This window comes from Sipha flava, unplaced genomic scaffold (genome assembly GCF_003268045.1).
Source record: "Sipha flava isolate LNK unplaced genomic scaffold, YSA_version1 72_pilon_pilon, whole genome shotgun sequence".
Classification (NCBI taxonomy): domain Eukaryota; kingdom Metazoa; phylum Arthropoda; class Insecta; order Hemiptera; family Aphididae; genus Sipha; species Sipha flava.
The window spans coordinates 1,463,299-1,535,387 of NW_020273612.1; the positions used below are offsets into that span (position 1 = coordinate 1,463,299).

General features: G+C 32.8%; 1 protein-coding gene across 1 annotated transcript; it reads left to right on the forward strand.

The window, feature by feature from the left end:
• Window positions 1-18,806: 18,806 nt before the first annotated feature.
• On the forward strand, window positions 18,807-20,276 carry LOC112692306. Its single transcript, XM_025566933.1, has 4 exons — window positions 18,807-19,178; window positions 19,380-19,541; window positions 19,601-19,851; window positions 19,931-20,276. Exons 1-4 carry the CDS (start codon window positions 18,807-18,809, stop codon window positions 20,217-20,219), a joined length of 1,074 nt encoding a protein of 357 aa, XP_025422718.1. The 3' UTR covers window positions 20,220-20,276.
• Window positions 20,277-72,089: the final 51,813 nt, after the last annotated feature.

A 72,089-nucleotide genomic window follows, 5' to 3' on the forward strand; every position in this document is an offset into this window, starting at 1 on the left:
GGTTTATGTTTTTTTTATTATTTGTGTTCTGTTTATTTCTTGATATCAATTGAAATGTACTGTTTGTCTAGTTCTACAGCAATAATAAAGTATATTTTACTTAGAACTATAGTTATTAGTAAAAGCTATTATTTTTTTCTTCAAAGTACTTAACTGGCCTTTAAAACCTTTCATATTTTTAATAATAGTTTTACAAACTATTACTACTAATTATTAATGTGAAACGAGAACAAACAAAAGCTTAGAATTAGAAAAGAATAAAAAAAAAAAGTTACAAAATAGCAATGAGACTTCCAAAGACATTTTTATTAGGCTTAATTCCGAAAACGAATACTTACATTAGTACATAAGTATTTTTATCATAAAAGTATTCCTCATAACGTTACGAAAAAGTAATAATATCTACTAAACGATCTCGGATATTATTTCATAACATGTTTAAGACTGAGACTATGTACGCACAATGTGTACGTATGCATAATAATAATAATGATAATAATATACTAAATAATCATTGGAGTCAGTATTTGGAAAATTACTTTTGTAACGGTTATGCTTTGTTGCCGAATGACCTTGACTTTTTTTAAACCTTATCAAGTAGTAATTTTCTAATCAACGTTGAACCTTACGAAACACACGTTCAAATTAAGTGACAGGACCATGGTTTCCACCGCGGGCACCAGGAAAAAAAGTGACGAAATAAAATAAAATCCGCCTTTACACGGTCGTCGTTTTTTTGTTTTGTTTTATATTTAAAATTTTTTTTCGGGTGTACGTTCCCTATTTACAACATCCGCTGCCGTGTAAAACACAACAATGTATTTATATGTACGCTACATAAATTGTCCGTTTTCCCATGGTTAATTATTTTAAAAAAAACAACGAAAGACGTACGCTCGCACGTACGCGCTCGAGCGCGGATCGTCAATGTACACATCTTCTTCTACGAACTGTAGAAGAATATTACAATTATTTGGTGTATTATTTTTTCTCTCCGTGACGCGTCAACCTCTCCGTTGGCGTAGGAGGTCGTTACGTTATCCACCGCTTCTAAGTAATATTATCAGGTACTCGACCGGTGTATAACGCCAAAAAGTACTGAAATATGCGTCATTTTATGACCTGGAAAATCTTAAAAGTAACTCTACAGTATGCCATAAAAGATGAAAAATAGCAACGAAAAAAAAACAAAAATCATTTTTTTCTTTTTTTTATAAATATTTTAAATCGTTTACTCCCTTAAGCAAAAACATTTTCAAACAATTTTTTTATAAATTAATAAAAGTGCGAAACGTGAAATGGAAATATAAGGATGGTTCGATTCCAGTCACAAAACTTGTGATTGATTTTATTGAATTTCTAGAGTGATCATATTTAACGTGTGTAAGCAAAAAAATTCCAAAACTGAGGAAATCCCACTATAAGACTAGAATTTCTAGAAATGTGCATAAACATATAGAAATACGATTTTATGTTTGAAAACCTTGCCGGCATAAAACGAAACACTGCGACTTAATCTGCCCCGTGTGCGTATCATTGTTCCATTATAATTAGCGAGTGCTATGGAATCCGAGCTCTGATCATCATGCATGGTTAAGTATTGGACGAGTGCGCGTGCGGAGGGATTTCGAAACCCGCGCACTTACAAATGCGATCGGACAAAAGGGAATAGTTAAAACGAGATGAAGCTCGACTGTGCGCGGGACCAAAAGTTCCGGGCAATACATTTTTTACGAGAACACATCATATTATTCTCTCTCGGCACCCCATATTCGCAAACAACTTTCCTCTCTGCGCGACCGGCAGCGACGATATTTATTATTCACGAGAACGACGCACGGTTCACGTCCGTGGTCTCTACAGAGTTGATGCTACGAAATCCGAAAATTCTTTATGAAAATAATCGATACCATGCATACGCTTTCAAACGTCAACCGAATTTCGGATGAATCGTACGAGAGGAATCCGTAAGTCCTGATGTCGGAGATTTGGTAAAATTTTAATTCGCAATCGGATAAGAAAAATTTGGGTGCGTAAAAATATCCGTGTTATCATTGTTCTGTCGTGACATTGATATGATACAACGCATGTTCACGCGAACACCACGCGGCTTAATAATAATTACAAAATTACCCTCGGCCGTATCTGCGGTGCATTTGAGCATAACGTCGAGGGTTGCAAAAACAACCAAAGGTAGCGCACCCCTAACGTTGTAAGAACAATTATTTCGACCAATTCGTACCATTCTGTTCTATCGACATAAGATGCGTAAACACTAATAACCACGTAACTATTATTACGCATTCGAAACTATGGATTTTAAGTTATCATCACCCAAACGGTTTCAACCTTCACATTTAATGAACACAGAGTTTTTGAGCCGTAACAGTTACGTCGCGTCAGCGGAAAACCAGAAAATACATGCCAAATTTCAGGATTAATGCTTTTGCGACCGTACCCGGGATTCCATTAGGTATCGCAAATGGCCGACCCCTTCCGACTTTCTTTCTACTAGGGTTGATACACACTGCGTACGTAGGTGCACCAAATCGTTTTCCACGGACTACACGGAGGGTAAAACGCATTCGTGTACCACTTCCGTTCGCGCCCTATACTAAAAAACTTACTATCCGAATCCGAAAACACACACGTATAGCATTGTATTTTATTTTAATTTTTTGTTTTCAACGTTGTCGTCGTCATCGTCGTCGTCGGCCCCGGTCGATTGAACGCGCGCGCGCATAACAGTATAGAATATGATCTCGGCTCGTTCAGACGCGTTGAACTGCAATTGCGGCGACCGGTCGAATCTCGTTTTAATCAACGCAATGTTATATACGTACACATGCGTTAACGAGCTGTATAACGAGCCCTTCACTCACGAGCCGAGCTAATGAACCGTTTTTGGTGTTTTTACACTCCTTTTATTTTTGGTAGTCTCCGGTAACCGGCTCGTTATATTATCGACCGGTATCACGGATCGACGGTTATTACCGCTGAGCACCACCCATTGCACAGCACGTCTAATGATCTTCTTCGCACATTTACACAAGACCATTGCACACGCGCACGTATAACCTATATCTGTGTGTGTGTGTGTGTGTGTGTGTGTGTGTGTGTGTGTAAGAGAGTGCTTCCACGGTATAAAACGGGTAATCATTATAATGTTAGGGTTGACTCCACGAGCCATTCAACAAGTTCGAAGTGAACACTAATCGTCTACGGATTTGTTGGAAATCATTTCTTTTTCACATTACGTTGCTTACACAGTTACGTAGGTTATATACTATATAACGTGTTGAATATATCTATACGAGTATTATACACGGCTGTACAGCGTGCTGTAAAAATGTTTCATTGAAAACGATCGGTCGAAAGCGTTTCACCGAGTAAATGAAATCCATCTGTTCGGTACACAAGCTTCATCAATATTTCGACCACAAACTTCTGATGAACACATGGCGATAACATTGCCACACATCATAACAGACCAACGCACGAGTTATGGAAATTAATATTATGATTAGCTTATTTTACTTATTTTACTTATCGACTGTTTTTAATAACGCGTGTATACATATATATATATACCTATAGGCAGGGGTGTTCCCTTACATTTTTCTGAGAGTATACTATGCTATTATGTACCAAAACACGGACTTTTAATACAATACAAATAATTATCTTTTGGTCTATTAAGGACGTGCACAAATAAAAATAAATAAATTGAAATCAAATTGTTTTAAATATTTTCTTATTTTTTATATTATAAGTTATAAGTTACATATGTATAAAAGTGATCATTTAAATATACCATTAGTATGCAAATAATAGGTCGGTATTTAGATGTGGCTACTGTAGTTCTCTAGTTTTAAATCCCAGTGAAATGTTTAGTTCCAGTCTACCCCTGATTACTGTAGCCAAATAGCGTACAATATTTCGGCCATCGATATTGTAAATAATTATTGATTTAACTTATTGCGGGAAAAATGTGATTTCAAAAATAAACTACATTTACTTTCGAGGCATTATCTAAGTAACCAAAGTTTTATCCTTTGTTGTGGTTTGAGAATACCCGTAATTTTGTAATAATTTCTTGAGAGTATACGGCGTATATTTAGTATATCCTATGGGAACACTCCTGCCTATAGGTTCAAGGGAAATTTTCCATAATCAATAGCTTTGATTTAGCTTTAAATTCAATTATCTACAATTTACATTGTATATCGCCAATAATAAATTGATCGAAGAAAAAATGTTCTGAGTCGTTATCGAATTCTGGGTAGACAAAAATGAATGGTAGCATCACTGCATAATATAATATAAACATACACGTGAGGCTGTGGTGTTTCCGAAGCGCGTGTACGTCAAAAAGGCTTCTCAACATTGATATGTAGAATATGTAAAATAAAATAAATTATTAACTTTTATGTTTCCTTAGAAAAAACCGTATTATCATTTGAATCTTGTATCTTTAAGCAAAAAAAAAAAAAAAAAAATGAAAAGATACAAGATACACGTCCACAAAAAGTATCTGAATACAAGATATAAGATACAACTTATAAATCTTAAAAGATACAAGATACGAATGCATCTAAGATACTGCCCAGCCCTGCGTATATATGTGTTACAGTTAAAATATTGAGAATTCCGTTATTTTGTGAAACAGCAAGGTAGTTTTTGAATTACTTACAAATGTTAGTTAAAATATGAACTCTACATGAAAATCATACTTTTACTAATTATTTCATAGAATATCTAATTGTTCTGTACAATTTTAGTTTGATTTATGTTGAAGTATGAAATGCGTTATAACATTTTGTTTATTTTAAATGTAATTAATTATTTATTTGTACACGCGAACTATTGTAGAGACAGACGAATCAACACTGAACGTCTGAGACTTAAGTTAAAACCTTACCAATTTAATTGGCAATCTTAATAACAATACACGTACAACGATCATTTTATCTAATAAAACGTACATGAATACTGGAATTACCGACAACAAGAACGTCAGTTTTATCTAATTTATTGCTACGATGGATAGTAAAATAAGGATATTGTACATGTATGAATGTATCAATTTGACACATTAACGAAGTGATACCAGGGTATGTATAAAATAACTATTTAAAGTATAAATTATATACATTACCTACAGGTTTTAGTTATTTTATAAATTATCTTGTTATTTCAAAACTAATTCTATATAAGCCGGATAATTCAGTTTGTATAAATATATATAAGACGTGTGAGTATGTAATAATTCGTAAAATAATGTTTTCTTTTATTTAATTTTTACATGTAACGATTGTCCAATTTCAAATACAGTACTAGTCAATATTGATTCCAAGTGATGATTAATAAGTAACATCAACAATTTTGTACAATCGGTTTCAAGTAATGCTTGAGAACGGTTTTATGTAAAAAGATAGACAATGACTATTGAAAATCATTGTACGATAATATTATTAACACTGAAATTTAAAATATTATTATTGTAATAATTTTTTTGTTATTTGAAAACAATTATCGATTCAATAGTTTAGCTATGAACCACTCTACGTGCGTTGACTCATTGTACAATAGTCCTCTTTCGCCCGTCATTAGTAATTTTCGCTACGTCACGATCGATGGACAATTCGAGTACACCACCACTTTCTATCCGATAGAATCAAGACAATATGTTAAAAATAACGCGTGAAGCACTCTCGGGGAATGATTAGGAAACGCACGCGGACTACATAACAGCGAAAATCAACACTGGTTCGAACGGTTTGAAATAGCAACGTGTGTTTACTACTAGGATATTGTCGACGGCGAGTCTTTAAAATTCAATCGGGGTAGTGAGTGGAGGGGGCGGAAGTTTTGCAACGAACAGGTTGCGCATATACGCGTATCCAGAACGGGGTTGGATAAGGCACGCAAACTGTAACGGTTTACTATCGTTTCGGAGCGATGATACGTAACTGTTCGGTTACACGTTACCGTGGTACAATATTAACGATTCAATTGTTTGGATATTAGAACCGTTGAAAGTGAAAATCGCGCGGTACAACTGCGGAAAACGGTACGCTGTGCAACAGGTATTGCTCATCTACGCGACAAGAGCTCGTGCACTTCCGTCGGCGTTTAAAATAAAAAAAAATTTAAAAAAAAAAAACCGCGGGAACAATGGCCTCTTAAAAGCGGCTGCTACTAGTACGGTGACGCGGACGACGTTGCGGCCCGTCGATTGTTTACGCTAACGTCCGTGATACGGTGCGCGCATACGAATACCGATTCGAAAACAAACAACCGTTCTAGGGGCGTTCATCGCACGTCCCGTGACTTGTGCCCACGCGCGATCGTCTCCGTTGAAAACAAGTACCACTGTTGACTGTTTATTCGGAAAGCAGTGCGCGCGCGAAGTCGAACGGAGACTTCATCCGAGAGGAGTGCCCGTGCAGCGGTAACCCTTCGCCGTCGCGTCACGTCGGCGTTGATTGAAAACCGTCGCGGCTCCTCCCCCCACGCACTCCGGTCGACGTCAAGTACATCTCTTGGCCGGCGTAGGTGGAATAATGACGATATCAACTTTGACGTGCAAGTGGGCCACGTGCGCCCTGTTGTACCGCGTGTGTCGCCGGCAACAATAACGATGGTGATGATGATGATAATAATAATAATAATACGAGCGTGCCGGGAGTGAAAAAGCAGGGCAAGGAGAGCGTGGAAAATAAATCGTCATCGTACGTCGACCGACGTTGAAGTGTGAAAGGGTCATCAGCGAGAGCGGCCAAAGGGTCGTTGCACTCCCCCTGTCCCTATCGCGGCCGGTGGGACTAATGACGCCGAAAACAAGGATTCTGACCGATATCATTATTGCTGTTACCTAAAAACCATCGCGATGACCGCACGCCAAACCAATGTGTACGTGGGTTTTTTAACGGTCGAACTGTAGGAACATATCAAAACGAACACCGACAACAACAACAACAACAATAATAATAACGATAGTTCACGCGCGTGAGTGTTTTTTATTTCGACGGTATAAATCCACGATTTCCGTCGTGGAAAAATAAATCGTTTCGATCGCTACGGCACAGCAGTACGACGATGTATTGTGATATTTGATCGGATTGTTTTCTCTGAGGGGTGAGGGATTGGAGATCGAGACGAGTGAAAAAGTCGACTGTTCGAGATCCGCCGTGACAGCGCTGGAACGGTTTCGCGATCACCTCGTCGGCTGTTACGAGCACGACGGCGGAACGTATTGCACGTGTATTGACACAAAAACGTGTCCACAATCTTGTTCGAAAGAGCTCAGCCGTGTCAGCCCAGCTACCCCAGACACGGTATACAGTAGTGTTCAATACGACTTGTTGAGAAAAAACAAATGAATCCTTGAAACGAAATCTAATGCAATTGGAAATGCGAAAACCGTCCGTTCGTGTGCCTACGTGGTTTTCCGTGTTCTGAACACTAATAGAGAAAAAAAAAAAGAACAAACCAGCTCAGCAAAAATAACAGTGACAACGGCCGTGTTTGATCAACACGAACTTTTAGATGATAGGCGATGTTTACAAACCATACAATAATAATCCGTCCACACCTGTCCGGGCGTTACGACTGTGATCCGTGTACGCACGCGAACGACGAGAAAACACGGTGATGATGATGATGATGATGATAATCATGTGCGAGGTTCGCGCACCGCTACTGGTATACGTTACCCCGCGCGTTTTGTGAACGTCAAAACAGTGATTAACGTTTTGAACACGGCGTGCACGTTACGGCCGTGTAAAACGTTTGCGGTCGACTTGACCGTACGCGCACGCGAGTCGCTGACCCCGGGAAGACAAATGGTCCACCCGAATCCGAGGCAATAATCCCGCACGCTTTTGACGTCCACGGGTCGCATCGATTATCATCGTTTCGGTTTAATGTTTGCCGAGCCGCAACAGGACTTCTGCGACATTAACGCGCCGTGACGGGTCTCGTAAGAATAATGTGTACGACCGGACACCGCGCAGCGGTAAAACACAACGAGGCCACTAAATCCATCTCGTTCGCCTGTAAACCGTCGAACGGGACTGGGCGTAAATATCGGTAAAATGTTTTGAAGACCGTCCAATTGGGTCGCACTATTGGCAGTGCCGCAGCAAAGTGAACTGTGCTTACGCCGGCGGCGCAAAATATTCGTAATTTTATTTTTTTACCTTCAAACGCACGTTTTCCATTTTACTTCTTGAAATCTATAGATTTCGTCTAATCGCACATTTAATGATTGGGTTATGAAAACCCTACGAGGGAATAAATAAAAGAAATTTCATATGAACATTTTTTTGGAGTGATTCGCCAGCTTTAGAGCGAGAATAACAAATTTTCAAAGTTTAAAATTATAATATAAAACTATGATAATAACTTATACACTTCAAAAAGAAAAAAAAAATTTCAAGTTCAAATTTAACAGGTGAATAAAAACATCGTTAAATCGAATTTTTAATTGGTTAAAAGGCGTTTTATTCTAAAATTTCCTGGGGCGCTAGCGAGTCTTCGTAAAGTGTCCAATCCGTGCGATCCGATGGCTTTGCACACGGTACCACCTAAGAGTCCATACGTAAATGTACATGCATGCGCGCGTCCGGTGCAAGATGTGCAACCCCAGCGAGTTTAATCGCTGTGAACAAGCTTGTCCTACAACAACGTGTTTGGAACGCTATCGAACTGCACCGTTAGGCAATATCGGCAATATTAAATTTGGGTCGCGAAACGTGCAACACCCGTCGAGACATGTCTACGTACCGATTTCGTAATAGAAAACTGTTAGCGTATTATGAGCGTTGTAGAATACGAGAAAACAATCGATTCGGAAAAATAGCGCGCGAGCAATAATTATGTTCGATCAAGTCGACAAAATGTATGAAAGGGAGAGGATCGGAAAATAAACGGTCTTCCGTGATGGTCGAGTGCTTCTCCTCTACTACGGAAAACGTATGCGTTATTTTTGTGTCGGCATTTTCAACGGAGTTGTGCGGGACACATCTGATTGATTAATTATTCTTATTCAGCTTTTAAATATATGGTTTGTTTGTGAAACCATACACCCTTTTAACTTTTATTTGTTGAGAAGAGTAATCCTTAACACTGGAGATTGTTTGACGGTCGGAGAATCAGTCTACCGACGAAATATCCGTTTTACACGTGTACGACTGATAAAGTAAAAACAGCTTAGACCATGTGCTACACATACATGTATATCGCGTTATAACTACACGAAAACGTGATAAACTGTAAATAATGTGAACGCGATACAAGCGGTACGAAATAATTTTAAATATTGAAACCCTACACAAGAAGGCTTATGTTTTCTTTTTCGTTCCAGTTGCTAATTAGGAAGTACCCTCTCGCCCCCGATAAAAATGTTCTGCGCAAGCATCCACGGCACTTCCATTGTTCCTTATTCGAACACACCGGGTGACAAAAGCGTCAAAGTCAGGCTCAGGCCCGCTGTGACATACGATTAGGTCCGCAGCTGTCCGACTGCCGCTTTCCATTCTTACGCGTCAACGCTCAACGAGTCTTGTCGTCATGCCAAACTCCAATGGCTTTGTGGATCTTTTGTCTTTCATTATCTTGAGATTTTGTTTCATAACCGTACGCGTGTAACAATAGTTGTGGTAGTTCAAATGTATAGATGCGAGAGGGTGCAAACAGTAACGAACCAAGAGTGGTGTTCGGGGATGCTGAGCTCCCAAACCCCTCCAGTTAATTTCTTCAGAAATATATATGAACTAATCAATAGATATATTTTATAAAAAAAAAAAATATATTTATATATAGAAAAATCAATTCGTAAAATAAAAAAACGCATTATGAATATAATTAAGAAAATGGTAAATAACAAAAACTCACAAGATAATTCATATTTTAAGAAAATACTGTCTAATATTTATTTATTTACTTTGGTAATAGGAGCGAAGCACCCCCTAATTTTTTTTTATCTGGATTCACCACTGGGTGGAAATACGATTGTATCGTTGGAGGGTGATCATCATCGATTAATGGATATTTTTAAGAATGTGCGGCGTGCGTTTATCCGCGATAAAAAAATAAAAATAAATTAATATAATACCTCGACGAGTGTCGAGACCTTGATCGGCAAGTACCTTACTGGGTAATATTATATATATTAGTATAGTACTGCGTAAAATAAATTACTTAGAGAAGGTACTTTAAAGAATAGATTAATATACATTAAATCAAACTTTAGTAGCCTTTCAGTTGCAATAACTAAGCTAGAAACATCAGGATTAGCATTAACAAAGTCTATAAAAGTTGTAGCTACGATTAAAAATATTATAAAAAAATAACCAAGTCAAATTGGAAAGAAATGTAAATTTAAAATTTAACAACGTTTTCAATAAAAATAAAGGCTTTAATCAAATAAAAATAATATGTCAAATATTAGAAGGAGAAGGAGATATTAATCCAGAAGATATTATTCCAGAAGACTTAACACTTAACGATATGACATTTTCAAGTATGCTTCTATCACTTCAGTAGATGTTTAGAGGCCGGTTTCAGAATATAAAAACTTATTGGCAGACAACCGTCGATCATTTAAATTCCAAAACTTAAAAGAGATACTAATGTGCAATTCAAATATACAATTTAATTTTTAATTAATTTTTTGATTTAAATTTTTTTTTTTGTAGTGCAATGTAAATAAAATTTAATTTTTTACTAAATTTTTAATAATAATTTGAATTTATTTAATAAATAATGCATTTTTCGAAAGGGCATTTTTTTTTTTTTTTTTTTTTGGTATTTTTAGGGCATTTAAATCCGATCCCAAATAACGTTACGGAGTCGAGATTTATCGACACTGCAGCAGCCCCGCGGCATCCGGGCGGTCGACCAAAGCATATTTAACATACAAAGTACGTGGCTCTAGTGCACCCCAGCGGCAATTGAACGCTACCCAGTGACGGTGGACACATTCTCATAACGACCGCAGAACGACAGGAGTTGATTTTCCCCGTACGTTTCTCTGGTAGACAATTTTACATTGAAGCGCCACCCGGTGAAAATTACATAAAATACGTTTCGGGTCGAACGCAATGCGAATTGTAACGCAACACGAGCGTAAAACATGACACCGTACGCGTTCGCATTTGATGTCACGCGTTCTGCCGCGCGGCGCGCAAACGATCACGCGTCGAGTGAGTAACGGACGACCACACAAAAAGGGCGTGTATCGTTTTGTAAACGCGACGCGGCCGATCGAGTGTCGGCTGTCGACGACTTTCTCGAATCGTTCGATTTTTTTTTTTTTTGCCTTTCGTCCCCGACCGACGTGAAGTGTTCGCGTACGACTTCATTGACCGGATGACGTTCGGATGCGACGACAAAAAAAAATTACGGATGAAAACGATCCGTAATCCTTAGCCGCGTTCGCGCGTCGCGTTTTAGACGGCGGTTTTTCGAGAGCGTTTCCGTGCACACAAGAACTATGTTGCGTGCACCTGCAACGACGTCATTTCGGTCACAATACAGGATCTTAGACAACGCATTGCATCCGACCGAACGTCGATTTACCAAGCCGGACGGAAAAATTAAAATATAATCGATCCGAATGCACTTTGTCCGCTCCGACAGGAAATCACGAGCAAGACTCGTATGCGTTTAACTTGACTACACGTACGTCTATAATATACATTAAACATACAGTATTGTCGTATACGTAATGTAAGTGTGTGTGTGTGTGTGTGTGTATGTGTATACAGCACAACAAGGAGAATCACAAAGGCCGGTCGTTTATAAACATTTTTTGACAAACTCAAACAATACCTAATACAAATAGTAATTTATTACGATCATTTCCTCACTTTGTAAGATAAAAACCGTATACAATGACGTATAATGTGTTAGCATTCAACATTGAAATAAAGTACTAAAATTAATAAAATAAAAATACTGCGCCGGTGAACTGTAGACAATGAGCATAGAATTCAGTATTTATGTGTACTGCATCTAAGTATCCTAAGGTATAGAGTAGCTAATATGATTTTATTTATTTCTATACATTTCTTATTCTTCTTTTTTTCAACAACAACCCATAAATAACTAAATTATAACTAAATTCATTCCGTAAACTAGTGACACAATCATAATTTTTGATTCTACGAACAGATTGTTTTCGAAAACAATAACGACTAGATCATTTTAAATAATGAAGTTTTCATATCATTTTCAACACAATATAGTAAACATTTATCGCACACCAAGTATATATATCCAACGGGTATATATGTACATTTCAGGAATTGTAACAAAAATATCTCACTGTCGTTTTACATTTAAAAGACGCTAAGTGAATAAATTCCAAACATCTGAAGTTTTGCATCTTTTTAAATAACTTAATTTTTTACTATAAATATAAATTGAAAAATCATACTCAGAAGTATGAAAAATCATTATTTTTTTTTTGTTCTCATGCACATGAATAGCATTAATTTCTACGTATTTCAATATAATAATATTTAAAAAGCTTTATATAAAAATAATAAAACGTGCATCCATATAAATACAACTGCATTCAAACAAGAAAAATTTAATAATATATTTAATTTGATTAAAAATGAATTAAAAGAGAACTTGTTTTATAAAATAATATAAATAATATAAAAAAGAAATTGATCAACAATTTCGAATGGTAATTAAAAGATAACTTATAAAGTACGTAATATTAACAGCAGTCGATTGCGTTTATTATTAAGATAACTATTATCTTTAATTGAATTACAAATGTTTAATTTTCAGTAATTAATTATTTATTCAAAGACCACATTACTTTCATCTTCGCTTTAGGCGATCAATGCTCAACCGCGTTGTAATGCTAAATCGGACCGCTAACATTCGTTATTTATTTTCGATGCATAATGTAAAAATAAATTTTTGCAAGTGTATTATATACACTAATAGGAAATAATTTCCATCTTAAAACTCTTACTATGCAATTATTAAAAAAATATTATAAAAAAAAAAGTACATACTTCAGAGAATATTCATACAATACTATATTTTCTAGAATACCCTGTAGCATTTTATCTGTGCACTCATGATTAAAGTAGTTACATCTCATTCGATGAAGAAGTTACCATATAATTTATCCGTAGTGACGCGTTAAAAATATTCTAGCATATTATTTAGTACACCGGAAGAAAGTTCTATATTTTAATTTCCTAAAAATTAACGAATGCAGTGTGTACATCGAGTATGTTGTAGGTCTATAATCACTTTCTAATAACCGATGTGACAGGTCCGGGCGAACTTGTTTTTGCCGTCTTCCACTGCACTTACACACGTATTACAGGGCAAAAATTATAAGCATTGGTGCGCTGTTCACTCAGAAACCAACTCTTCCAATGCTTACACTATATTGTAAATTAATTTTTACATCCGGATAAAAAATTCCCATGCTCTCGGTACTTGCTACGAGTTATACTTTTCGATATGAACCTAGTTAACAAAATATGTAGAATATACTTTCTATAATAATGTAGAGCTAACGCAAATTAAAGAAATAATTAACGCGCACGTTTAATCGGAATGGAAAACCCGATATCCTATTTAAGCGACTGAGATTCGCGATGTTTAGATGACATAGATTTTCGGTGTAGTCATTTAATGTTTGATAAGTTGCATAGTGCAGTTATACACACACATTTGTCAATAATAACGCTCGAAACAATATTTATGTACGACTGAAATTTAAATGTTTTAAATAAAATCTTTATACAGCATTGAATATATATTTGATTTTTTGTGTTGAACCTGAGACATGCTAAAAGGATATATTAATATCCGAAAACAAGTAGGTATTTAAAAGCAAGGTAATGAAAATACTTAATCCAATGTTCAAAAACTTATAACCAATGGATATTGAACATTTATCAAATATTTTAATTTATTTTTAAATACTTATTAAACATTGAATAAGTATATCTATGTTTCGTGGATAATACATTGAGTTAATTGAGAGATGTTGTTTAAAAACAAATGATTTATTATCTTCCGTCCGGTACAAGTTATAATGCATAATATTATATTCGTTCCATTAAAATAATTGGTGAATACCAAAGACTAATAGTTACCTACTGGGAAACGTTAAACGAGACGCGTCTTTGAAATAGCTGTTCTTTATGTTTCAATTAGTGGAACAAAATTGTTGTTTTCAAAATAATCATGAAATATGAATATTCCTATGCCTTTTATTTAAATAGTACTTGAATATAACAATATTTATATGTATTTATTTAGCATTTATCTACTGCTTGTATATAAATAAATGTGTCATATATTACTAACCTATATTATTTTGTTTGACCTCGATGTCTCATGAAAAACACAGAATTAGTAAATGATTGGATGGTATCAGCGCTATTTCCTTAAAATAAAATTATTCTTTCATTCGGGTTGTCAACACAACGGAAATATATTTAAATAAAATACCGTTTTATTTATAATTTTTTTTTTTACGTAACCCATCGAACCAACTGCTTATTCATTCAGATATTTCTAAAGTCTCTCTTCTTAACTTTGCGATGTTGTTAAAATTGATAAACCATAAAACGATAAATCGTGTGGTCATACTATATCGTTGTTAGTGTATTATCTATCTAAATCATGTGAAATTTGCAGATGTAAACCTCTTCAATGGTTATCGTTTTACAAAATACCATTGTAAATCGCAAACATATCTTGTGTTTACTCAACACCGATAACCGTACAGCCATTTTCGAGTGAAATCTTGGTTTAAAATCTTACCACAGAAAAATGTCAATTTAAAAGTCACATTTAAAGAAATAAACGAATTTATTGTTCTTTTCAGTTTATACTTATATAAGTATATATTATTTCTAATTTCTGCCTTAAATATTTTTGAACTATCTTGACATTTCTGCTTCCGTATTATATGAACTTTTATAAATGTCGGAAAAAAGCAATATGTCTACATCCGTATCAGATCTCTAGTCTTTAGTTTCTATAACTTAATAGATCTCTAAATTAATTAGGTATAAATATTTTATGAAATTATCTACACTTTAATAGAGTTTATCATGAATAAATAAAGTCACAACTATTAATATAGAGATAAAACAAAACCACTATATAAACAAATATAAATATTTGTATACGAAAAATTAACTTAAAGCTAACAAATTAACACTATGTAAGCTTACTAAGTTCTCGGTTTCTAAACATACTTATTTTAAACAATAAACTATAATTACACATATAATTAAAAAATTTGTTAGTATTTTTTTATGCTTATGTGGTTTATTGTACAACCAAAAAAAAAGAACTACTTGATCACATTTTTAAACTGACTACAATATATATTAAATACTAATATTTTGCTACTTTTTTAAACTGATTATAGTTTTTTATATATTTTTAAACTGGTCGAATTATAAATATTTTTAATAAGACCATAATACATTTAATTTTTTATACATCCCCCCGTTATATCAATAATAATAACTATGTTCATGAATTTAATGGATGGGCAAATGGAGACTTGAGGAATCCTAGACATAAGTTTAGAAACATATATGTATGAGTTGATTGTTTGTCTAAACGTGTGATAATTAGTCACACAACAGGTATGAGAATAATATCCTGTACTATAACAAGGAAAGAACTACTTTGATTTAGATAAACTGATCAAAGTCGCTGAGAAACCAACTAGCTCTATTTATTGAACTATTATAGGGTTATGACGTTTTAAAACGTATTGATATCTGTGTACGGAACGTTCAATGTAGAAATATATTGGGGTTAGCATCATCAATTTCCATCGACAATATCGTATACTAACAACGTATGTACGGTCTTAGTATTAAAAAAATGATATTAAAGACAAATATTAATACATCGTTAATACATGATGAAAAATTAAGCAATATTAACGTATATAATATGAATTAATTTCGCAAAGCATCAGCCATCGTTGTTGTTGATCAAGGAGCATATAACCAAGCCGCGAATAATTAATTGACGATCAACGTGCACTTTGATGAAATGCTTTTGAGAAGACCTATTGAACACATCCGTCTTTGGAAATAGTTAATAAACTGTATGACGAATCTAAGAAGTTTATACATTTTTCAAATGGTTCTAGCTTATTTACAATGAAACGTTGAGAAGGTTGACACAGACAGGTTGACGGTTAAATAAGCAATCTATCTTTTATTGATCTTTCAAACGGTCTACCTTAAGTGATCAAAGTTTTCGTAGAGAAAATGGTTATTTAATTTTTCTATTCCCTTTAAATTTTTAAAAATTAAATACGTATTTTAAAAAGCTTGGATTTTTATATTATTTTAATATATTTTTTAGTCAATTAAAACTGTCTAATGTTATAAATAATATGGTGCGTCGTCACCGTAAAAGAAATGTAGTACGAAAATATCGTATAGTGTTGTGACGTTGCGGTTTTTGGTGATAAATCATAAAAAATGAAAATAATTTAATCAAATATTATAATTTTATACAAAATATTATTTATTATGTACGTAAAATTTTGAAAACCAATTCTATACAACTTTTATCGAATAAATATGCTTACCATACGACTTGCATTCATTGTTCGTTCTAACAATATATCAAAATGCCTATTGTATTAAATAAATTTGGGCGCAAGATTATTGCATATTATTATATACCTAAAATTGTACATGATTATTTGAAATGGATTTCGGTAAATTGTAGTCCTAATACTAATTATAATAATATTTTTTAAGTAGATTTCGCTAGCCATGTAATATTCTACTAAAGTAAAATATAAACTATATATTAAAATTAATACATTTAATTTTAAATAATCAAAGTAAAAATATTTTAAGGATAACATTTTTTGCTTATTTATCCTGAAATTTTAGTTTTCATTTTACTAAGCGTCTTTTACTGTATTTATCATTTTGAGAGAAAAAGAGAGTGAGAAAAAAATAGAAATAGTGAAAAGAATTTTTTTATAATATAAAATAAATACAAACATTCGATAAGATGGATTACACAGGAATACTATATGCTCCTATGGCGTGTCATTTTAGTTTTCTTTTGTAGGGACAGTTAGACTGAACCGGAAGGAAGTCAATCTTTCTTCCTCACAAAAGCCAAAAGATGAATCTGTAACAATTCTTTGTTGTGCTCCTAATGTCGATTTCACAGTCCATACACAAAACTTTCGACGAAAAAATCTCAGCCATTGGAAAATTCGCTGAGATTTGTTTGAAAAGTATCCGTAATTTACCAAAACATTAGCATAAATGAAATTTACTTATAAATAATATACTCTTAGCTTTTTTTCAAAATTTGATACATTTTATGAATATAAATTGAGGTAAATTACAAAAATAATTAAATTAGCATTTGATTATTAAATTTTGAAAAAATTTTAAAGATCATGAAAATCCGGTAAATTTTTCTGATTAAAAATGCATAATACTTTGAATTTTATTAGTAATAAAGCTTGAAAATTGAGAACAAGATTTTTTCTTCTAGTCTATTAAATAAAATTTTACTGGAAATTTACGAAAAATTAAATAATCTCAACCTAACTAAAAGTTTCAATCGTTTTATTATTACAATTATATAACACTTACATGTTTGATTAACAGTCATACGTTTGAATATCATAAAGCATAGATTTATAAAATTTAACCTAATTGAAAATAATTTTCTTCAGTTTTTCATTCATACTCGAAAAACTACAGAACCATTAGTATATATTGATCACTTATAGAATAATATTGATAATATTATGATGCTTTAAGTTTCGGTGATGTAAAACTTACACTACATGGAGTAAAGTAAAACTATTGATTGTTTAACAGTCAATTCAAACAAAGTAGCATTGGGTACCTTGACTGTCAAATCGTAATTATATTTCAACATAAATTAGACCATATTGACTAGTATATTAGCAAATACTTATGATGTATACTAATTAAAACCAAGTGAAACCAAACAATTTTTAGTTAAAGTCAAAAACCGATCTCATATAACATGTGAATAGATATTATTTAAAAACTGTAAATATCTAATTATTCATAACTAGTCGTTTGTTGATTTTGGCCCTGTAGTCTAGAAAAAAATATAGAAAATAATTGGTTTTTAATTGATGAAATATATAAATCTTGTTTTAATTTTATGCTTCAGTCAAAAGTAACTTATCAAAATTATTTTTACCAAATCTGCAAACACATTTTTATAAAAAGAAAGTTAACTACAGCGGTAAAGCACGATTGAGCATAAAACGATTGAGCATAGACCTTTTTAGCAACACGATTGAGCATAGAATATTTTATGCGACGTTGCCACATTCACGTTGCCAAAATTTTGTAATTTATTATTTTCTCGTATTATTACACCAATTATTATGATATCTGACGCGAGCCGTGAGCTTTATCGGCTTTATAAATTTTATCGACAATGTTATCGATTAATAAATTAGTTCCGGAGCAAAACGACGTTTTAAACATTTAGCATCGGGGGAAAATATAAGATAATTAAGATACAAATCCAAAATTATTATAGAAATAATATCAGTGTTCGATCACCTGTGTAGTGTATAGTGCGTGTATACTTAGTGCGTTTTTCTATTTTTTTAAAATATGGATATAACAATTATTTTATCGGAAAGAGGCAAAGAATTGGCCCTAGTTAATTTATACAAGTATAAATTAATTGGAGAGCGAAAAAAAGACAATCTTTTGAGATGGAGGTGTACTAATAATAAATGTTCGGCAATAATGTTCTCGGGTTTCGATAAACGTAAAGTGATTGAAACTGCTGGACAACATAATCACGATAAAAATTCTATTGAGAAAATAGAAACGCAAGTTTTAAGAGAAAATTGCAAAAGAAAAGCTGAAGAATCAATTTACACACGGCCACTTAAAATTATTCGCACCGAACTTTTAAATTCTTCTCCAACATCAAATTTAAACAATCAAAATGTAAGAAATGTACGGAAAGCAATGTATGATAAACGGAAGCAGACCTATCCTAAATTACCAACTTCTTTGGATGAAACAATTCATCAATTAAGTGACTTAAAAAATGAAGAATGTTTTAAATATAAGGGTCAACAATTCATTTACATGCCGACTGATGATAATTTTGTATGTTTAACTACAGAACAAAATCTACAATTTATGACAAATAATTGTACTGAGTATTTTGGCGATGGCACATTTAATTATGCTCCAAAATATTTTATTCAATTGTACACAATACATGGATATAAAAATGGATACTACTTACCACTTGTTTACTTTTTTTTACCAAATAAAACTAGGTCTACTTATATTAAAATGTGGCAATTTTTAAATAATTTATGTTTGAAATTATGCGAAAAAAGTTTGCAAATTAACACATTTCATGTTGATTTTGAAATTGGAGCTCATCAGGCAATTACAGACGTGTTTGGAAATATTAAAATAATTGGATGTAGATTTCATTTAGGACAATCATGGTGGAAAAAAGTAAGAAACAGTTATATAATATAGTGCTTTTTTACTAAAATATAATAATTTGTTTGTAGATTGTTGGCGAACCTTCACTCAGAATAGCATACATGGACAACAGTAATGAACTAGGGAAATGGTTGAAAATGTTTTTTGGTTTGGCGTTTATTTCCCCAGAAGAAGTAGTTGATGCATTTCACGAGTTAATATCAATTTGTCCAAATGATGACGGTTTCATATTTTCTGATTACATTATACACAACTATATTGAAGATCACTGCCAGTTTCCTCCAAATATTTGGGCGGAAACTCCTTCGCTAAACCCAAGGTTTTTAACAATATTTTTTAAAACTTATTATAAAAACTTTTTTTTACTAATTTGTATTGTTTTATTTAATTTTTTTTAGAACGACCAATGCAGCTGAAAGCTTTCATCGCACGTACAATTCACAGTTTTATTCACCTCACCCCCATGTTCATACAGTCGTTAGGGTATTGATCGAAACACAAGCGGAAACATCGACTAAGATCAATTCAATTCGACACAAGCCTGGAAAATTACAATCCGCAAAAGAAATAAAAAAAAATGAATTGAATATTCAAGCCTACAGCCAGTTTTTAAATCGTAAGAATACGGAATCTTTATTAATTTATTTAAGTCAAATTGGAAGCAGATACCAAGGTGTATCAATTTAATTTATTATTATCAAAAAATCTAGCTAGGTATATTATACTGTATTATAATATGAATGTGACAACTATTTATAAATATTTTGATTTTATTATTTTGATAAGTCATAAGTCATAACTATTATTATTATTTTATTATTAACAAAAATATCTATATACTGTGACAGCTATTTATACTACTATCATAAGTATTTTCATGCATATTAAATATTGACTATGAAAACATGATATTTTTTTGTCATGTTATATTTTGATTTATTATAATTATTTAAATAAATGTTTTTATACGATACAGTTCAAAATTGAAAATGGCAACGTTGCAGAGTTTTTTATGCTCAATCGTGTTGGTTTTCTTTTGTATTTCAATTTCCTTTGATACGCCGACAATTTATGCTCAATCGTGTCGCAAGAAAGGTGTTTTATGCTCAATCGTGTCGCAGGTTGTGTGACACGACATATCAGGTTTTATGTCAATACGTCGTTTCTATGAATTCAAAATTCGATACAGATGATATCTCAGTAGTGTATATGGACGTACGATTCCATAAAACACCACCTGTATTTACACATTGTAATCGAATAAATTTAAGTAAATTTTTAATTTCTATGGTCTATATATTCTAACCAGCTAAAATGAATATTCTCTAAGTGATCCAAATTTTCGTAGGAATGAAAATAATAAAATTTCAGTGGTATATAAAATAAACACAGTTGTTTTTATTATAGATCTATAAATAATTATTTATTTGTATATTGTATAATTTATGATAAACGTTGTTATAAAGTCACGTCTCGAAATGTAGACTCAGCAAAATTTTAGATGACACGTTTTAAGGCTTATCTTAACCATAACTAAATATCTACGAAAGCGGTTTAATATTACCATGAAGTGACTAATATCAGTGTTTTACTTATATTATTATTATAAAGTAATTTTCCGTAATTTACATTTCTTTTTAATTTTTCATTCCGTTTAAATAATTCTTTCGTCTTAGATTTCAATGGGAAAGTGTAGTCGACACTTTTCGAATAAATAATAGTTGTTTTAACACTAACAACCCTTTTTCCGGGCAGTTACGATAGCGAGGGACACCAGTTACGTTAAGTTAACAGTTCGATTAATTAAGCACTGAAACTTTATAGCATGCGACAACAGCGACGTCGCGGGATTATGGCACTAAATTGAACACGGAACCATGCGCCGTATAAGCCTAACGGTACGCGTTTTCGCTTCGGCATAAGAATAAAAAGTTTATTGTACAGGCACATCCATCGGACGGAACGATTTTTCAAAAGCATACCCATTGTCAACCAAACATTTTATTTCGAACCGATACAAACCCGGGATTCGGACGGTTTATCGCTTATTTTCGACAAGCTCGTTCTTTACATTATTTTTGAATGATATACATACGTTATAACGTTGAAGTTAACAGACGGCAACAGTCCCACCCCTGTATTGCTTGCATTGCAGGAATATTAAACATCGATATTTCAACAATATTCCTATTGAATTTCATACCCGTGCCTGTTGAACAAGTGTACACTATAGTTCTGCCAACTCGATTATTATCATCGCTGCCTACCAGACGAAAACCGTAACGGAAAATAATAAAACTAAACTATATATATATATATATTTTTTTTTTTTTATCGTTTAAATATAAAACAATCTATACAGTTATTTATGCACATTAAATAATTCGAATACAATTTCAGAGCGCAACAGATTTACATTTCCGGATGAAGGGGGAGGAGAGTCACCCGATCGCTATCTGGTGAGCAAAACAATGCCATTATACAAAAACATGTAATTTTTTTTTGTAATCGGTTAAATTCGCTAGTCAATTTAACTAACCATTAATATCTTAAATCGACTGAGTAGAACGGTGATAAACTATTTACGCATTATATGATGTAGCCAATCTACAGGCATTGTTATATGCACACGTTGTCACAGATAAAATATAAGTACCTATACTCAACAATAATTCGCTAAAAATATCAAAACATGATTTCTTTCAAATCAAAAATAATAAATTAAATTAAAATAAAAAATAAAATAATATAAAATAAATCAGTGGATGATTTTAAATCGTAATTAATTAAATATTTTTGAATGGAATGGCGCAAAGCATGTGCGCAATAGTATAAGTCCAAAAATAATGAAACGTGTCTCAAAAACAAAAATAATGAAAATACAAAATCAGATGAAATATCTGTCTTGATCACATTGCCATGGAATTTGAATATTTAACTTATAGCATTTATTTGACGACGATCAATACTAGTCATTGTGTACAACTTTTAGGAACCCTCTACCCTGATCACATTTTACGTCATTAATGTCATGACCTATTAACGACAACGGTTTGATCGAGCTATTTGATTGCGGAGTAGAATATTTTATCATGTTATCAATTCTAACTATATAATATATAAAATTATTATACCGGCACATTGGCGATCATCAATCGGACACAAACATTGAACAGTTTTTGTATTTGTCTTCAAACTGGTATTTTTATCATCGATAGTATACGATGTGTACGTTCCATGTTTTCCGATAACCCGATTGGACGTATAGAAAAAAAAAATCAACGTTGTCAATTTTGGTCCAGATCGCTATGAAAGTTTATACATATATTACACAGAACTTACAATTTACAAGCCTATAAATCACATCCACGTATTCACTTACGGTTTTCAGCCGGGGTGGGAGTAATACCTACCCCAATGAAAAAAAAAAAAAATAATACTCTCTCTTTTCCCGAAAAATTTAGACCATACACGACGTGAAATGAGAAAACATTTGGAAAAACTGGTGGAATGCTCAACGGGTACCCGAGTTTCATTGGTTACAATAGGACGTTCTTTTGTGTACCTACCATGAATGGGATAGTAATTAAAATAATTAATTTTGATTTAAAAGACGGTAATAAAAACTGCAACGCCACACGTGTATTTCTGCGTTCAATCGCGTCTCGGTTTGTGTCCCGCTACGGTGTACGTAATAACGCGCACGTCGTCTGCGCGTGAGCTACTATGTTAATAATTATTATTATTAATATCGTAACGATATTATCATCCCCGGAGGGATTCCTTAACCGCTCGCCGCCGACCGTGTATAGGCCATAACAAGTTCGTTATCCGCGGAGACTCGTAGCGAACGACAAACGACGAAACGATGGACGGGGGTGGGCGCGGCTGGCATTTCGCGCATAATCAATCAAACCACCGATCTACTAGGGGTTGCCGAATATCGTTCACACGAGGGTAATAAAGGCATCGGAGGCATTGATATATCTGAGGGCATACGTGACAGCGGCTGGAAGACGTATACCTGCCTAACACCTCGTGCGCCATGCACGTCACACACACACACACACACACACACACGTGTACGTATAGTTGAAATACACTCGACGAGGTGGATCGAACGGGAAAGTTCTTGTACAGTACATAACATGTATCGTATGCCTGCTACATTTAACGGTTTTAACCGGCGCGGAGTGGAGTAATATGTGTATAAGTACAGGCACCGATGGTTTCGATGAACTTCGACTCGCATCTTCACCGCGACCACGCCAAAAAACCCTTTACACGCACACTTGTTGAAGGTTAGGACATAAAGGACACGCATACCACGCGCGCATACTTTCTCACGATCGTATGCACGACGTGCGCGCGCGTGCGTATGCATACGTATACTATGGTACGTATCATATACATCGTATGTGACAAAAGCACGTGAATCGCTGAATATCCGTTTATATTGCTACACGGCAAAAGCACCTGTCTACCACTGCGATGAAGTATAATATATGCAATATATCGCGCGCACTATGTAATATACGGATAATATGTTAGCGTAAGAAGAGCCGACGACGTGCTTAATAATAAACCTATATCTGCATCCTCCTTCGTTCGCGTCGTTCCGTCTTCTGATCTCTCTCTCTCTCTCTCTCTCGCTCATTCTCTCTATTATACCGAGCTATTTCGCCTCTGTCTCTCGTGATAAAGCGTACATAGTATTTCCGTTTATTACATAAATCACGTTTCGCCTAATCTGTACGGCGAATGAATAATATATCACGTGTCCTCGTGAAAAATATAACTTTACGTTACAGCGCTTGGATACTACGGCGGCTGCAGTTCGTGCTAAATCCGACGCGCGTTTGATTTCGGTGCTGTCACCGTCAAAAAATTATCATAGAGTCGTCCGCGCAAAGAAGCAATAATGAGTTTGAATAACCTTGAGGACCAAGCAATACCGAGTTCAAGTGTTTGGAATTTCGTCGTTTCGTTATCGATCCTTAGCGCACAATGCAAATCGTTACTTTTAACAAAAAAATATTTCTGGACAAAATTCGCTTTTTATACCTGTGTATATTATGTATTTTTCACCCCATACGAATGTAAATGTAACACAAAATCGAAACAAACCTCAAAACTCAAAAATTTAAAAAAAAAACATCACTGTCCGTGAAAACGATTCCTTATTCCGTAACTTTAAGTTTATCGAAAAAGAATAAAGTAGTTTTTCTGGTCAATAATATTCTGAACTAAACCTAAGTAGAAATAAACGTTTCATTGACAAAATTCACTTTACTTTCAATTTAATTTTCTACAATTTTTAGTTTATAATAACCTATTTAAATAATCATCACTATACACCTCTAAAGCTCAGTTGTAAGAGTACTATTTTTAAGTAAAAATATCATTTTATGAAAAATAGTGGAAAAGGTTTCAAATAAAAACATGATATAGAATCATTTATATATTATATAATGAGCATAATATATTTATCGTACTATTAAAGTTGAATTTGCCGCGTGCAAGCTTATTTTCAAGAGTTCCAGATGCAGTGTTTTTATTTTGTTAATATTTCATGGTGGTCTTTATTACAGCCTTTGATGTTTTGTTGTCTTTTATTTTTTATATTCTTAATAATTTTGAATTTTTTCTCAGATAATTATTGTAACGCAAAATATTTATTAATAGAAAACGAGCTGCTATACTTTCGGCAATATTTCACATTTTGAATTCGACTATAAATATACACTTATTATAATCGTTTCAGCCTAAATGTCAGAAATGATGCGCTACGTAACTCAACTATAATATGCATTCTACTCGTTAAACAGACAAGTACGAAGTCTTCCTGCACAAAATAAGCACATCATATGTCTCTGACACGCACGATGTTGGTTAATATAAACACATGCGTATTTGTTTTTCGAGATTGTGTTGCCCTCTCCGTCACGAATGGCTCACACCCCAGAGTGGAGTGAAACGTATCCCGGAAAGAGCCCTTGACCCGACTCGGCCTCACCCTATCGTTCACACGTGCGTTTCGTAGCAATTTAAGTGGTGTCCTATAAAGAGGTTCATATCCAAGTATAAAAACAATGGTGTGCGAATTGTTACCGGGCACATGTAGCACGGGCAGTGGCCGAACAACGCGTTGCAAAGATGAAAAAAAAACCCTAAGACATTTCAAAAATCACGGTTGCTCGAGGTTATTACATTCCAACGGTTTGCAATGCATAGAATAATGTTATATGAAAAAGACGCCGGGCCTCTCTTGAGAAAATAATCGGCACATAGTTTTCTAGAACAGTGGTTACCATTTGGTGGTCCGTGTGTTGATTTTAGGGGGTCCGCGGTTATGTAGTACCGTAATGAATTTTTTGTTTTATATTAGAGAAATTATTAACTTTTTAATCGTTTGAAATCCCGGGTATTTTTGAACTATTGAAACTAGATTATCGCAATCGTCAAATTAAAATAAAACGTAAACATTTTTTAATTTTCCTAATTGAACAAAATTGAAAAGTAAGTATTTACAAAAAAGGGGTCCTCGGACCAACGTAACTTATGGTTAGGGGTCAGTGGCTTCACATTAATTGGCAACTACTGTTCTCGATTATCGCAATCGTCAAATTAAAATAAAATGTAAACTTTTTTTTTATTTTCTTAATTAAACAAAATTGAAAAGTAAGTATTTACAAAAAAAAAGGGTCCCCGGACCAACGTAACTTATGGCTAGGGGTCAGTGGCTTCACACTAAATGGCAACCACTGTTCTAGAACATTGGAGTTATTAGATTTTAAAATGAATACGCACTAACGAATCCCTTGTTACAACTTTCAATAACACACGTAAGGTTAGGTTTGATTACATCTGATTAGGTTTGGTTAGCTTAGAAATAAGATCCTACATGAGAGTATAACTAAGTTCATAGATGGTTTATAATACATACAATATACTGTAAATTTTGATTTACAGTTAATCTGCGCGGTGTATTCGTATAGTACTATAATACAGGAATATTAATAAAAACTTGTAAATAGTCTGTGAAAATAGTTTGATAAAATTAATTTTGTAAGTGGGTGGGCGGTTTAATGAAGCATGAGTTATAGAAACTGAAGACGCCACTGCTTTCTACGTACCTTCTGTCACATTGCTTGAAACCTGAAAATCATTGTTTCCAACTGATAATAATTAACGATTACACAGCGGTGAACTAAAGCTGTTTTGTTATTAAAACTTATAAGATCAAAAAATTCCTATACCACTCGCCACCTCCTCTAAAAAGTGTATACGTCTAAATTAATATTAAAAAAGAATTAAGCTGTATGAAAAAAAAAAAACTTAAATTATATTAATTTATATTCAAAATCGTAGGGAAATAATTTCTTAAATAATATTATATTTGTTGGATTAATCTTCATAAAATATAATATATTACTATTAAATTTAAAAAAAAATACACCCAAGTATTTAGCTTTCGAGTAAAAGAATATAATTAATGTTATGATACTTGTTGGTATAAATAAAGTTATATAAATATAATTAGGTACCTACAATGTTGAAATATATAATATTATTTTTTATTTTTTGTTAAGTTGTTTCAGTATTAAAAACTATAAATTTTAAATAAAAAAAAAAAAATTACGATATTTTATCATCCAAAACCGCATATTTTTTTAACGGGTACTATGGGAATTTAGATAGCCGAACGAAAAATCATTATACGTTCATTTTTATCATCCTACAAATAATATAAAGTTTTTTGTAATGGAAAAAAAAATAAAAAAAAGCAAACTTTTTTACAAGGATAAACGATACCCGTGTTAATATTGTCGAGTTAGAAACTTTGAAACAATAAAAAAATAACAGCTTAAGATTAAGCTATTATAAGTTCATTGAATGAAGGTTCATGAAATATAAACGTTTTCGAGACATACCCGTTGGCAAGTGAAGGAATAAATATTTGAAGTAAGATAGTTAATATACGTACAACAAATAAATAATAAACTTAATATAATGTAATATTATTATAGATTAATGTTTGTCAAATGCAATACAACAAAATAATAAGATTTGATTTAAATATTTTTTTAATCTTTATGTTCTGATATACAACATAAATAATTAACTGGAAACTAAAATGCGTATTATTTTATAATTGTTCTATTATTTTACATTATTATATTTATAATATTATATTCTATTACTATTATTTTTACCATTGTTTATTTATTGGTTTGATATTGAATAATCAAATTCTTAAAAATAAACAACAGAGAAGGAATAACATTTTTACATGGAATAATTTGACTTATTTTTCCTGTAGTAAATAATATCCTTATACGTTTTTTTTTTTCGACATTTTAAAAAGGTGTTTTCATTTTTCAATAGCGATAAAAATATAACAATATTTCATTGATGTGTTTGCTATCTTGACATTGATTTACTTAGGACTCACGAAAATCGACTAAGTATGTTATTATATTTATCGCTGTCTTAGCTTTCATAACCGGTGCTATACGATTGAGAACGTTTTACTATTTTGACAACACGATTGAGAACTATTGTCGGAAGATCAAAGAAACAATATTTTGTACCTTATAATCAAGCGATTGAGAACGATTTTTCGAGCGATGTTGTCGTATTATCATAATGTTTAGTAAAAAAGATAATAAAAACGAATAAAAATAAATAAAAATAAATAAAAATAAATAAATAAATACGATATCGCGGTTATATCAGACACTTGAATGTAAATAACTATTAGTATTGTCTATGGTCTATAATCGGTAATAACGTATTGTGCATAGTGTTCATTTTGGGAAAAAACGGAAAATATGAAAAATAATGTAAATAAAAATCGTGAGAATAATGAAATCGATTGAAAACCATGTTACGAAAACTATGGCTAGCAAAGATTATGATCGCATTATTTAATCTATTAATTCTTACAATGAGTTTGAATAAACTATGGATGTTATGAGGTATTTAAAGTTTACTGAAAATAAGTACTCAGAAAATTTTTTTTAAATTGTATCAATTATTTTATTTATTTTAATTTAAACTGATTTATATTTGTTAATGTATTAGATTAGAATAATTTTAAAGTTTAATATGAGGTATATTATTTTGTATTTCTTATCAGTACGGCAACGTTGCATAAAAGTTGACAGATAAACACGTTTTCAATCGTGTTATTAAAAAAGGTACTGCAAATGAAGACCGTTCTCAATTGTGTTTTACCCTCCATAACAATAAGTCTTATAAAAAAATCGTTTGGACCTTTATTCAAGTATTTATCCTTCTTCATCATGTTTTTCTTATTATTTGTAAACATTTGGAAATAATGATAAATTAGCAAACTTAAAATAAAATTATCATGAGAGGAATATTTATTTAATATAAAAATAAACTTATGTATAAACATATTTGTTCTAAAAATCAACTTTATAATGCAGTAAAAATATTTTAAAAACAATGTCTTACACGGTGTTCGACAATATTGTATTACGATGAATACAATTTAGATTTTTTTATTAAATGAATTTATTAAATACTAGCTGACCCGACAAACGTTGTTTTGTCATATAAATTATTTCTAGAGAATATTTTGCTAGAAAAAAATAACTAATTAAATATAAGCATGTAAGAATGTGGGTAAGGATAAGGATGTAAGGAAGATATATGGCGTGCTATGAATGGTAACGAAATATAAAAATGAAAAAACATCAAACATTTATTTTTTTAATAATTTATTAAAATTGATCCATTAAAATAATATACATCGCTAATTATGACAATATAAGTAAAAAACAATATCTATCCCTTAATGCAACAGAGTGTACAATATTATTTGCAAACTGGATGGCTCGAGAGCACACCACGTATAATTATCCGTGTGAAAAATATGATGTGCTCAAATCTAAGCTACAGACATTGTTTGGCTTTGAAACTTATTGATAGTCATTGCAAATGCCAATCTAATTGGAAATTTAAAGCGTTTAAATTGTATTGGCACATCTGTGGGTATAATAGAGATTCGCGTTAATAATATATTTTCACCTCGGAATTTGCCATTTAAAATTATGGCTTCGATAACATTTTTCATTAATTTTTTAACAACTTATCGCGTGTCGTTGTACAACCGTGGTAGGTCAAATTATGAAGCAAAATAACCGAAGAACAAACCTTCAATTGTAAATTATGCGGTGACATGCCTGGTAAGTCCAATGAGTTTAAAAACTCTGTTAGATAATTTACAGCTTCAGTAGCATAGCAAACTATATCTATAGATTTGTATGACACCATGTCTCCTGGTAATAAATGTTTATCTTGAGATTCAATTCGTTGACGTCCACATTTTTTACTACTAAAATTGCCCTTTCTGCCAGCCACTCATGATTTATGTATTGTCTGTGTACATTGGAAAATATCTAGTCAATGAGAGCATCTTGCGAATAAATGATTGTGCAGAAATCGGTCGGTTATACATTCCGTTTTATCTGTAGTAACTTTCCCATCTCCAATATCTAACAATTGTTTTGAGAATCTTCTGTACGCAGCTTTTTTTGATTAAATCGCAAGTATCAAAATCGTTCGCTCTCTGTCTTTACATACATTTCGACCAGAAATTGTTGACGAAGCTCATGATATCGTAGAATAATTTTGTCTTGATCTCGTTTAATCATCAACCGATATGCATAATAATTTTTCGAACTAACATTCTTATTTGTTTTGACACCTGTTGCGGGATCTTTTTTTGTTTAATATTTATGCAATAACCGTCATTTACTACCAAAAATAAAATTAATAGTTTTTAAATAGTTTTTTTTATAGTTTTTTAATAGTTTTTTAATAGTTTTATTTAATAATTCATTTTCAATTGTGCAGTTATCGACTGGGTCAAAAAGGGCTATTTTTAGGGTTTTTCCAGCAATAATTCTAATTTTTCTCGCCGTAAAAACCATCCTTGAACTTCAACGAACATTTGAAAAAAAGATTTGGCCAAATTGGTCCAGGCGTTGTTGAGTTATGCGCTTACCAACACATTTTGCGATTCATTTTTATATTATAGATTTATTAATTAAATTAATTAAATTTTACTAATGGTACAAATATTAAAAGTATGAAAATAATTTATAATAATAAATGTTTTCATTTTTACAATAGTTAAAATTAGAATAATTTTTTTTTCGGCCATTTCATTAATATTTTATTTTATGTACGAAGTGTATTATCAACGCCATAACGTATAACTATCAAAGTTTAAATTAAAAATTGTTATATATCAGACCGTTCAGCTTAAAATGAACCAAAACATCGTGGATTGGATTATTAAGCCAAAAAAGGAATTTGTTATGTTACCAGATAATTTCACTTTCTTTGTATTCTCAATATAAGTCCCGAGAGAATTCCCCCAAGAATAAGATTTCCCTCTTTACCATTTGTCAACTGTTTTATTACGAACCTCCTTATTTTGGTGCCATAGATTTGTTTGACCGGCGACTATTCTTTCTGCAATGCGAGTGTTTCTCTAATTTTAAACTTCAGCTTACGAGTATTATTGCATTTTCCGGACATTTAATGTATGTGATCTAATTCAATTTCGATCCCCTTTAAAATTCCACAAAGGCTTTGAATAGTTGCATTTTTACAAGTGTATAACAATACAAACAAATATATAAATCGCCTTTACAATATGATACTCATACATTCACTATTGGTTTAAAGTATAAATTTTAAACCCGTAACATCTGAAAATAATAATTACCTTAAAGTCCAAAATCAATTCGACGATTTGTGATAGTAAACTTAATTTCCATAGTAACTGTTTACTCTTGTAAGATTAATCTAGTTTTATTTAATATATATATGTTTTTAAAATAAAATTATTCAATTTCTATTGATCCTTAGATCACCACCCTGGTCCAACCTTTTGTGGTTCACGGGCCCAATTTACACTTTCTTAAACGGACTGGGGGCTGCCAGAAGAAAAAAAAATTGTATTTTGTCTATTTATATTTTATTTTATAATTTTATATTATGTACACATTATTATATATTATTAATGTACACGATTGTGAATAGAATTCACGCTGTCCATCGTGTCTTATCACGGGAACTCCCGACGTATTCCTACGTTTTATAGCATAAACGATATAAACTATAAATGTAAAATGTAAAATATATACGATCATATCACGATTTTGTTAAAATATTATTGTGACTTTAATTTTTAATTAATAAAATAAATAATTAATTTAACTGATGGGGAGGGGGGGGAGCAAAAAAAAGGCATCGAGGACCATATGCAGCCCGTGGGCCGCGGGTTGGACCACCTTGATCTAAGCTATCAAATTCTTTGACAATCATACAAAAAACTACAACTGTTATGCGATTCTCAGTTTGACTTCGGTTGAAATATAGAATTTTTCTCGCATGATTTGATCAATTAATGAAGCAAAAAAGTTTTTTTTATTATTACATAGGTATTAATTTCATATTTTTTGATTTCGTAGCTTGTAAATAAATTATAATATCTATGGCAATAATATTAGTCGATTATACTATTTACTTAATAATCATAATGTATTTGAAGTTTTTTATAAGTATCGTACTATATTTTATTTTTAAATAATTGTAAAAATATTAAAACTTATGACTACTTATAAAAAATTGTATAAAAAAAGTTTACCACTCTTAAACAGAATGATCTAAAGATTCATTGAGTGGTCTAATAGTACGTGGAATTATCATATGCAATGTAAGATATAATCCGACTATCTTAAACTTTATTGATATTATTATTACTTTCTGTTTTATATGGATGGGCTAAGTTATATTTTTTTATTTTTTATCCGTATGATTCAAAAGAAAAATATTTTTTATTAGAATTTGAATTATAAGGTTGTTCTAATCATTATTGATTATTGAAGGCTTATTGAAAGTTATGATACAGAATTCAATATAGCCTAAACATTTTTTATGTCCATTATCAGATTTTTTAATAAATAATTTTTTAAATATTTTTCTTAATAAAATTTCTATATTGATTCATAATATAATATTTCGTCAAAAATAAAATTTAAATTAAATAATGTATTTGTTTAATATTTATATTATATATATTATGTATATTCATTTACACCGATATTGTTTATTATTAATTATAGTTTCTACAAAAAATAGCTTTAGGCTTTACTTTGGCTTAGCTGCAGTCCAGGCATAAATTATCTATTCCACAGTTATATGTCATATAATGTCATTTAAAATTTCTCCTACAACTACCAGTAGAAAAATTATAATAACCTTTCGTGAAAATGAAATCAGCTAATTCACTCACTATAATAAAATAAAAATAAAAAGAATGATATACTTAATATAACCTTTCAAACCATTACCCATTAACGATTATTTATATGAATAATGCTGCATGGGATAAAAAAAAAGATTGTTTGTTTTACAATATACTTTTATTAAAAAAAAATCACATGAGTTAAGACTGTTTACATTTATTGAAAATGCAAGCTAGTTATTTATAAACCATTTACGCAATGTAAACACTTCATAAAATGTACATTGTTTGGAATTAAAATCGTTATGGAACATACAATATGATAAAGTATCGTCGGAGTGTATATAGTTGATTGAGTCGAGGAGATCCTAGTTCTTCCAAATCGATTACGGGTGGAATACACTCTTGTAAAATATGTTGTTTCTGCAATCCTTTCACATATATACGGTCGAATTTTAACAATATTAAAAAGTTACCCAGTTCTCTGTAATCGACATCACCGCAATTCAATGTTAATCCATGGTCATTTCTTTCAAGCCATTTGTTCGCGTTTTGACTTTGCATCTTGTTTAACAGATATATGCTTGGTAATGTCATGCTGTTTGTGTACCTATGCTTAATACAGACATTTATTTTGTAAAATAGTTATCGTTGACTCTGAGAACGCATTGAACATCGATAATAGAAATTATATTCAAGGTTAATCTTTAAAATAAAATAAAATTATACCTAGGTATACGATCCTAATAATTTAGAAATTATATAATTTATTGACGATTTATTTTGATGTTGTCTTGATGTCCATCGATTATCATAATTAAACTTAAAAAATTCATTTGATTATTCGATACTCCCAATAAAATTGTTTCTTTCGCACATTCATGTTTGTACTGAATCTATTTTCTAATTTCACTGGGTTTTATCCAACTATTATTATAATTCTTATCGAAACCGAGCCACTTGACAAACATCTGATTACCCTTCCTACGAAATATTTTTTCAACTAAATAATCGTCTGGGTATAAAACTTTAGATATTTCTTCGAAATAAAAACGGCCTGCGATCTGTTTTCCTGTATAATCATCCGACATGCAGGGCCGGATTTAGAACAAGTGCCGCCCTAGGCCCTTTTAAATATGCCGCCCCTACCCCAAGAAAAAAAATCTTGTAATTATTTCTAATAAATTTATTTAATTTTAAAGAAATTAGGTCAATAGTCTTTATAAACAAAACAAATAATTATCAATTCTAATTCGTCGTGTGCAATGTGGATACACAGTATCTCTAGCCAACTTCTATATATATTATATTATTATCGTAATTACTTTTAGGAACAACTTACTTCATGTACTTAGGTAGGTATCTTATCTTTATAGCTCACATTACGAGAAAATTGATTTCGTGTTATTGACCTTTCCAGTGTCATACGCCCGTATATTTTACACACAGATATTTATACTATAATATTAAATATTATATAATATTAATTTACGCAGTGACATAATTGCATTAAATATTTATATGATTTTTTTTTATTTCTTATAAAATTTGCCGCCCTAGGCCGGGCCTCACGGGCCTAGACATAAATACGGCTCTAACGACATGTAAGTCAGTGGGGTTGTTTTATTTTTATTTTTATGGCAGTAAATATTTCCGTCAACCAGTTTGGTAAATAGATCTTTAACACCTTTTTGAGTAGAAACTCGTAGTTTTTCATTTACTTTAAATTTAAGCTTTTGGTCATAACTTTCACGATGTTTCAACTTAATCGATATAAAGATTCTGTCTACTTGTGCGGGTATTGTTCCGATAGCTCTGTGTATTGAATAATCGTACATGTTTATCAACATCGGTAAAATAGAAACCTAAATTATGTGTACCTCTAGCCGTAAACTAACTGAACATTTTTTCCTTCGACGTTCGACAATACACGCTTTAGTTGTTCTAAATTTCGAATACTTTTTAATTTTAAACTTTGACTTTAAAACATCCAATATTTTGTTACAAAACTCTTTACCGCTGTAGAGTTTGAGTAGTGGGGGAGAGCGATTTATTTATCTTTTAGTGAAAGCTTTAGTAACTTTTTACCATTAATTTCGAAAATAGCGTTGCAGGAATTTGTGCCTATATTCATTATACATTTATCGTATCAAAATAATAATGTGAAATCAGCGATATTTGACTTACGTATATAGTTCGAGAACAGCACAGACTTGCAGCAAATTGACATTACACGATCAAATTATAAGTTTAGTGGTAGATGTTGGAAAATTGTAGTTTTTTCTATTATATTTTATAGAACACTTTTTTTAAATAATAGTAAATATTTTTAATTTTTTTTTTTTTTTAATATAAATTTTTTGGTTTTTCTTTATTTACAAATTATGAAAATAATGTCCCAATTTTTATAAATTAAGTTGAGTTTTTGACACTATATATGTTGAAATATGTCCATCGTTTTCATCGAAGACGGATTCGTGTTGGTAGCTGGGTGGTGATATCAGTGAATAGCTTGGTGGTGAAAATAACATGTTATCATAAACGCTTATACGGTGGGTATGAATCGATTCGTGAAATATTCGGTCCTTCGTCTTCATCAATATGTCTTCGATATGGCCCGTCAATATCGTCGATCATATGCACACAACCAATGATACATGTCAATCTTTAGACGTAACACTAGTAAATTCATTGATACCATTACACAATACCTATAACTAATACAATCCAAATATATCAGCTGATTTAAACTCTGCACGAAGCTAAGAAAACTCTTGGAGCTAACACTATAAATTAAATAATTTGTACCTGACAATTCAACTATACTTTATTACTGTACTAAGAAATATAGCACTGTTTTTAGCATGTCCATTGATCGCACAATCACATTATTAGCAGTATATGTATTGTTTTAATTGTTGCGTCACAAACGATAGACAACGTATTGTGTACGCTTTGTAGTAATATAATATTATTGTATTGTATAGCTTGTACAGCAAGCTAGTTGATTTGATTTTATAAATGTAATTAATTCGATCGTTTTAATTGCACTTTCGCCTCCCACGCTAAAAGTAATGAGATGTATTGTATTTTTAATTAACGTAGCTATAACGACGTAAACAGAAATTCAAACTAGATTTTTAGTCAAGCGAAAGACAAAAGAAGTTGAATAAACAGATAGCACGTATACTGACAAATATAATATTTGAAATATTAATTAGTATCAGTGCGTTTCAATAATAATAATTATAATAAAACTAGTATAATTGAATGGGTACAACGCACGTGTTCTGAGATAGGAGAATCTCGAAATAGTCTGCTTCTAAGTCTGCAGAGCAATAATAACGTTCAAAATCTGCAGAATATTCGCGTTACACGGAACGTTCGAAATAAGCTGAAGTTAATTATTTAGTAAAAAAAAAAATCCTTTTAACCGGTGAAATAAAATTAATGAATTATTAAACGAGGGGCGAATGATAAGTAATGCACATTGGCCGGTAACTCACATTTGTAATAAGATAAAGATTTCAAATCGGTGTCAAAATATAGCTATTATTATTGTTTATAATTGGTAAATTTCGCTTGAACATCACTCTACTTGTTTCCAATTAGTTCGCCTCGGAATTAAGCCAATTACAGATGTAATGTCAACGAGATTAAAACGACTAGAACAGACTAAAATAGACTAGCTGTGATAGAATTTTAAAAATGTTTAAAATCAAATTTGCCTTACGGATTACTTGGAAAAGGGGACAACTGTTAATGTCTGCCCGATACATTGTTTTACTGAAAAATAAGGAGGCGGGTGCATCGCGTTAGTGGATCAACCGAGACTATTTCGTTGCAGTACGGTAACGCCAGACCTCCCTCATATATCAAATGCAACCAGCGCCATTCTTAAACAATTGAACCTCGAGGTCATTCAACACCCACATTATTCATTAGATTTTGCAATTTGCGTCTTCCACTTCTTCCAGACCTCAAGAAAGACCTCAAAGGCACCTATTTCAAGACGGACGAAGATGTCAGGTAAGCAGTGAAGTCTTGGATAAAAAAAATACCGGCTTTATATTTCAGTGGTGGTATGAAGAAACTTGTGGCGATAGAAATGTACATCTGTAAATGGTGATTGCATTGAAGAACAAAGATATTAATGTGTAGCCAAAGAAGTATACTTTCATACTTTTTTTTTTTTAAATTTCAGTTATTTTTCTCCGTTTTCGAAAAATTCACAATTGTACATTACCTATTATCATTTGCCTCCCGTATTACTGTTTTCATAATGTTCTGCACATCAAAAGGACATTGAAGTTCGACAACGTCAAAATGCGTTCAAAACTCATTCGTACATGGTTTATACCCGTGGATAAAATATTTAAAAATAAAATAAAATTCATCGTCTACCTACATATGTGGCGTACAGTTTAAGATTGGATGATCTGGCATGCGCAAGAGAAAAAACGTATTTCTGTACGCAAACTGAAACGATTACATATTAGGTACGATGTAGTGGAAACTTATAATAAAGCGGTCTAGCGACAGCGACAGTCTTGCGTCAAGCAACGCAAAGTTTAGTTAGCCCTGATCGGTTTCGTAACACGCGGTAAATGTAAGTTGCGTCTCGAAGAAAAGTGCTGAGTTAACGACATGCGTAAGTCGAGGCCTGTGCTCGTGGTACGTACACGTCCTAAGGAAAATCCGTAAAAAGTACATTAAAATTAGATATAGTATTGATTTATTGAGCAAGTAGTATTCGTAGATTAACTCGAGTGAGTCATAAATTTGTGTAAGAACACAACGAATCGAAACAGGAAAAAATTGAAAGGCGTATCTTCGCATAACATTTTTCAAAACGCGTATCAGACAGATTTTCGCAATTCAATTGTTGTTTAGAGCATCTTTACCGATATGTATGGTTTACGTGGAGTGAATTTATTAAAAAGGTTTAGGGGGATGGTCACGGACGGAACTCTAGAAGCGTTTCTCACATAACCCGCGCGAAAAAATATGCTGGCCCCTGCCGCTTACGAATCCCGGCTACGCCACTGCGGTGCCGCGTACTTGTTTTCACTCTTGTTCCGATCGTCGCGGTGGAAGCGACGTGCCTCGGAGCCGTTGACTCGTGAACGCGCGGCAGGTGCGCACGGAGGTCGTGATTATGTTGTAGGTGCGCGCGCGCGCTCGAGAGAGGCGATGCGTGAACCCCCCTGGGCGCAGGACGTCGGAGGAGACGTGACACGCGCGTTGGTAATCGTGTTTGTATAGGCTGCGTGGATCTTTTCAATTTCGGTTTTCCGTTTTACGCTCGCCGCCGTCGCCGCCGTCGTCGTCGTCGCCGCGACACAATGCGCATCACGCGAACGGCAACAACGCGCGTCGGGTCCATTGTGTCGCCGTATTTGTTTACCGCGCCGGGACCGATTGGGCACGCACGTGCCGGCCCCCGGGTCAGGTTTTCCGCGCCGCAGCCTCCGGGCCCGGGTACGCGCGTACGTGCGTACGTGATCCGACGCGGAACCGACACCGAGCGGTGTTCGTAATCGGAGGCGGACTTCGGGTGTCGGCGGTGGCCGTTACACGTCACGGTGGCCGGTAATCGCGCGGTACACGTTGTCGGTGAGAGAGAGTGAGACAGAGAGACAGAGAGAGAGAGAAAAACGTAAAAAAAATAACCATTTGGAAGACTAGTGGAACAGAAACCCCCCCCCCCCCTGGTCAAAGAAAACAACGTTAGACCGCACAATAGCCGCACCGGTTGCGGTGGGCCGCGGACGTGCTAGCGTTCCGCGCCGCCGCTGCTCGTCGTCCGTCTCGGTCGTCCGCGCGATCGAAACCCGGGGACGACCGACGGACGATGCGTCCGAGAGTTCAACGGTTTCCGCGCCGGGTCCCCGGATCGCTATCGGGCCGCGCGAGTCCGGTGTTTCGACGACGACGGGCCCCGGACCAGCCCCCGTGTTTATAATACGTTCGACCGCGTACGGCGCACAGGGGCGCCGTTTCAGTTTTTTTTTTTTAAGGGTGCACAAGCGATTAAAGAGGCAAATTCTTTCCCACTGCCAGGCCAAAGTTTATGGTTACCAGTGATTACTGATCAGCCGCGGTGAATGCACGATATCAAAGATCGGAAAACTGAATTGCCAAGGCGGCAAGGTCATGTATCGGTGACGCCTAAGCCAATAGCCGATGATTGAAGATGAAAAAAATTCAGGATGTGCGAGTGCACCACCTTGCTCCCACCTCGCTCCGTAAAAACAGACGAATCGTTGACATTTTACAGAACCAAACGGAATACGGAAAACAAACACCTGACGTAATTTAATAAAGATATAAAAATTATGTTGTAATTGTTATTACACGTAATAATGTGGTCAAAAAGTTATCAAACACTTCTTACTTCGTTTTAAGCCGGAAAAGCAGATATAAGTGTACCCGAGACATCGAACTAGTGCAATACCGAAAAAAAATCCGTGAACCGTTCATTATAGTGCCATCTGTTAGCCCCCCCCCCCCCGGGTGTTTGAAATCTAACTAGGATGCGCCGGACGTGTCACGTGGATCCTTACCACCGATAGGTCCGCCAAATCCAGTATCGTTCGCTGTCGATATGATCTAATTCGGCAATATTGAAATCACCCTTACCCTTATGCTTTTTTCACGACCTGTAATAGATTTTCTAGGGAACGTTATTTTTAGGGTGACCTGTGATAATTCCATAGGTTTCTGAGAATTGAACTGTACATTGCCGGTTTGAATAAATTGAAAATCCATCTTTTTTTATTAAAGTTAGCGTGATGTGAAAGCAGAAAAATATTTTTAACCGTATCAAGTGTTCTTTATTCGAATTTTTAGAAATATACACTAAAAGCGCTGAGCGATTAACGCAGCTTATATAAAATATGTAACTTTATAATCAATGGTATTTCGGAAAGAAATGTAAATGCACTCATTCCATATCTTTATCGATCGGCAGTGAACTATTGCTATCAATATTCAAACAACTATGTTTTGAGAAAACAAATATTATTCCGAAAAAATGTCTAACATTTATCGTAGAGTGAGACGAGAACAGTTCGTTTAATGCTCGTTTAATCCAACTCCGATAAGTAAACGCACCATATACCCTCACTCGATGCAGTTTCGGTTTAATTTCGGTTTCGTGCTCACGAGTGGGTAAAAAGTACTCGTAGACCCTTCGTTGACGAGTTTTGATGGGCTCATATATTATTCTGCCATGTTTACGTATAGCTATTGGAAGAGAGTGTGCGGACACGGTAAATACTCAAGTTCAAAACTGGGGTTGCGATGAGTAAACGTTAAACAATGACGAGGCACTTGTTTTTAAATTGCGTTGCGAGTTCACACGATGACAGTTTTGCTTGATATTTATGTTAGCAATTATATTTATTTCAATCGAATCGATTACTGTTTGTTTATTGATAAGTCGAATGATGGCTTACTTCGGATACAAAGTTTTAATGATTATTTTGATTACATAAACTTCGGTACAAAATCTAGATTCGTTTAATTATTAATCAATTAGAGTGCCTAATGGGAATTGAAGAACCGAAGACATTGGCATTAAAGACAAACGAATAATATGATTACCGAAGGAAAAAATACCTGCTGTGCTTGTGTACGTAAAACGAGGTCATAAAAAAAAATACGTCATTAAAAATGTATAACTAAATTCAACAAGTACAGACTAATAGAGTGTTGATGATTAATTCTACGATTCGTCACAATTATCACGTAATAAAAATACGCTCGGTAGTTACTCGAGATCCGTATTTCTATATCGTAAAAGTACCATGAAATTACGTCACTACGGATCCATGAAATAAAACACATACGCACCAACTTGCTAACTAAAAAATGTACATATGAAATAAAATAAGGTATTCGTGTGGCATCTTAATGAATACGGCACGCGATACAAACATACTGTTCCGGTAAGAATGCCAGTTAAAATATTTCAAATTTCGTAGTAATGTGTTCTAGATCGAATGAAAAAATATGTTTTATAAAATAACGTCTAGTTTTTTTTTTTCTTCGTACGAAGTCTGTTCCTTCCCCGTAGACAGGGAAATTGATTATACTTACTGTAATTTATCTGAACAACACATTGAATAGACGTGTGTTCGTGAGAAACTAAGTCAAAATTCAATATTTTTTTGTCAGAAGACACGTTTTAGAGCGATTTTTTTTTTTTAAACCGAACAGTATACAATTTAAATAACTTTTTAAAATTCGTTTTCATATTTTTAATTTATCATTTCATTATTTTAATCGACTCGAGCTAAATAATTATGTTGAAATTGATTATTGCATGGCCCGTGCCCTTAATTTCATACTGACTTGTATCTAATAGCACATGATCAAGTTTTTTTTTGAAACAGGAGACAAGTATATATCATGTATGAATATCATATTTTTTTATTTTATATTTAAGTATTTTTTCTGTTACACTTTTTAAAAAAATTATTCATTTTTCTGTATTCGTGGAATAAATCACAAAAGTCATCGAAAAATAAATATTTCATATGATAACCATAGAATAATACATATAATTATAGTAAAAATAATGATTACCATCAGGGTCGATTTAGGTATCGAAGGACTCAGGCCGGAATTTTTAGTTAAATTCACTGGGACTTCTCGAAAAACGAATAAAACAAAGATAACATAATATTAACATTAACTCTCAAAATGTATATATTTAATGTCTAGAAATGTTTACCTATAAATTATATATTGAGTACAAAATTAATGTTATTATTCTTATAAAATGTATCTATGTTAACAGTAAAAAGCGACAAAATGTATACAATGTTACTGAACTCCTCGTTTAAAGTCGAAAGATTAATTTGAAATTTCGTTAGTTATAGTTATCGAATTCATACTTTTGGCTACATCTTTTTCTATTGGTATCGACATAAAAGATGCGAGAATATTTTGAGAGATATTTAACCCGATTTTACCCTTAATAATTTTCAATTTAGAAACAATAACCCTTTTAAGAGTTACTTGAGTTTTTGATAGTATCGTAACATAGAATAATATCGGGATACATAAAAGCACGTACTTATTTCCTTACGAGCAATTACGTCAAAAAAAAATAATAATAATAATAATAATAATTAAAACAAACGTCTTTCAATACGATATCTCGCTTCGGGGATCTCAAAATGTGGTGACCATGAATCAGACGGTTCTTTACTACCTATTCTATTGAACGATTTGATTTCGATCATTTAGAAGGCGTCTGCGGTGCTGCGAATTTGTATTTGGAAACTTGTCGTTAGCGAACGGAGGGTCCCGGTCAAGGATCCCTGCTCACCGTGCCGCGGCCGGACCGACCTCGATTGCAAAGTTCAGCGCGTCGACGGCGAGTATGGTGGCACCCGGTGAAACGTAACCGGTCAACGACAGAACCGTGCTATCGGTAAACCCGTCGGCGGATCCGAAACGATGTCCGGTCGAGGTCTTCGGCATCGTTCGTCGTACACGTGCGGCAGGAGTCTGCCCGCTGCCGGCCGCGTTCGTGTCCAGGGTGCGCGTGGAAACCAGTACGTAGGTGCCTCCGGGTATGCGTAGGCGTGCACGCCGTATGCACGTGCGCCGCTCCGACCGTTCAGATCTTAACGCGGTCGATCACGTACGCCACGGTGTACGTACCGAACGCCACCGTATGGCGCGTGCTTCGTACGTACCGCGGCGGCCACGGCGCACATCTGTTCGGCGTTAATTACGATTTCGATTTTCGGTGCGCGGCCGCAGGGACACGCGCGCCCGTCCCGACACGTTTGCGATGTATTACGATGGCGGTCGGGAACCGCACCGTCGCCTTTGCGACACGTTTTTATTGTATTCCCCTCGGACCGATTTCGCCAACCGTACGCGCAGCACCAGACTACAGACGGAATTTTAATATACATCTACCGAAACGTAATAAAGTTTTTGGACAAAAAAACAATGCTATGTACGGGTTTACACTTATGTTGTAAATTAAATGTAAACAATTTTCGTAATTTAAAATCTTTTAAAAATTATGTATTTAAATATTGCTAAACATTTCACTTGTAAATTTTGAACCTGAATTAAAGAAAAAATTTGAAACGCCCCCTCCCCCCCCCTAGAAGTAAGTATGAAAACGCCCCTGTTTACATATATATATATACATTCATGCATACACTTATAAACGCGTGTATTTAATTTATATAAATTTTATGTTTTAACGGCAGCCGTATCGTTTTCAATCGTCGTTCGTCATTAACGCACATGGTATTTTTTTCTTCGAAACTTTGATCCACTCGATAGCATCAGACAGCGTGAATACGAGTCAAACGAATCGTAAATTTTTTCAACGCGTTCGTTTCCATTTACGATTATTAAGTACTACGGAAAATAATATGCATCGTCGTAACTATATTTTTTCCCCACGATATTATTGTATGAAAAAAACAATAAAAAATAAATTAAAAAATCAGTAAATCGTTAACACTCAACGTATAAATAGACAAACAGTTTGTATACAAAAATAAATTAATAAATGCTCAGCCCGGAGTGTTATTGTATTAGTAATGTACGACCGGTTTATACCCGTGAATTAATATATGAAACAATTGTTTATTTATTTTTGTATTATTATATTATTTTTTTTCGGTGTTAAGACGAGAAGAACAGACATATATGTTTGGGCCAACCACCTGTACGTGTTGGTTTGAACAGATATTTAATAAAATAAATAAAATGGGATCATTACTATTAGACAACGCTTTGAACTTTAAAGAATAAATTGAAATTTAAAAAACATAACAACAATATCCTACACAAGGATTTTGTTTTATAAAAGATTATCTCGAATTCTAAAATTAGTCGATTAAAATTTACTTTTTATTTTAAGTGTCTATACTTTTGTATCGTTATTGATACATTAAAAATTCTGTAGTGTAAATATTTCGTACTGAAGGTGCAAGTTATGTAAAAAAAAAAAAAACGATTTATATGTTATATTATTGCTTTATGAAACTGGGTAAAACAACCGTTTATCTTGGATAATTTAAGAACGAGGTCCGAAACGTGTGATACAGCAGTAATATTTATAGATCCGAAATACTTTGGGCTTTCGACATTCAACACCTTGGTAGTAGATCGATAGTGTTTACAAAGAATGCAATACGTGTTTACGGTGTTATTAATCAAAGATCATCATGACACGTAACTGTGTAATTGATTAGCGCGACAACGTTTACCGTGCGCCGTTCGTATAATTAATACGGTGAACGGTTTCGAACGGGAGTCAAATCTCGTTGCGCACCACCATTAAACAGACATTAACGTTTGAAGTATCCGATTCGAGTTGAAAACTATTCAAACGAAAACCTTAATCGTTTAGCCGGAGCGATGACTGCAGCAATCCATGTGCTAATAATAGTTTTGAAGAAACTTACAAATTTCCACAGACTCCACTAGCAACTTTCGACGAACCTAACAAATGATACGCTATCGTTACAATATCCATTCTCAACGGTCGATGTACGCAATGTACACGTGAGCGTTAAAAAACAGTCTTACGGGTACGTATGCCGTACACCGGTATTGAAATGTGTATGTTAACATTGTTTATATGTTAACCTAACATTGTACAGTTGTTATTAGCGGAGGACGTGATGCCATCCCCCCCCCCCCCGGTATACTGCACCATCAGTCGAACGGACAAGCAATGCTCCACCGTCTACGCAAAATCAAAATTATGACATCCTATACGGCAGCGTTTCTTAACCTTTTTTATCCGTAGAACCCTTTTTGATGTCCATATTTATCATGGAACCCCTACTTTTTTTTAAGCTTTTTAGATTTTTTAAGATTATTTCTAAATAAATTATAATCATATAATAATATTGTGTTAAAGGTATTTAATTAAAAAAATATGTTAAAATAAAAATTAAAATAATAATAATTGTATACATATTATATTATAATACTTTAATAATAATTACTTTAATTAGACTAAATATAAATTTAGACTATTCTATATAGCTTATACATTGTTATTTAATATACAAATATTTTTTTTCTATAATGCAAACAGTTTTTCACCATTACTAGTCTTTAGTTGGAAATTTTATAGTAGTTTTATTAAAATATTTTAAAAAATTACTTAAGCTTCGCGGAACCCTGAGGTGATCTTTGCGGAACCCCAGGGTTCCACGGAACACAGTTTAAGAAACGCTGCTATATGGCATTCCTGTATACATTGGTTTATCGACACTGATGGCCAAAACGTAAGACGAAAGTATTTCCGAGATAATGCTGTATATGTTATACGTTTATACTTTATTCGATGTAATTTTTTTGTTGCTAAAGTTAAGACTTAATCTACTTTCTCGTGAGATTTGGTTCTACTATATCAACCATCTTTAGAATTATAATTTTAACATATTTTACTCAGAATCGCTTTTCGAAAGTAATGATTCCAATTTAAAAGCCAATTTTTAACATAAAGTGTATAAATATATAACCGTAAAAACTGCTGTTGAACAAAAAATATATTTTAGATCTCTGCGGCTACTACTCGTGCATATTATTTCACTTCTAGTAAATAATTCGTAAAACTAGACTTCACAAAAACGATATGACATTATCCCGGAAAAGTTCTCTTCTTTAAATTTAGTGGAATAAGAGTTTACACCAAAGACACAAAATATATACATTTTTTCTGGTTTCGGTTAACGGGTTAAAACCGGATTTTATGTTTTCTGAGGTTTTGGCTACCGGGTTAAAACATTTTGTTCGTCGGATTTCAGGTTCAAGTTAACCCCTGGTTTTTTGGGAAAAACTTTACATGACTTTACAGAAAAGCAATTGTAAGCGTTACCATAGTCTATATAGCTTAATTAAGTAAGTAGTTTCTAGTTTAAATATAAATACATACAGGGACCTTAAGCCGTACAATTTAAACGACTTTAACACATCAAATTTCCATTTAAACAGTAAACCGAACAGCAAATAAACATAATAGGTCTAGTCGTCGAAATCCCTCACTTTAAAAATACTAAAAGGATGTGCATGTAGTCATCAAAAATAGTTAAAAAAATATGACATTTAAGCCTTATTTAATTAATTTTTAAATGTTTTAATTATAATTGGAACTGTTGATTTATAGCAAATAGTTTACAAATTACCTGGAGGCTTTTAAATTTAGAATCATTACATTTGAGAAGTGATTCTGAGTAAAATATATTAATTGGATCAGTTTATAATTCTAAAAATGGTTGATATAGTAAAAGAACCAATTCTTTTGAGAAAGTAGATTAAGCCCTAACTTTAGCAACAACAAAATTACATTGAAAGAATTTTAGAATATTAAAATGAAAATGCTTATTAATAACGCAAATTTCATTAAAATATTTCGAGACTATGAAATATCTTTAACCAGTGGCGTATTTTCAATTTTTTCTGGGGGGGTCCACAGTTTATATATAACTAATATAAACTATATATTATATTGTAATAGTTACATCCTTATGCAGTTTTTGGAGGAAGTTGAACTAAATATATAATGTAATAATCGTATAGTCTTATGTAATATTATATGTATATATATATATACCTATATATTGTATTTAACATTATATATTATAAAGTATTGTTATAAAATAAATTCTAGTTGTCTCGATTTTTTGGCCAACTCTTCTATTACTTCATCAATAGTAATTTCAACTTCCCTGTGAATGTTTAACCTAGCCAATTCTGCAAATATGTAAGAATTTTAGTTTATTTTTTATTTTTTGGAGAGGTTCTGGGGGGGTCCAGTACCCGTGGACCCCCCCCCCGTAAATACGCCACTATCTTTAACTAAATAACTAATATCGATTGGTGGAAGTTTCTTTGAAATATCCGATTTTGTAAACATTTAATTTTATAACACTTATAATTAATTTTCTTCAATTTCTTTTAATTTTCATATTTACTTTGGCTACAAATTAAAAATTGTATATATTTTAACCTATAAAAATGAACTGATTTATAAATTTATTAATAAACCGGACCCTGCAGATCACTAATAGGTATTGATTATTAAATATTATTGCGCTTTGAAATTCAATATAATATTTATCTTGTTATCATAACTCTAAAAAACAACTAGTACTATAAGTGCAGTTTAAGCTAGTTTTTAAACCGAATTTATAGCCTACTTATATTACCCAACATATGTGACAATTTTGTGGTTATTGACAATATTTCAAACTAAAGCTATAACAGTCCACAGTATATTTATCTGGATTCAAGTATTTACCTACGTTATTAAATATAATTATGAAAATCTTATTTTTCTTTGTGGTCGGGTGAGCCTGTCACAGTTATGATTATAATCCTGGATGTAAAATTTCATTGTTCTTGACAAGCGTTCAGAATATTTCGAGTCATATAATCGTACGCCAGGACAAAAGGATACAAAACATCTTATACGGGGAAATGTGTTTAAGTATACCTGAGGAGCCTACTTTGTGGCTCTATGTTCTTTTGTATTTATCCTCTTTTTATGTAACTCATTCTCACCTTTCCTCCTTCGTACTGCGTTAGCACTCAAATTATTTTTACTCTTCTCCTCTGACTCGGTTACTTTTAAATTATAATTATTGTAATGTACATATTTTTATATCAATATACTGAAGTATGACAATATACGTTGGTTTGAAAGTGGTACAATTCTATTCTTTACCCTCTCATGACTTCAATACATTTTGGTGAAACAATAAAGAATTGGGTTCTTTTGGTTTAAAAACTCAAATAGTTTATATACAATTTTTATTATGCTACGATTTAAAAATACGACTTTTTTTGAATCGACTGAATTAATCAAGCCTCTTGTTATAAAAATATGGTGAAAATACCTATAGTATTTTTTAAGTATATAAGTTTAAAAATTAGGAAGTGTCGGTGAATTTTATTTAAAAATAATGTTTCAAAATTGAAACTTTAATACTACTTTTAAAACTTTAACTTAAGTCTTCTTTCATCTTCTCGTTGGCAGCATGTATTACTTTTTGTTCCGGACTTCGCGAATGCCTCGAGTATCGTGTTTTATTACATTTTTCCTTTTTATGCCATTCACGTATAAAAAGTATAATATTCATACAGTTTTGAATCTTTGGTTAAAATCCTGTCTTTTGACTTGGTACTACCTACGTAATAATTTATTTATACTTTTCACGTTATAAAACCATTTATATCTAATTTCAATATATTTTTGGTTATAATACATTTACAAAACAATATATCCAAGTATATACTGGTATTTGCTTCTTGCCAATTTTTAAAATCCAACATCAATTAATACCATACCAGCTTATCTATCTAATGGTTAAATGCCAATTTTCGCTTGTTTAATTTTCTTTCCTTAAAGATTTTCTGCAATTTATAAAAATAAAACTGCTCGTAATTTCAATGTTATTATTTTCAATTGTATTACTTATAAATATTAAAATATAAATTTAGTACAACATTTGAGAATGACATATACACCTTATTAGTAAGCCGTTTAAAATTAATTAATAAATACTCATATAAGAAAAATAAAAACATATTATGTGATTAGGTGTATTATTTTATAGTATTAATACGTTGCATTCGAATGGATGGAAATTTTGTTCCCAAAAAACGTTAAACAGGATTTTCTAATTTTGTATAAATTAATGCGTATGTATTATTTACACACGTGTACATACACAATACGTAGTACGCTTAACCAAAATTAAATTTTTAATCCGCACTTCGTATGAAAAGGAATTCATCCGTGTCTTCACAAAGTCGTGTCTTCGTTTTGTATGTTTCGTGTAAAACGCAGATTTGTATTTTAATACTATACAACTTTAAACTCGCATAATAAATGTATCATTATTTTCAATTTCCATTGTTTTAATTACAAATGGTTTACGGGTTCGCGTAAACGAATTCACATTGTTTCGATTTAAATAATAAACCGTATGCGGTTACAAAACTAGATCAATCCAACTTCGCCATTCAACTGTGTACGTTTTACAAGTCATACAGCCGGTATAGCCGACGAGAACTCTGACCCGATATTTAAAAACGTTGTCACGACGATAAACCATATTGTTTTCTTGTAGGTTATTCATTGTTTTACGTAGATATCATTGAATTACCGTGTACCTGCGTACAATACCAAATTGGCGTTTTTTCAATTCGTTTTAAATACACATTTCTAACTTTCTATATTGTACGTGATTGTTCATAAAAATTATAGGATTCGTATTTTATAAACCACTGAATAGTTAAAAAAACGGCAATGGTACAGTACTGCAAGAATTACGTTACGCGTCGAATTACAGATCAATTATAATGCACCGAAACATGATACCCATGACATATAACGTCTGTAAGTCTCTAAGTATGCTGAAAGCTTAAATTGATATGAAATTGATTGAAATAATAATTTAGTATCCCGTTCAAGATAAGCTGATGGACGGATAAGCATTTGAGGTGTCGGGATGTAAAGATACGCGAACGAGTACCAAATTTAATTCGAAAGACCAATGTATGTAAACGTTATAACTTATAATATACAATGGTCGCCGAATTAGGTAACCACTTTGGTACTGAACAAAACTGATAACATAAACCGATTGCTAACACAAAACAAAAGTTGAAAAAATAATAAAACATAAAACAAGTTATATAATAAATAATAATAATAATAATACTATATAATAATAAGTTATATAATAAAACAAGTTAAATTAAAAAAAAAAAATAATGTAATGTTGCATCGAATTTAATGAACACGCAGTATTAAAAAAATATTACTATTTAAAGTGTGCCTGTATACAACACTTAAAACAGTTAAAAAAATTAATAAATTAGAACGTAAATACATGTGACGTATTGACCACTACTAACTCGAACAAAATGTTTCGATTGATATCTGTTTTAAAATTCTGTTAAAGTATTATTGATAAAATGTTCGTATTAGTGATGTAGTCGAAAATTGTATGACCAATGTTGCACTCCTCTTCTTAATACTCGTAGGGTCTCCGTTATTTCATAATAACTTGGATGTTTTTCAGCATCCGTTTTCGGACGTTTTTATCTTTTTAATTATTACTAGCCATTCGACGAAAACGTCGATCGCGTGTTGAAGTGTTGACTCGTACGTAATGTTGGTTTTATGACCACAAACAATATGCCAGTAATATCAATACGGTTACAACGATAACCGATATAACGTCCGAATCGTACTTACACTTTTCGGTGACCACAATCATTCGACAACGTTAACCTCCGCGGACAGGAAAAGCCTCCTCGGTTCCGGCGAAACGATCGGACGCGTCTGAAGCACGCGATCGGGGTACAAGGTCGGTCGGAAGTCAATGCGACACGTCGCGGTAAACGTCGCGTCGGGGAAACGTACAATACAACAGTGGTTCCCAAACTTTTACAATCACGGAACCCTTAAAAACAGTTTGTGTTTCGCGGAACTGTAATGTCTTTAATTTTCCAATTCAACTCTAATTTTTCCAAAAAAAAAAAAATAAAAAAAAAAAAGGAAAACCAATACTCTAATAAAATGATACTATTAGTATTGTTAATGATTACTCTTTATTAGAATTAGTTTAAAACACAATTTTTTTTAAATGATATAAAATAATATTTTTTCCCAATGTAATATAAAATAAGTTTCTTAATAATCACATACATCCGGCGGAACACTTGATATTGTCCCACAGAACCCAAAGGTTTCGTGTAACATACTTTGGGAAACGCTGCAGTACAACATCGGGGCCACAAGATTCGTATCACCGACACGGCCACTTTTGAATAATAATACCAAACCTTGACAGTATTTTGTACTTTTTTTTGTACAGTTTCGTACAACCAAAATAGAATTTTGTACACCCACCCAAACCCGAGAAAACCCGATTTTTCTATGACCGTGATGGAAATGCGTATCCCCAGCACGGCCATTACCCAATTATTATAAAATTGAAATTTAACTTATACAGTATTATGTACTTTTTTTTTGTACAATTTTGTATAACTAAAATAAAATTTTGTACACTCACCCAAACCCGATAATGATACAACCACATATAAAATACTGTATTTAGTTTATTACATTTTTCTCATAAGGTCAGTGTTACGCACTACGGAGTACCTTTCAATATTCTAATCTATTAAGTAGTAAGTACCATTATACAATTTATAATTGGTAACTTTTGTTATCTATAAGATAGCAGTTGTACAGGTACTTTGTATAGGTACATACTTACAACGAACATAGTTATGTCTTAGTATTTTGCATGATGTTTTATTGACACGCCATGTACATGTATTGATGATGTACTTAATTGTATTAATAAAAAATTGAAATATTTATTTAAAACTTTGAACCCATGTTGAATTTTATTAATATAATAAGTAGGTGATAAAATTATTTAATTATTTATGATTTTTTTTTAAAAAAATAACAGATACGCTTAAAGTGAAGTTTGGAAGGATATAGGAAAAAAGTAATCGTAAACGCGCGTTTATTTCACCACGCGAACCCAGACGTTTCGTTTACGCGTGCGATGTGCACTACGTTCGTGTCGCCGCCATGATGGGAACAACGTGCTATCAAACCGCCACAAATCGACCAAAAGTTTTATCGTTTTTCGTGCGACCGAAGCCGTTAAACGCACGCGGCGACGGCAAACGGCGGATCTTTTCACCCCGACGAGAACGGGACCGGACCCCGCGGGAGCTTTGCGCGGAAACACCGCGAGGTCGCCGTCCACGGTCTCGCAAAGCTTTCCCCCAAAAACCCTCCTCCCCTGGGCCCGAGAAAAATCCGGTACACATGTACGCAAAAGCGTGTACGTTAGACGACGCGTACGCGAACGCGCACCGGAAACGCTAGATAATGGACAGCGATTAATATCCTCGGATCACCCTTCTCGTTTTTCGTGCACGCATACGTGCTCACGTGCGTTCATAATGCACCGCGGACGGGAACGGTGGGACGAAAACGATAGTTTCTTCCCTGTTTTATTTGTGTTTTTCTTATTCTTCATCTCATTCTCCTTTTCCCGCGACACGGTGGGTAGTCGGTTGCGGACCGGACGTCCGGGGGTGGGGTATCCGACACGTCCGAAAAATATTCTCGATCCCCGGCCCCGGCGACCACCGCAGCTCGCGGTTGTTGTCGCCAAGCCGCGACGTCGCCGTTTTCACGGAGAACGCAATAACTAACAGTCGTGAAACTATGCGCACGCCAGCTTGGGGCTGTGCCGAGACATGCGGATGCGCGCATGGAAAACGAGCCAAATTTCACTTTGCTACAGTAAAAAACAATACGACCTCAGATGGCACAGGGAAATGTTCACCATTATTCCGCGTAACGCAGGTGCACCCTTTGATTTCCGTTTTTCGGGTCGCTCTTTTTGCGTTCGGACGGCCAACGTTCCGAGGACCGTTATTGTTATTGTGCATGGGAAAATTAGTGTTACCGATCGCGAACCGTTGATTTACATCATTCGATTTATGTTACAATTACAACTCGGATCCGATAAGAATACGTGATATACGCTGATCAATCAACGTATTGCTATATCGTTGCTCGTTTACTTTTCACCGCGAGAAGTTTTGTGTAGACAAAATATAATAGAATCGTAGTCACTACGGTGCGCTTGTGGCCTGTTGTTAAATAATGTTTATTTTGTTTTTAAAAACCGTCCGCTTTATACATAATAAAGTCGTATGAAACTGGCCACAAGCCAGCGAAATTCGGATGAAAGTGTGCTTCTTCTGTTTTTTTATCATTTTTTTATCATAATTATACTGCAATTTATTTTTAAAACTTTGTCGTCAGGTACCTAGATGTATTAATTTATATTAATGGATGGTAGGGGGGATTTTCTTTGTACTGAATTTTGAGTGCCAACAACAAACCTATCGTCTCCGGAGACTGTTTATCGCGGTACACATAATCGCCTAAACATAATAATAATTCCACCCGGGTAGAAGAATTTCGTACTCGAACAATCGCGATAAACCATGGTGTCGACTAAAAATATTCCTGTACATTTTCATTGACGCTTCGAGTTCCAAAATAATGGGCTACGACAAAATTCTCACTTTGGATTTCAGGCGCACACCATGGATTTCACCTTTATATAGCTGCACATTCTTGCCGCTGGATCTTGCACGGCGCACGTCCAACAATCTCGATATGATGCTGTCGAAGTTCAATCCGTCACCGTTGTCCGTTGCTTGGAATCGATTTGTGACTTTGCGCTTCGAATGATATTTAACTTTATTGTGCCGTTCGTCCGATGTCATTGCTGTCGTCACCTTTTCCTACGATCTCTTTAGTATGATCTTGCGATGGGACAATATACGCTGCACGATAACGTACATTTAGAGAGATAGTCTACGCTTATGTACGTCTCGTGGTAACAGCAATACCAGGGTAATAAAATAATTATTTTAATTGAAATGAATTTAAAAAAAATATTCTAATTTTATCTCGGTGCACACAATGCACGCGCATGTCTGAAGATTTTACTTATTGTTTACCAAGCGTATTGGATATTATTAATCGCTAATAATTATGAATTACTTATATATGATCTATTTTTTTTCTTTTAGCACTGTACAGTGTTGTATGGATTAAAAAAAATATGATTTTATTCAAGAATTTTTATGATAAAACATAACAATATGGTGTTGTACTATAGTGCCTAAAAATCATAATTATCGTATATTAATTATTGAGAGACCTCAATAAATTTTTGAACGAAAGTTTAGAAATTGGTTTTTCCATCCAATATCGAATTATTTAAGTGATTAGCCGTCTTATAATTTACAAATATATATTTATACATAACGAACAACTCTAAATTATTTTTTCATTATTTATTTTTTTAATTTTCAATAGTCATGTAAGTGCGTTTTTACTGAAAGTTCATAAGCCCTTTGGGATCACTTAGAATTCGGATCATGGCAAAAATACATAAAAACCGAACGTTTTATCGGCATACGAGTTAAATGTTTTTTAGAAACAGCAAATTACATTTGACATGACCTTTAATTTGAAGATATGTCCAAATATTCTCATTTCCCAGGATCGACATAACCCTCCAATGGGTCTACTCACCAACGATGCACGCAGGCACTATAAATATAAGAGTATACGTGTGTACATCTGTATACATGTGAGTATGCGCGTGTGTGTTTTATGAACGGTCGAAATTGATCCATCATAAAAATATATATAAAATTGCATTCATCTCCGTTTGGTCTCCCGTTGTCCCTAAAAGGGTGCAAAACCATTGTCATGGGCTGCGTGTATATTTATAATATGTTCAAATATTGTTGATGTATAGGGGCGAGGGATAGTGCAATAACTGCAACAGGACGTCGTCCTCGGCTCTGACGACGAGTGGCAGAAGGGAAAAATTAAGCCACGTTTGATTATATTGCGCCTTTTTCCCCCTTACCCTTATAGCAAAAATATCACATTTTACCACTGACAATGATAATATAATAACTGACCAGGGACTTTTTAATAGGTGTCCTATTCCATTTTATAAATATTTTATTCATAAATTATGGTTTTCTCCAAAGTTTATACGTCACAAAGTTTTATAAAATGAAACAACAATATAAAATTCTTAATAGAGTCATGAAATCTATATTGAAACCCTTTTTTAGGATTATTCGTTAGTTGTGTAGTTAAATTTTCAATAGTCGATACTTAAATCGATTATAAATCAAATACCATTTGGTATCATTACTAAAACCAGTAGTTGCTCACGTGATCTATTATTATGAGTCTTTAATAAAATTAAAATATCTGATACAGAAAAAAATCGATTTCGTAAGAAAATTGTTTTTATTTAACAAATTTTATCGGTTATAGCCGATTTATCTCTAGATATTGGTTAAATTTATTGAAAAATTCCTTAATATTGTATAATAAGATCGTATTAATGTTTATGTGGGGGTCTTGTCAGTATTATTGGCCCAAATAGCCTACAATATTATGCCTAAATGAAAAATAAAATATTGTGGTACTTAAACTGCAATCAAAAATGTAAATTTGAAAATAAAACTGAAAACATGCAATAATACTTTTACATACTACGTATAATTCTTAGTTAAATTAAATGTTTAAGCTTTCTTATTAAATTCATATTTTGATATAATTGTATTTAACCAATTATCAATAATAATTATTCAGGCAAATATTCAGTGTATGCACATTATTGTTAAATATTATGAAAATATTGTCTTGTAGGTTACTGTAAAATAGAATATTGTTTTATACTATATACCAAATATATAAATGCTACATGAATAAAAAAATATAATTTATTCACATAAATAGTGTCAAAAGAGAGTTTTTACGTCTAATTGGGTATAAGAAGAAATTGCATAGTCACGTAAATCCATCAGTATATATGTTTCTATCGTTATCCAAGCCAGTATTAATTTAGAATCTCTAACTACTAGACGTAAATATATAGATATTTGTTTTATGTCCAAATTAATAAATGGCATTATATCCTGTCCGGATTTATTGCATTCGTTAAATATTAATGTTTCCCAATATAATTCGCGACACTGTCCTACATTTTCAATACCATTTTATTGTGCTTCTTATGGATATAATAATCCTCTAGATCGTTTTTTCGTAATTCATATTTAACAAGCTAAATTTCCTTAATATATTATAATTATCTTTTCCATTGGCAATGCTATTAATTTTAATTAAATTTAATTATTATTTATTTTGATTATTTTAAATTTAACTTATTATATTATGTTCATATAATCTTGTATTGTTAACTTCATTATATTACTAAATTGTACTTGAGCCATAAAGGCGGTTAAATCAATAAAATAAAATTAAATAAATAAAGAAGTTATAGAATTTTGAAATTTATAATATTTTATGGGACGTCGTTAAATTAATTGAGAAATTACTAATAAATGGTGATATATTTAAATGAAAACGGTCTATATTGAGTGACTAAAAGTAAACAAAAACTTGTACTGAAACTTCATGTAACATTCGAGTTATTTGTTCTATAAATATTGAAAAGTACTATAATCAGATAATTGGTTTTTTTAAATTAAAACCAAATCCATTCAATTTTCCAACTGAAATGTTACAAAAGTTAACATTTCATATTAATTGAATAAAAAACGACCAATTATAATTCAAATTACACTAGCATTGTATTTTATAATTACATGAATTACGATTTTAGACATTTAAAATTTTTTTCTAAGTACTAATAAATACCGAATCTTTATTGTGTTAATTTAATCTATATTGTTTTCTGAATATTCAATTAATATTCAATTACTCCTTGTATAAGTTAAATTTAACAAACATTTTGAATAATTAGGGAAACTATCAAATAAAATCCGTAAACTATTGTAATTTTCGAGGATTTCTTCTGTTTTCAATATTTATAAAATTTAAAAAATTAAGAAATTTTAATTGATTTTATTTTATTTAACACGTGCATAGGTCAGGTATGAATTAAATTCAAAGTTTGATTTATCATAAAATTTTCGATTTCTTCAAATTTTTTTTTTAATGTACATTATTTTTGCAGTTAATTAATTTTACAGCATCAAACTTGTATGGTATTAAACTGAATTGCTATCTTATAGTATTATGTTTTAATCCTTCGATTGATTAAGCGTTTTATTAAATTCATAATTCGTTTGATTTAAATAATAAATCTTTTATTTTACTTATAAGATGTTTATGTTACTTATGTAAAATTGTCAAAATCATAGAAATACTTTTTTTTCATCATATTTTTTCAGCGTCCTCAGAAATAAGTACGTGAGTTAATCGTGTGCCCAATAATTAGAATATACAATAAAATAAGAACCTGATTCTTGATATACTGCCACATAATTTTGATTTGAAAAGTTTCATCAAGCGCTTACAAAATTATAGTGTTATTCTAAGAGCATTAAAATGGTGTGTCACGCAGTGATATAAGTTGAAAAAATTTATGGAAAAGGCATTTTGAACTGAGAACAACGATTTAAAGGGAGTATTAAAAGATTATGACACATTATTTACGGTACGTTCGATATGATCATATTATCTAACGGCTGAGCTAGCGAATGAAAAGAACAAGCGAACAAAAAAAACATATATTGTTTAATTATTCATAATCACATGAAAATGTTTAATAATATCGTTTTCGAGGAAAACGACAAATTTAAAATGAAATTATAACTTTTCGGTGTTGATGTTTCGCAAAATAAAAATATTTGAAAAAGTTAAGAACGAAGATTGTAATCACTTTTTAAGCAAGAATTCGGTTTTCGAATTGTTATATTTTCCCAGCATTAATTCCGTTGCAGCGTTCCAGATAAACTCGTATATCAATGACACAAATGGAGAAAAGAAAGAATAAAACATTTTCTACGGCTTTATAACGATTCTTTATTAATATTTGTAACCGGTATGAGATTCGCGGTAAAACCAACACGCAAAATAACAGAAAATTACTTTTCTGGGGAGGAAAAAAATTAATCACCATAGCCAAGATTCGGGTGAAATTGTTTCTTTTTCCGAGGTGATCATTTCATCAGCGGCGAAACGAAAAAGTTTCCGCTAATATTTCATGCTTAGGTGAATAGGAAAAAAAAAATAAAATAAACAGCCTTGTAACGGCGGTCGGTGTGGTTAATGCATTCATTGTGCGTTGCGGTCTGTACTGAGATCCAACAAATCAAAGATAAACATTAAGTCGTATCCCTGGGAGTCCCGACGTACAATATCGTTAAGCATCGGCTGTCAGAACGCGCATACAATATGCAGATACCTGTACAAACTCTGCGGATGGGCTAACCGCCGTCACTTTTCGATGAACCGAACAAGTAGTCGGCATTTTTGAAATAAAAAAAAAATAAAACTAAATAAACATGTTTAATCAAATAAAATATGTATGTGTGTGTGTGTGTGTGTGTGAAAATTAAATGTTTGAACTGTTCCGTAGATTACGTGATAAGTCTTGACTGATATCGAACGTAAATATTGACTACGGTACAAGACCGTCGTCGGTAACATACCGATACGACACCATAACGGTACATTAATCTACGAACGTTTTGTGTTTATAGACAGAAGAAGCGAAACCGTTTTACGGTGTCCTCTAGCCGCTAGAGCAGTGGTCTCAAACACGCGGCTCACGAGCAGTTTCGATGTGGTACAATGCCCGGTACAAAAGAAGAGTCGTCAAGTATCAAGTGCTGTTCGAAAATCAAAAGTAAATTACGAGTATTATAATTGTTAATAAAAAAAAATCAATATGCAGTACAATGTCCAATTTTGTCATAATCATAATCAATAAAACAAATACATTTTGTCTTGATTTATTTCGTTTATTTCAGATTTAATACTAAAATGAGTGAAAATAAAAAACTGGGTGTTTTGCCCGCGAACCTTTGACGTAAATATATATATAGCCCGTTGGTAATTTGAGTTTGAGACCGTTGCGCTAGAGCAGCGGCTCTCAACCTTTTTAAGTTCGCGACCACCTATGATGTCACCAAGATGTCTAATGACCCTTTTGTAATTTAAGCATTGAACAATTTTACATAGGTACTGTTATTAAATAATAACAGTACCTATGTAAAATTTTATTTATATATGTGTATACATTTTATAAAAAAAAAGATATATTATAAAGGCCGATTGGCGTTAATTAATAGAAACAAATATATATAAATAAAATAAAAATTATGTAAATTTATGTATTTTTTTAATCTAATAACTCTTTTGCTGTTGTTGATTTGAAACAATTTTTTTTCCACATGATGTGACCCTAATAAAATTGTTGGCGACCCCCCCGGTTGAGAAGCGCTACACTAGAGCAGCGGTTATCAAACTGTGCTCCGCGGAACTCTAGGGCTCTGTGAGCATGTATTAATTATCTAAATTTAAATATTATTATATTTCTTAGTTATTTTTTTTTAATCCAAAATTTAAAAAAAATGAAATTTTGAACTGTGTGTTTTTCTCAATATGAAATATTAATAACAATTGTTGTCTTGAATAAAAATTCCTGATTTTCGGGGCTCCGTAAATTGTTTTGAAAGCGTAAAGGCTTGGCGGACAAAAAGTTTGAGAACCACTGCGCTATAGGATACTGCAAAACGATTTCGCTTCTAAAAGTCTAGCGCGCTTCGTAATGCCATCCGCCCGCCCTTACGGTTACCGGATTTTCGTGCTCTTCGTGTCGAACTGATGGGGGGCATTTCACGTAGGCACGTTATTGCGTTTTCCGTGGGGTCGGTCCGTGCGCGCCACAGTTGATGGTGATGTGGAGATGGGTGGATGCGAAACAGTCGCGCACGCTGCCCACGTCGAATTGGCGATTTACGTACACGCGCGGTACTTACGCGCAGTGGCGTAACTGTGAAAAAATCAAAAGGGGGGGGGGGGAAATATAATATATTTATTATAACCAAAACCCTGACACCCCCCCTCCAACGAGTTAAAATATATTTTTATTGTATGTATTTTATACAGTATATCTAATTGTTTGATTTTACCTAAGTCTTTTAACTCATTTTATGGTTTAGAATCTAAACTAAATAAACTAATCTAAACTTTAGATAAACATAAATTGTATGCAGCAAGTACTAGGTACCAATATTGTTAAATAATAACCATAAGAGTTCATTAACAAATGGTGCTATTTGTACTGTTGGATTATCTGGAGGAGGGGGGGGGAAATTATACCTTTATCTCTCAAAAAATTTTCAGGGGGGCACTTGCCCCTCTTGCAAACCTCAATTATGCCACTGCCTACGCGTGACGTGTGTTCAATGGCAATATAATATACGCGGCGCACGCAGCAGGTTAGGCAGCATCGTCTCAAAGTTTTTTGGGGCCAGGGGCAAATTAATTTCGGAAGCCCTTCGACCATTACAATAAGACATGATAAACGAAATACTCGCTGAGAATAATGAAAAACTTGCAAACGTATTTTTCCAAACCACAACCAATCAAGCTCATTCGAATTCATGCGCTGCATTACACCACTTAACGTACATAATGGAATTGAATATTGTTCATATTGTTCGTATGATTTATTCGTTCAACGCAATCGGACATGTCGCTAAACGCTCGCACGCGCGCGACATTATTCGTCGACACGCAGTGTGTGAAATCGCTTAGTGCAATCGAGGTTTTATTATTAATTATTATACATCAGGACTTTATGAGGGCCACCTTAAAAATATTCCAACAACGAGGCCTGGGGAAAAACGGTCCGGTTTCCCCCCCCCTCTGAACGGCCCTGCGACAACGGTCGAACGTCAACACTAAATCCGACATGGTCTAGCGAACGCGTTAATATTTTTACAACGTGATCCGTCGATCATATTTATGTGTCGCTTGATGTATTGAATTCGTTCCTCAAAGTTACCCCCTCCTCAACAAAAACACATCATAGAGTAAAATAAAAATCAAATGATCGATTTTTCGATTTTTTTTTTGATTTTTAACAGTTCCAAGTAGTTTATTTAATGTTTTGAAAAATGAGAATGGTGATTTCGATTACGGATAACTTAAATTTCAGTATCACCCACACCGCGAACTATATTTTCCCTCACCGATAAAGTTGATGTTTCAATGTAGTATACCTACTACAATATTGTAACCGTGGGAAAAAACGATTTAATATACTTGCCGTAGAAATACAAACGATCGCTATAACTCTACTGCGGTACTACCACTACAATAATACTACTGATTATAATCGATGCGAACTGCATGCGGTTTTCTAGATAAATATTTTCAGAACAACCCTACTGTACCCATACTTCACACCACCGTAGTGTTATTTGGCCTCCGCCTCGAAACGGGGTAAAAAAATGAAAACGCGATCGGCTAAGCCTTTTGGAAAATCGGCACCCCAGAGCGTTCTACTATATCGTGTGTATATTTCATATCTGTCAGCACGTCGTCGCCCGCCCACAACATACTTCTGAGGGATCTTCATCCTGCAGCGCTGCACGGTGCGGGGATTAGACGATTTTACAACGTTTTCCCTTCGGATAAATCCTTTGTTTATTTATGACCGGTTGTCGCGGTGCGTGTCTGTAGGGAGCCAAGTGATCGGTGGGGGAGAAACGCGGTACAGCGATAGCAGCAGTGGTAGCAGCAGCCGCAGCAGTAGCAGCAACAGCAGTCCAAGTTAATTGTGGTTGAGTCACCCTTGTCGCAGCGAAATGAAATATGGCGCTTTTTCAAACGTTATAAAAAGTCCATATATTTGAACGGAAAGAGATCCCGCCCACTTTATACATCATCTTTTTTTAAGTACTATGCCGATACAACCACAAGACTTTTGAGTTCCGATGGCAATAAAAACATCGTCGACCTTTTATTGCCCCAGGGACGTTGCGTGCGAGAGTAGGCAGAAAAAAAAGAATATGCGAATCGGAAGAGTGTATTGCGGAAACCCTCTCTGTACACACGACCATACTCAGCATCGTCTGGGTGGGTTCATATTTATTTTAACATCGGAAAATGGTATAAGAAGGATTTTCCCAGTCAGCAACATAATTATTGAGGGTCTAATGTACATACTACGTATATGTGTACGTAAACATGCTATACAACTTTCTTTGATTTGTAAATCGATACGAATATTATTATTATTGTGTTCGTAATACATACTTTGTGGTGTATATTATTCAACTGAAATACAAATATTTCGAAAACACATACGGTCTTACGCATTTAGAGTTAAAAATTTGATGGACTTGGAGTCACCAAGTTGAAAATTAATTATGACCATTACTGCCCAGCATAAAATTAAAACTAAACAATCGAAAACGTTTAAGCTTGCGCTATCATCAATCAAATACAATTCATTATAAAATAATCAATAGATTTAAAAATCAATAACAAAACTAATTGTATCTGGAAATCAATTATGGTTTCTGTAGTCACCTTAATCCGCGATGATTATTTGAATACCTTACCTAACCTACACTACATTTTATTTTACCAATTCATTTATGGGTATCGCCTATTTTCCTATACGTCATTTGAAAAGAATCGTACATTTTATCACTTTGCAAAACTAAATAAACAGTTTTAATAATATTTACTGTACAACAATATTTTACTCGAATAAATGTAGGATTGATAATATACAAGACTAGACATTTATAATTTTATAATTATAAAAAATTACTGCAGTTACTTAACACAAAAATAAAAGCAAATATTTATCGGTGAACCAACATTTTGTTATCCATGCATTTGATAATACTACGTAACTTATAGAATTCCAGTGTAGAATAACTATTAGTCGAACAATCATTTTGAACATCATTGTCGTTTGTGTACGTTTTATATTATCTACACGATAATGTACTGCGGGTATTTAACTATTTGCTATTACTTTATCATAGGAAAATAAAAATGAAAAACCCCTCACGATCGACGTGAACAATTTTCAAAAGCGTGTTGCACTAAATAATTCCGAAACCTTTAAATAATATTTGACAAGTTTGTGTATCTAAAAAAATCAGTATAAACGCTTTTCGACGACACCGTAAGAAAGAGTACGTATTTTACTGAATACGTTTTACTCCTTTCCCCATGACCGAAGGACTCAGCTAAGTGTACATACGTACGTAGCTATTGTACGACTCATTATTTTGATCCGTTGATTCATTGTAAATCAGTTTTGTCATACATTTAAAACGACCATGTGTGCAAGCATAAACATTGGTAGGAACAAAAAAAAAATAGGTAAACATAGACGACCGCGTAAACACAATCCGTTCTTATCGCGCGCAGACAAGAATCTTTATGAGAATTGTTTACAACAATACATGCGATGTACACAATGCATGAAAAAAAAGCCATTTTTAAAGAAGTATAAAAAAAAAATTAAGTTCTTTCCAAACGACGGTTGCATACGCATGACAGTTTTGATCTCGTATCTGAATAATATAATAATAAGCATACATGAGTCTTACCACGCCACAACTGCGATGGTTTAATAATAATATAATACACATGTGGTTAGCGATTATACATTAGTTCAGGACTATTGTCAAAACTTTTGAAAATATGTTTTAGAATCGAAATATTTGTCACTGAGAAGTCTGCGATGTACAAAAAGATGATATCTGACCGTTTCATCGCGCAATATAAGTACAATGCCGTAGTGGACAAATAAACTCGAGACCTTAATAGTATCTCATACGTAGGTGTGAGAATCAAGAAAAAAAAATAAATAATAAATACTCTTGTCTTACTTATACGGACGATGTGGTATACAGTTGTGTTCAAACCTATACCTAATATATAGTATATATATATATATATATATATATATATTTAGTATACATAATATTTCAGAATGTTGGTGGTGTTCAGGGGCGTATTTAGGACTTACTTTTAGGGGGGGGGAGTCTCAAATTTTTTCAGGCTTAAAATTTACAAGTAAAATTGTTGGTAATATTTAAATCAGGTGAATCCTAAATATTTGTGATTTTTTTTTTTTTTAATCTAATGCCGGATCCACTTAGAATCGACTTTTGTGTACTTTTGTGTAGTTCTTTTTAAACACCTGCAGAGCCGTATTAAGGTCTTGTGGCGCCCCTGTAGAATCACTGCATTTGCCCTCCCCAAGGGAAATTTGCATTTTTTTACCAAAAATCATTTGAGATATATAAAACATGTATAAAAACATAGTATTGGTACAAGGTAATAAATACTGATACATTCTTATAACTATTTATTTTACTTTAAAATATAAACAATCAATACATTATAAAAACATGGGATTTTCTTCAAATGTTTTTGTTATACAATTGTGTTAGATGATTTTAAATTTATATTAATACAATATTACAATGGTACTTTTCTTGCTTTTATAGAGGCAAATTTACCAAATTAAATTATTTGAAATATATCTTTTTCGTATATTTCGTGAAAAATTTTACATGAGTAGTGCTGAAATTTGCGCCCCTCTTATAATTGCGCCCCTGGCCCATGCCCTCTTGCCCTACACTGAATATGGCCCTGAACACCTGTCTGTGTGTTGAAAGTTACTCGTGTTTTATTTGATTTCTTATCAAGTATGAACCCGACAAAAAGCCCGATTCAGTATTCACAGCCACGCGTAATTTGATTTCGTTATGAAATGATCCACATTAAAAAAATTTGAAATTTGTATCGCACATATGATCAATTCCTTGAATCCGGACTCAGGGGGAGCGATCGCCCACTCACTCCCCTCCCTAAAATACGCCCATGGTGGTGTTCGTACTACACACATCGTGCCGATGTCGACGCGCATATTAATACGCATTATACGTAGGTTTGAAACGAATTTTTAATTCGTAAACATTCCGATTTCATCGCCGGACCCGAACGGTTTTCTCCCGGCACGTAACCCGTCCTCGACGCACGGTGTTACGTACGAAACATCGTTAAAAGATAATGTTATTCGACGTGCTTCGTTATTGTTGCGCGTCCCCGACCACGCGCGGTGCTACCGACGGAAATCTGGGCGTGAACCCGGTCACCATCGAAACTCATTTAAAATGAACGAGTGAAGAGGAAAGGAGGGATGAATATAAAAAAAATAAATGAAAAAAAATCTAATAACAACAACAACGACGGCGAGCCGAGCGCGTGCGTACAACGATAATTATACAGCGCGACGGTGTAATGGTAAAACATGCGTGAAGATGTACGGCGAGGAACGAGGCCGTATGTATTGCGGGACGGTTGTCGGGATTTAATGCGACGGACTCGGAGGCATGTGCCCGTGGAATATTACAACGTTGTGATACGGCTGCGTAACGCGGCGTTCCTGCACGAAGCCAAGGACCTAACCTTAAGGACGTTACCCGTACGCTGTACGCTCGACGATCGAATTGTTCCGTATGAAAATATAATGCTACATAATACCTAATAATAGTGTAACGTTTTCTTCGGGTTCTCTACGGCGCGCCGAACAACAGCCTCCGTTCGGGACATGGTTTACAAAGGTGGCCAACATGTCGGCGGACTCGGCGAAGAGTTACACGGAATCAATTTAATCGTGTCAGTGCACCGAGTATTTTTACAATGTCATTTGAGTGATAAAATTTACAATTAATATACAATCGTAATTACAGATTTTCGGTGTGCTTATAAGTCCAGATCCGTGTCTGAATCTGAGGTATCTTTTTTGGATTCGAGTAGAATGCCCTGTGGTAGCAGTGGTTTTAACCTCGGGTTGACGGATCTTCTGACAGTTGTTAACATAACATTCAAATTGAATAGTCGGCGGAACAGTCGCGAGTAGTGGACAAGTGACATCGTCGTCGCGTTTAAACAGCAATAATAAATAAATAAAAAGCTATGATCAAATTTTAAGTGTATTATTATTATCGTGTTCCGACCGAAGTTTAGAAATTATTTTACGATCCTATAACTTAAACGATAAAAGTCGTATAGTTGTATTATCGTGTACGCGGAAAGATGAAAGAGACTTAAAGTTTTGTTTTACCGAATGTTAAAAAGAATTAGGAAAAAATTAAAAATTAAAACAATTTATGTAATTCGATGTAACTCGAACAACGAAAATTTTAAATATGGAAAATGGAACATAATAAAACATAAATGTAACTGATAAATAAATGATAAACATATACCTATGTATAAATAATGATAAAATTAATCTTAATGTATGAGTAAAAAGTAATACTACTTGGAAACCGTGAAACAAGATGTTGTTATATTTTGCGAAGGGTATTACTCATAACCGGTGAAAATCTTCTTGTATACGGAATGTACTGAATATGGATTTCAATTATTTATGACAGATTGGAAGTACCCACCTAAAAAGCGTATGTAGTACTTTTCCTCGTCTCATTCTTTTGTTTTTCAGTTGTTACATATAAAAATAAAATATTGCGCCGGCTGTTGTTTACGGTTCACGAATTATTTAAAATGACAAAATGATAATATATATAATATATATGCATATGTATATATATAAAAGATTCTAAGCTACCAGATTCAATTTGACAAACACAAGGGGCAAACCGCAAAGGAAACGATATAGTTGGATATTTAATTTGAAAGAGAACGATGTTTTTTCGCTCGGGGCGAATGAGAATTGGTGAAAAACACCACCCCCTTTTTTTCAGTCCGTCGGATTTGTCATTATTTATTTATTTTCGGACGAAATACGCCAAGGCAAATCAAAAGTCACGTAGGGTTCAATATTCTAGTTTTGGGCACAACGACCGATAAAATCCCGGTCGGTTTTCATCCGTAATCGACTAAAAATAAATCACGCGTGGAGACTTTAGGTAGCTCGAGGATACGCTGCAGACGAAATCGGTATAATCCTTTTCGGGGTAGTAACATAAGCAGGGAACAGCAAAGGACGAGCATCATTCCGTAGAATTCGTTTTCTTTTTGACTTTCAAATGGTTGAATCAATACAATTTAAGGTTTTACTGTTTCGACGAAAGCAATTTGCCTTTGTAGTTTTATTATTATTATTGCTCAAGACAAAGTGATATTCAAATTCAAAAACGCCAGAGGATGAAAATCTGCTCTCGGCACTTGTTACGCTCTTCGTAACTCGACTACGGATATTAGATGAGATTTCGATTTTATTTTGTTTGCCGAATCGTATCAAAATTGTAGACTAGTATCGGTTCAATATATTCCTAACATAATATACAACGTTTTTGAATTATCGAATCCGTTCGACATCAATAACAATATTGAAACGTGAATTGAATCTGGAATAGACCTACTAATTTGTTAGTTATTCATTTATTGTAAATTCAATAGCACATTTAGAGGGAAAAATTAAATAATATATAAAACCTGACAACCGAAAATAAATTAATAAAGGTTTATTTAATAAACTTAATTACTAAAATCGGTTGTTTTAATGTTATTTTCTTATGCACTTAAGAATTAACATATATTTTTAAATTTACGTATTCGAATCGCTCTAAAAATTGATTTTATATGGTTTTTTTAGTCATCGGAGAGTTACATAGGTTTAACAGTGATACTTTTATTCTATAGTATCTTTATAATATAATTTTATATATAATCCAATTAAAGTTTAGATTGAGGTGCTCTATTTGATGATGATGTTTTTTTGTCGTTCTACGATTGAATTTATATGCAGTCACTTAATGTGCTGAAACGATAGAGCAGAGTGAACAAACATAATTGTACTAATATTACATAATATTAATAATATACCTAATATTGCTTAACTATTAGCTTAACAATTAGAAAAAAAATAGCAACACTTTTAACTAATGGTATATGCACACAAATTATACATCCAGCATATTTCCAGTGTTTTACGTTATTACATTAAATGCCATATTTGGTTCATTACGATTTGATAGAAATGTTTATTGACTATAAGGTGAAATTGGAGTCCTCATCAACAATGTTAGCGGACAAGAGTTTTTTCTTTTAAAACTCAATTATTTTTATAACGTTTGTAAATCAATTTCAAAAAGTTATTTCTTAAAATCTTATTTAGTTCCTAAAAAATATTTATTTATTTTATTCAATAAGTTTACATTAATGTATTTTGTTATTGTTTATTATCAGTTTATGTTTATTAAATTTAAAAAGAAACTTGAATTTGATAACTAGATGACTTTATAGTATATATATATATATATATATATATATATATATATATATATATTTGAATTAAGTTCAATTGAAATTTACATATATTTTTACGTGACAAAAAATATGGTCACTCAGAAATTACAAAGTCGAAACTGTGACTCATCAAATATTTATTAATTGTGATAGTTATAAAATTATTATCATTTTATTTAAATAAATGTTATTTATTTATGAACTGATAAAAAAAATAATAATTGAACTTTCATAAAATACCAAAAAAATGTATACGTGCAACTCGTAGGTATTATGTAAAAATTCAAATAAACTAATGAAAATAAAGTCGTACAAATTTCAGTATAATCCTGATTTAGTTTTTTAGCTATTTCCCGTGATAAACTACAATCATAGGTAGAAATAATTTCAAATTAGATCAGTCGTATAGCAGTTTCAAAGTATAGTAAAACCAACGTCAACAAGCATGCACGAAGTGATAAAATTACAAACAACAAAAATGTATTACCAACACTGATGGTTAATGACTATGTAATTTATAAGATTAATATAAAATTAGTGTATTAATATGTACCATTAAATTTCATGATTTTATTATGTTTTATTATGTTATCAAGCGTGGATATGTTAATTTAACCAACGTACAATCTCAACTGAAACTAGTATATTTTATCTTAATCAAGATAAAATTGTGTTTTTTTTTATTATCTTGAATATACAGTACCCACCTATAGGGCACAATTAGAAAATGGGACAAGAGTTGTTTCATATTACATATTACTATTATAATTTAATGAATTAATTAAATCATTATTGAATCATCGTAATAAAATATTTAAATATTCAAGGTGGAAACTGATGTAAATACAGTAAATATGTTTTATAGGGAACTATTACCTTCAGGTTAATTAATTATTTGGTTAACTGTTTATATTTCCACGAAATTGCAAACGAGTCGATACACTTCCCAAACCGCACAGTGTACGATATAAAACTCGAGAGTATGTGTATAAATATGAGTGTACATACATACATACATACGTGTGTGTGTGTGTGTGTGTGTGTGTGTGTGTGTGTATTTGTGTAAATAAGTGCGGTAATTTCACTCTTTGACTAGCCTCGAAAACAAATAAAAGCATCATCCCTCTATAACTAGTAGCTCGGCTTGTTTATGTTTTCTGGGCGCCCCAGGGAAGACTCCTATGGTGATCTCCTTTTATATAGGGGAGAAAATTAGAAACATCGCCCGCAAATGAGAAACACATAGATTTTTGAGCCCCCCAAACCATTATCGTAATTGCCACTACACGCGCGTCGTGTTTAAATTGGTTTAGAGAAATTATTCAGTTTATTCAAAAAAATATATTATACCATGGTGTACGAGCTCCCTAACAGTTATTTGTTTATGGAAACAAAAACAACAGAATTAAATATTCATTCGTGTTCGAATTGGCCAATAGTATTATTCAACTTTGGCCACAATGATTTTTAGCGTGAAACTGGAACTTAAATTACCGTAACGCTGATTATAATTATTCTCACTCCTCCTGGTCTTAATATCATTGTAATTATTATTTTTGGGTGAATCGTATGAATCATTATCATGATATTGCAATTTATTTATAAGCTAAAATACAATGTGAGATTGGTCATACTTTGCATGAAATGTAACCTGTATACGAAATTAATTAATTTTAAATACATGTAACTGTAAATTATTTTCGGTCAGTTATTATTACAATTGAAAAAATATGGAATTTTTGTACTGCACAACTGGAGAAACTTCAAAACTTCACAACAGAAATACCACATCACTAAGATACATGGTTATGCAATTAGATTTAATTACCAAATAAAAAAAAATATGATATTGAAAAAATAAAGTAGGTACAACATTAATCAAGCATGCAACGTCTAAAATGTTGTTAATTTTTAAATAAAACAAAATATTTTAGTGAATTAATTTTAATTATAAATAATTTATATTAAATAAGAAAATTAAATTATTACTTAATGGATTATAATATTAAAATTTAATATCATTATAAGTAAACCCGATTTATGTTCGTAACTACAAATTATATTATGAACTATTCGATGAAATCCCTTTACATTACTAAATATATTATTAAAATAATAGCAACTGTTAGATAATAAACTGTACTTATTTATTTTATTAAATTTTCAATATAGAAATAGAAGCCACTATTTGAGTTCATAAAAGCGTATATGATGGGAAAAGATAAGAAAATCGGATACATGAAAAAGAATGGATTGCTTTTTTCTTTTCGGTGTTATCCATCAAACCCCATTATTAGACGCTTTTCCTCTTTTCTTCTCGTTTTTTTTTTCTCATGACTTTATCAATGAAGACAAATTACTTTTTCAATGTGGCTAACAACTAGCGAAATGTTAAATTGTGTGGCTGGGATACATATTAATGGTTAGGCGTTACAATCACTGTCAATAAAATTAAGATAATTTTCACCCGACCCTGGTAGCTTGTACCGAATAATCGTCTTAAAATTCGTAGTCTTTATATATTATTTTTTCAGTGTTAATTTTTAAAAAAAAACTCATGTTAATCAAAACATTATGTAATGGATCATAAAATGCAGACCGTTACTAACTTATTTTTTTCCTCATATTACAGCACAGTCACAATTTAGCGCACAAATATGTTACGACATAGGTCCAATTGTGTCAAGAACTAATGTCAAATGATTAATGCAATTTTATTATTATGAAAAATAAATATTGAATAGCATTTTTAAGATATTTTTTATAAGTTATCCGCCGTCGTTGTAAATTTTCATTGTTGATATTAACATAAACAATATTTACAATATCAACTTAAGACTTAGGTAAGAAACACGCGGCCTGTATGGGGGTACGTATTTAAGCAAAGTTAATTGGAAGATTTCTTTTTGCAAACATCAAATTTACATATTAACGCTGTATTGAAAAGTATGAAATACTGTGGCGCCGTATCACAGAATAACCATGTAGTATAAACCGTCATAAGCACGGTTACAGGAATATATTATATAAGATATTGTCTTGCCAGAAAAATATATGTTAAATATGTATAATAATGAATTATTAAGTACCTAAATTAAAAAAAGCTAGTTAAGATTCATATACGAATCCGAAAATTTACCAATATTTCGAAAAAAAAACAATATTCAGTAGTTTCTTTATCTTGGTGTTATAATCGTGGTAGTTTAACAATACATAATAAGCATTGATAATAATATTAGTTTTTTTTAAGTCGTTCAGTTTTTTTATTAGTTCACCGTAACAGTATTAACTTAAAAATTGGTTCACTCCGATTCACTACATAGATAACCATCGTTAAAAAAATATAACTATGGTTAGTAAAATAAAAAGACATACATCTTTTGGTGAAACAAAAATATATTGACTTGTACTGTACATCGATTATTACTTAAAGTTTTTTTCATTTTCACTTGGTTTTTCTACACTCGATTTTCTCACTACAATTGTTTCGTGGAATCAACTTACGTTTTTTCAGATCGAATGCTCGTTATCTTTATTTATGTTCCTACATTTTATTTGAGTTTTTGTCTGAGTTGCACTGCATATGTCAATTAAGGTTTAAAGGACCATTATAATCAATACTTATCCTTAATGAAAAATTATTTGTATTCACGAATACGATTCCTTAAGTTTAAATGAGTCTCTATATCAATAGTATTATATCCATGTCACTTTTGACATAATTTGAAAAAAAATTAATCGAAATAAATACTAGGAAATTACATTATTCCAATAAATATTAAATATTTTTCATCAATAAATGTATTTCAAAATCAAATTCATTTTTTGTTCAACATGATTTCATTTAAAAAAAAAACCCTAGTGTCCTGTTTCTAATAATAACTGGCGTAATTATGATCAAATAACTTTCGAGAATATTGTAAAATGAAACTACCACAGAAGAAAATTGAAGGAATGTTAACCAGGTGCGTACAGGTTTTAAGGGCTCCCCCTCCCCCTCCACAACTGAAATTCAGGGAAATTATCAAAAGTTTTTATAGGGGAAAAGCAGTTTATAGTGTATACACGTATAAAAATGTATAACCTAAAACCTCCCCAAATATTTCTTTGAATATGCGCCAGATGTTATCATCATCACAACTGACCAAAGCAGTTATCGTCACAATATTTGACGACAATTTACGACAGCATTCAATGATCTCATCGATTAATTATGAATTGAAACATTTAAAAATTATTGAACATGAATAAAAAACATGTTTTTGACTAAATTCAATCCAAGACGAAAATTACCGCGAGCAGACTGCGCAGAATTACTGTAACGCGAGAATATTTTGACGTCAACCGCGTGCGAAGAGCAAACTATTGTTCGTATTGTTCGACGGTACAGCGAGTCGGACTACTAAGCCAATGATATGATCTATAGTAGGTACAACATTATTGCATTAGACTTTTACGTCGACGCTTTACATCTCACGGCAAAAATACCATATAAACCAATTACTTTCATGGTGCTGTGTATCCGCATAGTTGGTAT

What these genes read in the sequence shown, in the direction of transcription:
- LOC112692306 (XM_025566933.1), top strand. Translation starts at nt 18,807, where the DNA reads ATGTTCTCGGGTTTCGATAAACGTAAAGTGATTGAAACTGCTGGACAA. An exon ending in TGCCGACTGATGATAATTTT is followed by an intron (nt 19,179 to 19,379) that starts GTATGTTTAACT and finishes AAAATGTGGCAA; the next exon opens with TTTTTAAATAATTTATGTTT. An exon ending in ACTCCTTCGCTAAACCCAAG is followed by an intron (nt 19,852 to 19,930) that starts GTTTTTAACAAT and finishes AATTTTTTTTAG; the next exon opens with AACGACCAATGCAGCTGAAA.